The sequence below is a fragment of the Quercus lobata genome, chromosome 9 (genome assembly GCF_001633185.2).
Source record: "Quercus lobata isolate SW786 chromosome 9, ValleyOak3.0 Primary Assembly, whole genome shotgun sequence".
Taxonomy (NCBI): domain Eukaryota; kingdom Viridiplantae; phylum Streptophyta; class Magnoliopsida; order Fagales; family Fagaceae; genus Quercus; species Quercus lobata.
In genome coordinates, this window is record NC_044912.1 from 40,008,322 (window position 1) to 40,080,410 (window position 72,089).

The 72,089-nt window shown below is 36.6% G+C and overlaps 4 protein-coding genes and 2 long non-coding RNA genes across 18 annotated transcripts in view; 5 read left to right on the plus strand and 1 right to left on the minus strand.

Moving 5' to 3' along the window:
- Positions 1-7,946: 7,946 nt before the first annotated feature.
- Positions 7,947-8,518, plus strand: LOC115959130. Of its 2 annotated transcripts, none has more exons than XR_004084768.1 (3): positions 7,947-8,050; positions 8,143-8,236; positions 8,355-8,518. It is a non-coding gene; the product is annotated as an uncharacterized LOC115959130 (long non-coding RNA). The 2 variants fall into 2 exon arrangements; XR_004084767.1 differs by having other exon boundaries at positions 7,947-8,034.
- A 1,668-nt stretch (positions 8,519-10,186) lies between these two features.
- Positions 10,187-13,227, plus strand: LOC115958933. Of its 6 annotated transcripts, XM_031077206.1 has the most exons (5): positions 10,187-10,537; positions 11,765-11,856; positions 12,212-12,366; positions 12,444-12,566; positions 12,635-13,227. In XM_031077206.1, the coding sequence occupies exons 3-5, from the start codon at positions 12,286-12,288 to the stop codon at positions 13,016-13,018; spliced, it is 588 nt and encodes a 195-aa protein (XP_030933066.1). In that variant the 5' UTR covers positions 10,187-10,537; positions 11,765-11,856; positions 12,212-12,285; the 3' UTR covers positions 13,019-13,227. The 6 variants fall into 6 exon arrangements, with proteins under 6 accessions (XP_030933066.1, XP_030933063.1, XP_030933064.1 ...); XM_031077203.1 differs by lacking the exon at positions 11,765-11,856 and having other exon boundaries at positions 12,166-12,366; XM_031077204.1 differs by lacking the exon at positions 11,765-11,856 and having other exon boundaries at positions 12,191-12,366.
- Positions 13,228-20,717: 7,490 nt separating this feature from the next.
- On the plus strand, positions 20,718-21,569 carry LOC115961730. The gene has a single exon (XM_031080658.1). It carries the CDS (start codon positions 20,718-20,720, stop codon positions 21,567-21,569), a length of 852 nt encoding a protein of 283 aa, XP_030936518.1.
- A 5,641-nt stretch (positions 21,570-27,210) lies between these two features.
- On the minus strand, positions 27,211-27,792 carry LOC115961731. The gene has a single exon (XM_031080659.1). It carries the CDS (start codon positions 27,790-27,792, stop codon positions 27,211-27,213), a length of 582 nt encoding a protein of 193 aa, XP_030936519.1.
- Positions 27,793-33,211: 5,419 nt separating this feature from the next.
- Positions 33,212-36,234, plus strand: LOC115960493. Of its 2 annotated transcripts, none has more exons than XR_004085187.1 (3): positions 33,212-33,470; positions 34,624-34,712; positions 35,946-36,234. It is a non-coding gene; the product is annotated as an uncharacterized LOC115960493 (long non-coding RNA). The 2 variants fall into 2 exon arrangements; XR_004085186.1 differs by having other exon boundaries at positions 33,218-33,470; positions 34,624-34,685.
- A 35,142-nt stretch (positions 36,235-71,376) lies between these two features.
- Positions 71,377-72,089, plus strand: part of LOC115960650 (TBC1 domain family member 15-like) — a 10,026-nt gene continuing 9,313 nt past the window's right edge. For 2 of the 6 annotated variants that reach the window (XM_031079593.1, XM_031079594.1), the window contains exons 1-2: positions 71,385-71,552; positions 71,929-72,062. In XM_031079593.1, coding sequence (XP_030935453.1) covers positions 71,937-72,062 — 126 coding nt within the window. In that variant the 5' untranslated portion in view covers positions 71,385-71,552; positions 71,929-71,936. Of the gene's footprint in view, positions 71,553-71,928; positions 72,063-72,089 lie in introns of all 6 variants that reach the window. The other 4 variants (XM_031079595.1, XM_031079598.1, XM_031079596.1 and 1 more) reach the window with 4 other exon arrangements.

Sequence of the window (72,089 nt, forward strand, 5' to 3'; positions counted from 1 at the left end):
TTGACCCAATCACCTTGGCAGTCCCTAATTACTCCTCCACCTCCCGCCTTACTAGGATTTCCAATGGAAGCACCATCAATGTTTAATTTGTGCCAGCCAAATGATGGTTTATTCCATCTAACAGGGAAGGGTATTTTGGAGGTTACTTGGTTGATCTTACTCACACAAAAGTGAAATTCCCTAGCTTGAACAAGGCAGACTTTATCTAGCTTAGGATTTGGTATACCATTTTCAAACATCACAATATTCCTATTTTTCCACAAACACCAAACCACATATAAAAACATCGTGCACCAAGGAATATGTATATTGTGTCTAACAGTACTCAAACTATTAATTCTAAGCCAATTAGCAAAATTTTCATTAAAGGAGTTTATATGAGAATAAGGAACTTCCAACTTACACCACAAATTACGCGCAACTGCACAATCTCGCAACAGATGTACAATAGTTTCCTCATGCCGCTTGCACATAGGATACACCTTATCACAATTAATACCCCTAGCTGCCAGAACACTCTTCACAGGTATGCTACCATGTACACAAAGCCAGAGAAAGCTTATTATCTTTGGTAACATATCCAATTTCCAAATCCACTGCTCTGTAAAAAGATTTTCTGCTGAACCAGGCTAGTTGGCTAATTGGTAGGCTAAATTAGTGGAGAATTCACCATCTTTGGAATATTTCCACATGATAGAGTCTTCCCTACTTCCAAAGAGTTGGAGTGGGATAGCTTTAACTTTATTCTTAATTGAATCTGGTAGATCAAAGGATAGGATTTCCCATCTCCAATCATAATCACGGCATAAGGCAGCCACAGTCAACTCAGCATCCTCTTGCTTTAGGGTCCCTCTATCATGCCACGAAGAGACTCACCATTAATCCAGCTGTCCAACCAAACTCTCACTCCATGACCATTTCCAATACCCCACCATATACCTTTCTTAAAGATAGGAAACCCCAGGTTTATGGCTTTCCAATTAGGAGAAGAAGGGAGTTTTTCCGGATCCCTTGACCTTGCTCTCGAAATGGAACAATACTTTTTAAGCAACACCTTGGTCCATAAAGCATCTTGTTCATGGTACATTCTCCAATTAAGTTTAGAGAGCAGCGCAATATTTTTCGCCCTAGCCGCTTGTATTCCTAAACCCCCATCTTCCTTGGACTTTATAACTTTGCTCCACCCAACCATGTGCATCCTCCTTTTCTCACTTGTGGAACCCCATAAAAAGTCCCGGTTAATTTTATCCAATTTATCACAAACATGGACTGGTAGAGCCACCCCTTGCATCACATAGTTGGGAATGATGGACATCACAGATTTAATTAAAACCGTTCATCTGGCAAAGGATAAATACTTTGCCTTCCACCCTGCAAGCTTGCTCATGACCTTTTCCACTATGAACTTATATGGATTACGAGCAGCCCCTCTATGTCTTAACAGGAATCCAAGTTACTTTCCAATATCATGCGTTACCCTAATGCCCAATTTATCATAGACTTCCTCCTTTAAACTTTCACTAACATTTGGAGAAAAATAAACACGGGACTTTTCCAAACTGATTTTTTGGCCTGATTCAGCACAAAATTTCCCAAGCACTTCCGATATTGCTTCACAGGCAGTGGGATCAACTTATCCAAAAAATAAGATATCATCCACAAAAAGAAGGTGGGAGATTCCTACATTATTCTTGGAAGCCTTTAAAGGGGTCCAACCTCCATCAACACATATTTGCTCAATAAGGTGACCCAAATACTCCATGCATAATATAAAAATATACGGGGATAAAAGGTCTTCCTGTCTAATACCCCTTGAAGGCTCAAATGATTGTAAAGCACCCCCATTAACCAAAACGGAAATGCTAGTAGTCGCTATACAGCTCATTATGATCTTAGTGAGTTTTGGAGGGGAACAGAAAGCTTCTAAAACTTGATGCATAAAACTCCATTCAAGCCTATCATAGGCTTTTTCTAAGTCCAACTTGATAGCCATGTAACCGACTCTTCCTTTCTTTCTTTTTTTGTTTAAAGTATGAAAGAGTTCTTGGGCAATGATAACATTATCAGTTCCTCTTCGGCCAAATACAAAAGCAGTCTGCACAGGAGATATCAAGCTACTGAGATGGGGTTTGATTCGGGCCACAATGATCTTCGAAATAACTTTATAAATTGAGTTAGACAAGCTGATGGGCCTATAGTTGCTCAATGATTCTAGATTTTGGCATTTCGAAATCAAGGCTATCAATGTCTCATTTAGATAACTCGGCACAACACCATGCATAAAAATTTCTTTAATCTCCTCGCAAACATAATTTTTAACCTCCATCCAAAAATGTTGGTAGAATCCCGCATGTAGACCATCGGGACCTGGGGCTTTGAATGGTTTGAGAGCCCAAAGACTTGCTCTAATTTCCTCCACCGTAACATCACAATCAATCCTAGCTCTAACCTCATTTGAGAAGTAGCAGCAAGAGAAATTAGAGACATCCGAGGATTTAGTGGACCACCTCAGCTCCATGGTGTACAAATTTATAAAACCACTCCTTATATGCTCTTTTACCTCATTATCCTCAGTTAACCAATTCCTAACTGCATCCTTGATACATCTTATTTTGTTTCTATGTCGCCTTACCACAGTGAAGACATGGAAAAAGGACGTGCTTCGATCCCCAAAAGAGGCTACATCTAGTCTGGATTTAAGGGCCCAAAATTCTTCCTCTTGCATTAAAATAAGGGAATATTCTGACAAAAGCTGATTTTCCAAATTTAATAGAAACTCATTAGGGTTCTCTGCAATGGCTTTATGTGCACCATTCAGTCTAGCTAACACCCTTCTCTTCTTTGCAAAAATGTTGCCGAATACTTCCACATTCCATTTTTTAACTCTATCAACAAAATCTACCACTGCTCTTTGTAGTGCTCTATTCTCAACCCAGGCTTGCTGCACTACTCTATAAAAATCCGGGTGAAGAAGCCACATCGTTTGGAAACGAAACGGTTTATTAAAATTATTGGTACTAGATTTACATAATTCCAAAAGTACCGGACAGTGGTCTGAAAATGTTCTAGGCAAATAGGTAACTATAGCTTCTGAGTAAAGGAGTCTCCACCCCGGGTTTGCAAAACACCTATCGATTCTTTCCAAAATAAGACTTGTGATGGGCCTACGGTTCGTCCATGTGTATTTAGGACCCACAAAACCCAAATCTAGCATATTACATTCATCCAGACACTCTTTAAATTCAAGAGTTCTATTTAGATTCACTTGATTTCCCCCAAACTTATCTTCTCCGCACAAAACTTCATTAAAGTTCCCCAGCATCAGCCAAGGTAAATTATGGAGTTGAGCTACAGTTTTTAGATTATTCTATAAAATTCGTCTTTCAGCTAACCTAGGATTAGCATAAATTGCAGAAATAAGCCAGGTTAGGTTAGAAGAGTGCACCTTAATAGAGGCATGAATTTCTTGTTCTGTGCTTGAGAGATGAGACACTTCAACATCCTCTGTCTTCCAAAGCATCGACAAACCCCCAGCGTAGCCAACGGTATATGTAGTGATGTACCATCGAAAGGCAATCCTTCAATAATTTTTCTTGCTCTGTCTCCTCCAACCCTCGTCTACGTAACAACCATAAATGAAGGGTGATGATTAATTGCCATTTCAAAAATTCTTCTTATGAAATCAGCATTCAAAACACCTCTACAATTCCATAATAAAATATTCATTTTGACGAATTGACTTAAAGGTACCTCAATTTTAGGTGGGTTAGCACTTGTTGTCGCCGACTCCACCATACTCCATCCCATCCTCCTCAAAAGGCTTTTGGAAGCTTTCCATTCTGGCTTCCATATTATCATATACTTCAGAATGCTCGGGATATCCTCCTTGCAACACAAGAGAACATCGCACCTCTGCATTGGAGCCATGATTTGGATCAACTTCAGTGTTGGGTGATTCCCCATTTGAGTCATAGCCATTCCTCGAAAATCCACCAGTTTCCTTTCCTGAATTAACCATCCGGATTCGTCCCAATGGGGCACGACTGATAGCCGTCTTTGCCTGCTCAACTCCTTTGCTGCTTCCCAGGAAATCGCCGGAATGTCCGTGAGGAATTTCCACCACGGGTTGGGCGTGAGATTCCACGCCTTGTGGTCCAACGACAAATCCCCAATTTTGATGCTCGTTGGAGTTATGGGGAATAATTGCTTCCATGCTTGTCCCAGCTCTTACTCGAACCCACCCAAAGTCTCTGTCGGTGCTGCACGAATTTGTGGTATAACCTTGTCTGGAATCACCACCGCTCTCCTCCTGTACCAAATAGCCCAGCCGGTTCTTGGCACTGGGGTTTGAGCGCTCCACATCCCTTCCATTCTTAACATGTTCACTTCCTTTCTGACCTTCTAAGAGCATCTTCAACAGGAGAGTTAAATACAAAATGCTCTCTACTTTAGAGAGCAAACCCACAAAATAGGTTACTGTTCATTCTCTAATGGACTCTTTATATCCTGATTTTTTTTTGGCTCATGAACAGTAGCTCATCAAGTCTGATGGGATACTGTTCATTCTTCAAATATTTTTTTTCTATTATAATAATAATAAGGTATTGAATAAAAAAATGTTGAAAGATGTGTAGTTATTAAAAAAATAATAAATAATGAATAAAGAAATAATATTTAAATGAGATAGAAAATGAGATAGAAAATCTATTAGAAATTGTATTTGAAAAAGTGAGTAACTTAAAAGTAAAAATCATTATTTATTTTTCAAATAATATAAAAATTTACCTAAGCCGTTAGAAATAGGACTGAGCACTTGACCCGACCCACCCGAAAACCGACCCGGACCGACCCGACCCGACAGGTTTTGGGCGGGTCTAAGAATATTCGGGTCGGGTTTCAGGTCTTATTTTCGGGTTATTTTCGGTTTTGGGTCGGGTTCGGGTTGGTTTTCGGGTCATATAAATAGCTTATTCTGAACCCGACTACTGTGTTTCTGAAAAAAAAAAACCCTAACGTTGGTCTCTGAAGTCTCCGCCTCCCTTTGCTCTCCGCCTCCCTCATCTCTCTCTCTATTCCTCAAAGGTTTAAACCTCATCCTTACAAGCCAGTTTCAAGCTATTTGTTCCATTTGTCTCTGTGTAAGTCATAGAACCTATTTCTTGTTAATTTGTTATCTCTGTTTCTTGTTAATATAGTTGGGTTTTTAATACTTTCGGATTTTGGGGGTTTTTTTCTATGTGAATATCCTGTTTGGGTTTGATTTTCTTGCTTTTTGTGATGTGGGTTTGGCTTGAATCGTTTTTTTTAAGGACCCATTTCGAATTTTTTTCAGGTTTTTAACTAAAGAGCTCTTCTGCCTCTCTCTGGGGTTTCACTATTTTGCTTTTTCGCCAAGGTAAAAGACCTCTTTGCCACAAAATCTTTGAAAGCTTTACTCTGTTTCTCTGTTGGATTCGTGTACTTTTTAAGTGTTCTGTTTGCTTTAGTTACTTAAACCGAAGAACCCATGTCCTTTAAGTATGTCATGTTTTTTGCTGGTATATTCACATGTAATGGTTTTGATTTTAGCTAAAAATTCTATTTATTGACATTTGCATATAAATTATGAAAGGGGAAACTATATGTATACCTTTTATTTATTCATCCAAAGAATAAACAAACTTGGAAACTTTTGTGATTGTGAACTCATTAGTGAAGATTTTAATGGAGCAATTCTAGGCGCCAATGTTTTCAAGGTTAAATTTCAAACCTTTCCCAAAGAAATATGTTTAATATATTAGTCTAATAACATAAACTAATATATTTTGAATGCTTCTCTTATATCTTATTATAGTTTAATATATTGTCTGTGTATCTAATAGTAATTGTTTCTCAAGTTATGTGAATTACATTTCAGCAAATGGAGAATCTTCAATTCTTGAACAGTAATAATTTTTAATGATTGATTTGTTTTGTGTGGTAATAGGTCATGGATTCAATGGAGCCTACACAACCTAATGTTGCCACTGCAAGACCAACTATGAGACCTCCTCGTCCACCACAGGTGATATCTTCTTCTAATCCTAATAAGAGAAAATCACCATCAACGGCTTGGGACCACTTTGAGAAGTTTATAGATGAGGAAGGTAGAACTAAGGCAAGATGTATATATTGTAGCAAGGAGTATATGGCTGATAGCAAAATTTATGGAACATCTAATTTAAAAAACCATACACCCATTTGTCCTGAATATCTTTATAATGAATTGCATGATGGACAAGACCCCTTGTCCAAGGATGTAGAGGAGGGAAATCTAGTGCCTAGGACTTTTACAAATGTTGTGGGTAGAAAAGTTCTTGCTGAAATGATCATATTGGATGAGCTTCCATTTAGGTTTGTAGAGAATCAAGGATTTAGAAGGTTTTGTAATCTCTTTCAACCTAATTTTAATATCCCATCTCGCTTTACGGTAGCTAAAGATGTGAGTCGAATTTATTTTGAAGAGAAGGAAAAGTTGAGAAATGCCTTGAGAGGCCGTAGGCTTTGCCTTACCACTGACACATGGACTTCAATACAAAATTTTAATTACATGTGTCTTACTTGTCATTTTATAGATGATGATTGGAAGCTACATAAAAGAATTTTGAATTTTTGTATTGTCGATAACCATAAGGGAAAAACCATTGGCAAAATGGTTGAATCTTGTTTAGAAGAGTGGAATATTGAGGGGATTTTCACCTTGACGGTGGATAATGCTTCCTCAAATGACGTAGCCATTAGTTACTCGAAAGAAGCTACTAATAGGTGGAAAGGTACTGTTTTAGGGAATGAATTTGTTCATGTGAGGTGTTGTGCTCACATCTTGAATCTTATTGTGACCGATGACTTAAAACATCATAATAAGTCAATTGATAGGGTGCGTCATGCCGTTAGATATGTGAAAGCTTCTCCAAATAGGTTACAAACCTTTAAGAGGTGTGTGGAGAAAATGAAAATAGAGTCAAAGGCTATTCTATCTTTGGATGTGGCCACTAGATGGAACTCCACCTATAAAATGTTGGAAAATTCTGAAAAGTTTGAACATGCATTCAAGCGGATGGAATATGAAGATCTTGATTATATTCTACACTTTCGGGATGGGGACTATGATAGGAGACCTCCAAATGAGGATGATTGGGAGACTTGTAGAAAATTTGTTAAGTTTTTGAAACTTTTTTATAATGCCACAAAGAGGTTTTCGGGTTCCTTGTATGTGACATCAAATGCTTTCTTTGATGAGATATATATGATTAAAAGAAAGATAGATCTCTTTTCTAGGAGTGAGGACCATTTTTTGTACTCAATGGCAAAAACAATGAAAGAGAAGTTTGACAAGTATTGGGGGAGCAGGGAGGATTCATCAAAGAAGGGAAATGTGCTTTTGTATGTTGCTGTGGTGCTTGATCCTCGAAAAAAGTTGGATTATTTGAATTATTGTTTATTAAATTTGTATGGAGAGATGTTGCTAAGGTTATCACTGACCTTGTGGAAAATGTATTGAAACGCTTGTATGAGCATTATAATTCAACTCATTCATCATATGTGTCTATACAAAGTGCGAGTGAGATATCAAGGATGGAAGGTGTTGGTGTTGATGTTGATGATGATGATGATGATGATGATGATCCAGATAGATTTATTGCCTCTCAATACAAGGCTTTTAGGCAAGGAAAACAACCTGTTGGGTGTGTAGATGAGGTTGCAAAATACTTGATGGAGAATATTGAAGGGGAAAATGACAAAACCTTTAATATACTGGCTTGGTGGAAGTATAATACTAATAAGTATAGTATACTGTCTCGACTGGCACGAGATGTGTTGGCTGTACCTGTTTCTATTGTGGCTTCTGAGTCGGCATTTAGTACAGGAGGACGTATACTAGACACATTTCGTAGTTCACTTGCCCCTGAGATGGTACAATTCTCATATGTACTCAAAATTGGCTTCAATCTTCAGTGCAAATTTCGCTTCGACAAGCCATGGATGATGTTGAGCTATTTGAAGATTATGGAAAATGTAATGTTCTTAAAATGTATTAACTTGTGCTTTAACTGAAATTTAATATATCTTGTTAGTGCATTAAATAGAATTTAATATATATTGTTGTTCTAAAATGTTTTGAAGCTTTTTTGGAAGCGAAGTTAGCTTCACCTTCAGCAGCATCACCTTCACCATCAAGCACTGTTACAAATCTTGACTGATCTGCCTACATACATTGGTGAGTTTTTCTTGGATTCTGTTTGTGTTAGGATTAATTAATATGATATTAGATTATCTCAGTGTGGTTCAACTAGTTGCATCCATTCAGAATTTAAAAGAATATTTCTTTTTTGCAGCAACCCCATGTGTATGAAGCCAAGTTTAATGTTGGAGCTTGAAGAAGTGCTTACATGCAGGATTACTGAAAAGAAACTTTTTTTGACAATTAAGCATTTTGTCCAGCAATGGATTGCTGTAATTTGTTTCACTAAAGCATTTTGTTGTAATGTAAAGCTTTAGATATCTTTCCATAGTTTTTCATTTCCAGCTCTGTAGTGCTTGTGTTGGTTTTTATGCATTTGTTTTGCTTTCTCAAAGTTCTAACACTGTTTGGAGAGTTCACAACAGAATGAAATGAATTAGAGTGGATAGGTTATAAATGAATGGAATGTGGAGGACTATATTATTTTCTTTTGTTTGGTGTGTTTTGGAGTTGCATAAGAGAAGGAATGGAAAGAAGAGATATCATACTTGTAGCTCTGATGGTTCAGTGAAGATATTGTTGGTTTTGTGTTTTTATTGTGTATATCCATTTAATAGTCATAAATGTGGCTTGCTAAGGAGATTTTAGCTTTTATTTTCATAATTTATTTTTAAATGATTTGATATTGGATTTTTTTTTTTTTAATGAGAGATTATTATTACAAAAAAGAAAGTAGTAACTAAATGCTCATGGAAAACAAGCAGCAGCAGGAAAAAAAAGAAAAAGAAAAAGAGACCCGACCCGAGACCCGGAAAACCGACCCGATTTCAGACCCGATTTTTCGGATCGGGTCGGATTTCAAAGAGACAAACCCGATTTATGTCGGGCCGGGTTTCTGGTCACAGTAAACCCGAACCGACCCGACCCAATATCAGTCCTAGTTAGAAATGCAGTCGATAAAAGATCGCCCCTCTTCCAAAACTGAATATTGGGCGTTTTAAGTTCCTAGAGCCCTTTAAATTTTTTGAGCCTTTAAACCCCAGACCGTTGCTTCCTTTAGCTTTTGTCTTGTGCAAATTTTTTAATTTATTTCCTCCACCCTGTCGCGTCATCTGTTGGGATACACTGCCCGAAGCTTCCTTCCAATCTTCCACCATACAATTGTTTACCATCTCAAGGTCGTTTTGCTGAATTTGGGCTGCAATGGTACGTGTGGCTTCAGAGCTTGAGTCAGCCGAATCACTATAATGTGATTTGTCAAGATTTTTTCCCGTTTCCTCAAGATAATGCTCTTGAGAAAGGTCTGAAATTTGATGAGACCAATTTCAACCATATCTATTTATTTATCTAAAAAGTAAATAGGACAAGACCTGCTGCACATTTCAGCCTACACAGTACACACCTACTTCTACTTGTTGCTCATTTCGTTTCCTTAATCCGATTTCCGATGTCTAAACTCAGGAGAGATCCGAATTTGTCATCGGAGCGTCTCCCACACGACGTCGTATTCGACATACTGAGTCGCCTGGCAGTGAAATCCCTGATGAGATTCAGGTGCGTTTCCAAGTCTTGTAACTCCATCATCACAGACCCCATTTTCATTACCAAACACCTCAACCTCAACAAAGCCAAATCATTATCTAACAACAATGGTTTTCTGCTATATTCTGATTACGAAGAGGATGGTCCAAAATGGAAAGATCTGGGTACGGCTGTTTGCAATAGCGACCGCACATTCACCGAGATTTCCAGGTTTCAAATTCCCTTTCCTGCTGTCAACATTGTTGGCTTCTGTAATGGCATGTTCTGCCTTGATAGTTATATTGACGGTGTAATTTATTTGTGGAACCCATGCATCAAAACGTTTAAGAGTCTCTCTCCTCCTCACGACATGTACACCTATGGCCGGACTCTTGGGTTTGCGTACCATTCCCAAAACAATGACTACAAGATTCTCAGAATTGTTCCTCATCCTCACTATGAAGGATAATACTCCCGGTGCCTGTTTACTTTTACGGAGGTAAGTTTTCCCTTGCAGTGTTCAAGGGATCGTTGGCTATGATTGGTTCTTCTACTGAGCATCTCCCATCACCCATATGGGTGATGAGAGAGTATGGTGTGGTTGATTCTTGGACGAAAATAACTGTAGAATTAGAGGAGGTTGAGAGATTCTTTCGCTGCGTTGACGATGGTGAACTTCTATTTTGGAATGATTCAGAGGTCATTTCATATGACCCTGAGAGTCCAAACGCGAACGGCCTTGGAATTACTGTTGGATGTGATAGTTGGTTGCGTTACACAACTGATCCCATGGAGAGCTTGGTTTTACTTGGTCAGGTAAAAATGTCATCTGAAATTTTGAAGATTAGTTTGTATCAAATGTTAAGACTTCTTGAATATTTTTAGCAAAATGACAATCTTTGCGATGTTTATATGGACAAGCATTTTGTGGCATGGCATCATATATGCACTTTGCATATTAAATGATACTTTTATTATGTTGCCTTTTCAGACGCATTGATTTTTTAAAACAAAATAGAATAACCTTGGAGATTGTGGCTATTATATGCCAACTGATTTTTGTGTCAAGAACGTTGTGCACTTCCTCAAAAATGACAATTTCATGGTGCAGTATATGCTTAGCCAACATAATCTTATTTATTTTTATGCCTTAGAGACAGCATGAACTAGTTGGTGAGCTTAGTCTCTTAGGCTTGGTCTAAATAAAAATGGGAATGATTTCAGCAATCTGTATGGGATGCATATAGCTAATTTATTGGTCCTCAACAATAAGTCAAATTGTATATTTCAATATCCTAATAGCAGGATTTTGATTTTTGCTCACGTGTAATTGCTTATGCATTTTTTATATTTGTTAAACTGCTGGAAAATGTTAGGATTTTCTGTAAATCATGAAATTATTGATATTGTATCTTGTTTGATATAAGCCAGTTGAGGTGGTGAGAGAGTCGATAGGTGGGCTTAATGACGTAGACAACATATATGCTTGAATCTGCTTTAATTTTCTATACAGCAGAAGTTCATGTCAAATTTTCACCTTGAATACTACCATTTCTAAATGCTTAAATACTTTTTCATGCTTTTTACATTATTACATCTATTAATCTTATAAATTATATGCTTTTTTAGTTTTTCTCTACCCAACGATTGTTATTGGTTTGTGGCTTAGAGAAAACGTGCAGCAATTCAAATATCTATTTAGAACTCATTAGTTGTTTGATTAACAATCCTAATTTTTGATCCATTAATGCATATGATATTTGCAAATGTAAGTGATTGAGTCAATGTTTTCTGCCTCTGTTTCATTGGTTAAGATACTAATAATGATGCATTCTCTCCTTTTTAACATATTTTCCAGATTTAATGATTTGGTATTTTAGTTTGCTTAATCTATTACTATTGGCCTAAGAATTTAGGTAGACCTTTTTCACCTCACACTCAAGAATAATTACTATGCATTTGATATAAATGAAATATTACATGGCTGCTTATACTAACTAATGAACCTTTTTTGTGATGGTCTTTTATGGTCTCATATGAAAGCTGCGGGAGAATTGTCATTGTCTGCAACTGCAAGTTGTAGCATATAATCCTTTACTACCATTTAAGACGTTAAAGTGTAGAAATTGGTAAAGGTAATACCAATTTTGCCAAAAGAAGTTCGCAAATAGAGGTGGTAATTAATGTGATTGGTACTACATCAACATCATTATAAATAAATTTCTTGATTCTTTTTATTTTTTGGTTTTATTTTTTTATTTTTTTATTTTTTATTATTATTTTTTTTATGTTATAATAGTTGAAACATTTGTAGCATTACTCTTATGCATATTATTTATTTAACTTACGACTATTGTTTTAGGATTGTTGTGAACATTAGTTGACATGACAATGACATTGTCGAGTTCTTCCTGCTTATCAAGTATAATGTTATTTCGCTGTAGTCCTAATGACAAACATGTTAATCAGCGAGATTAGCTTATGCTTCAGGGGGAAATGAAACGAATAGGGAAACTGAAGCTGATTTGAAGTACCCATCTTTACCTTCGTGGGAAGTGCAAGTGATGAATGACTCTGGAGAATTTGAAACCATGCTTGTTCCACGCTCAAAGCATGTTCCTTATGTGCCATGGACGGGAGGCCCGGTAATCTTCTTGGGATGTGCATGCCTCTGTTTTGCCTTTTCTTTTCTGTGCTAACCCACTTGTTTTTTACTTTGTAGGCTAAAGCGGATTTTGTTGAGGAGTGTTATTCCCTTATTGAGTCCATGAAGAACTGGATTTCGTCTAGTTCCCAATTATCTTTTGTCCGTCAAAATGAACTTTCTCATGAAAATGGCCTCTTGGTATGCATTCCTTTTGTAATATTGTTTTTGCTTGAATATTGACTAATCAATCTCCAATTTTCTTGCAGCGGAACAAGGTGGAAAGTCAAGCAAGTACCATAAAGACTCTTGAGAGATGTCTTTGTAGTTTGGGACCTCGTGATGTTGGAGGATCAAGTGATCCCGTTACTGATTCAGTTGGTGGTATAACTCTTTCTCGTGCTGATGAAGGTGATCCCATGAACACTACAGTGCAAGCCAAAGTGGATTTCTCTCAACACGTAAAGCGTCTTGCTCCTCAAGATCCTTTTCACTGCCAGGTTCATGAGAGTACAACTTTGGCCACATTTAGATCCAAATCTGGACGTCTTCCTTCTGGTCAACAGATTAGCCTTGATGATGATGATGAGGAAGACAAGGAGCAGCACACAAAACCTTTGGCACAGCGTCATGGAAAGAGAGGTCATCTGTGAGCACCTGCAGCAGAGCATCTGTCTTTTTTCTTTTTAATTGGTACAGTTCTATTAACGTGTAGATAACTTTTCAGATCCAAGTAAATGGAAATCAATCCTTTAGGTAAATGACATTAGCTCAATGCCCTAGTTTAGAGGGGTTTCTTTTGCACCTGGATGGATTCAACTTAATTTTGAGATGTATCTTGATTTTTCTGTTTTGATTCGCATTGAGTCTTAGATTTTTTATGATTGTTGCCTTGATATTGATGATGGTTGATAATTGAATCATTGAAATTTAGTTTGGAAAGGTTTTAAGTGCAAGAAATAGGCAAAAGAGGCTAGGAGTGACCCCTGCGGCAGAGTGCTAATCAAGATACAATGTGCTAATGGGCACTTTGTGGTCCTTGATTTTTTGAGTCTTGTGAGTACAAGTTCCTTAAAAACACACACACAAAAAAAAAAAAAAACCTTCATTTTTGCAAGTCTTGTGAATCTAGATTCGTTTTTTGCTTTACCTTATCCTTGATGGGGGTTCTTGTAAAAGAGATAATTGTCCTCTTAAAGCATTGTTGTGATGTGGAAGACTGAAATTTATCCAGCCAAGAGAGAGAGGGATCCTCTAAAGTTTATGGCTATTATATTTATTTAAACTTATGGCTATTGTCTCAGGAGTATAATGAACGTTATTTGACTTGTCAAATTGTCAAGCATAGTTCCTACTGTATAGCAAACATAATCTTATTTAATTTTTGTCCTAGTGGCGGAAATGTTAATCAGCAAGATCTGGTTATGTTCTCAGCCACTAGCCGTCAAGAGAAGCATGGATATTAGCTATTTGTATAAGATGCATAAGGTTGACTCATTGGTCCTACCATTATAGTTTCTTGGTTAGGAAATTGGTGTCAAGATGCACAAGAAATTAATAACTACTGAATGCTTCAATGTCATTCTTCCTATACAGTTAGTTCTTTTTCTTGGATGTATGGAATACGGTGCCAGCATGCCTGATGTGGTTAGCGTGAAAGGAACGAAACAGTCGTACATTAGAGGATGTTCTTAGATCTATTGACTAGTTGAGGTCTTTACCAATTTGGACTTTGTTTGATTGATCTCGGGCTTGGGAATTTTGCATTGTACTTCAATTTTTGATTTTCACTTCTATTAGACTCTCTATTAATTATTCAATTAGTTCTTTTTCTCGATGGAAGAAAAGGGTTAAATGACTTACTCCTGAGGTAGCATGTAGTGGATGTAATTTGGGTTTAATTCAGAATGGTAAGTGTACAATTGTAAAAGCATTCATTGTTGTGAGAATCGCTCATTCGTTCACAAATAAGGCTTTTTTTGGCAATGGATCAATCTGTTGCAAATTATTTTATTTTATATGTAATGGTATTGTATTGATTGATCAAATCTGGTATTAAAAAACAGAACAATTGACAGATCAAATCGGTTACACCTAAACAAAATAAGCCATGAGCACTAATGAAATCATATTTCAAATTGATCAAAGATGATCTTGGTAAAACTTAATTTTAATGTTACCTCTGAAGACATGATTATCTCGCCAAGGTGTGCAAAAAATGAGTCCGTGGATAGCTTTATTTGTCCTTCTTCTTTTTAGCAGGAGAATAGTCTCTGTTAGTAATTGCATCTATCTAAAGATTAATTGGCCCCACCAAATTAGACATGAACTATGTAACATGAATACTATATATATAAAACAATTTTACATTTAAAAAAAAAAAAAAAACTCTTATCACTAAACATAAAAAGAGAAACAATAATGGTAACTTTTACATTATCTTTATTTTCTTGTTTACTGGCAATGTATCTACTAAACAAATGAAGAGATCACTTGTATTGTAATTTGACTAGGTGTAATGCTAAAGCTTCATATCATACAAGACTCATCAACGGAACTAACCTCTTGCATGAACAATATGATTTTCAATTTTTCACAGCCCTGAGGTTAAGATCATGAATGTTTTGTCACTTTGCATCTCATTTTTCTCACTCTTTCAAAATATATCGACCGCAATTGATTCAATATTTCATTCTAAACTCATCAATTAAACTAGTATGAGATATTGTAGTTGAAAAACTTACTATCTATTCATTTGAGGTTTAATTTTTTAATGAAAATTTAAATTAATTGGGCCACAACTTGAACTTTGTAACAATGACAAGATAGACATACTAGGTCATTCCTATAAAGTACTAAGAGCATCTTCCAGCAGATGCTCTATATCTATTTTTTGGAGAGAAAAACCCACTGTCCACCCTAAAAACTCACTATAGCAGCTTCTCCATCTCCATTTTTTAGATTAGAGTTGCTACAATGCTTCTCTACAAGTAGAGAACACTGTAGCACCTCTAAAAAATATTCTCCCTTAAAATAATACCCGGTTGAATAAAAAAATAATTCTTGCTCTCTTGTGCTTCTCTATCTCAATGGTAATATACCACAATCAAAACAAAAACACAAAACCCAATCAAAAGATTTGAAACACAAAAACAATCTTTCTCATTAGCCTAATGAAATCTGAACAATAAAAAAAACTAATCAAACCAGAACCAAAAAAAAAAAAAAACATGTAGATTGATCTCCACTTCTCTGCCGGTGAATATTGTGTGTATGAGAGAGAATTTGTTTGTGTGAGATAGAGGGAGAGAGTGTTCTAGAATCAAGCAGAAATAGAAAAGGTAAAAAAATAGAGAGCTAGAGAAAGAGAGAGAGAGATAGCTGAAGAAATGATCCGGGATGAACAAGAAAAAGAAAAAGAAGGTAGATAGAGGAAAGGAGTGGGATACGTGTGTGGTGGAGAAAAAACCAAGAGAAAAAAAGAAAAAGAAAAAGAAAAAGAAAAAAAGAAGAAGAAATGTATGGATGACAGATGGTGTGAAGGGAAAAATAATATAAAAAATAAGAAATAACAATTAAGAAATGTTACCACAATAAATCTTAATTAATAGATTGTTACTAGTTAATATTGGTGAGAAAAAAAATAATTTTAGCGGTGGGTTCAAATTAAAACTAGTAACAACTTTCCACATAAGATTTCGATGTGATTCTTGTGAAAGTATTGCGAAAAATGTTGTGGATATAACACTTTTTATTGGAAAAATATAATTGTTAAGAATGAATATAAGAAGAATAAATGATGATAAAAAAAAGAATAAATAATAAATGAAGAAATAATATTTAAATGAGATAGAGAATGGGATAGAGAATTTGTTGGAAAGTGTATTTGAAAAAGTTGGTAGCTAAAAGGTAAAAGTCACTGTTCATTCTTTAAACAGTACAAAAATTTGGAGAATCTGCTGGAGATGCTCTAACAAGACAAACACTCCTATGGTCAAAGAGCCCAAAAAAGATCAATTTGGTCATTACATGAAAGAAAATTAGGATTCCAGAAAGTAGTAAATTAAACCTCAAACACAATGGGTTGAAGATTGAAGTTTAATATATATTTTTTTGAAATCTCAACATTTAATTTCTTGCTTTTGAAATTATAGGGTATACTTTGTTTAATTTATTAGTTATGAAATTATTTGGTTCAATTTGTTACACCTCTTAGGTACAAAACATATTTTATAAAAGTAACATTGCACTAACTCAAATATTTAAGGGTGGGGCAACTCCATTTTTTATATGCTAAATCTTCAAAATGCTCAATATTTTTACATACTATAGAAGGATTTTTCAAAATTTTTTTTGGGTTCATGTCCACCCCACACTTAGGAGCAATGTTGTCAAAATTGGGATCCTATGTAGAATCGTTGAAGGTAGGTGGGATCGTAGATCGTAGGATCAGATCGTGAATTATAAGATCCTACATATTTTCAGATTTAAAGCAAAAAACACATTGATAATAACTTTGTATGTTAAATAATCACGTTAATTATAAATTCATCCATAAAAAAACTAAAATTTCCATAATATGATGTAATTTGCATGTCATACATCGTTAAGTATACTAACGAAACAAATATATTTAAGTTTTGACCCAATGTATCTAAAAATTTCAATATATGTTTAATTAGCAACCAAATACCAAAATATTTATCAAAACATATGGAAAATATTTTCCAAGTTCTAAGTTCCAAGTTTGAAATCCAAAATAAGTTAGCAAATAGAAACTAGCCAACTACAATAAGAAATCCAAAAGCAAAATGAATATTAAGGTGAAGTGAACATTTAATTATTTTCATTCTAAGGTTATTATAACCACCGTCCTCACTTCCTAATCATTATCATTCATTTCATCATCTATGTAGACATTATATATTTGTATACTAGAGTTGCAAAAGACATTAAGATACAATTTCACGTTCAACTATTCAAGTTATATCACTCAACAACAATTAAAGAGCATGCTTAAAAAAATCAATCAATTAATATACAAATACAAGCATAACTAATAAAATTATATATAAAAAAAATATTTTAGTAATATTAGAACACAAATTAGTAAATTGATCAAACAAATTTAACAACATTATAGCTTAAAAGGTAGCAAAGCCAACATCAGATTCTTCATTTAGAAATGATGAAGCATTCATTTATTTTGATTACAAATGAACTAGAAACTAGAAAACATTTGCTTAGGTTAATATAATTTTATAAAAATAAAATAAAAAGCCATACCATCATAACATGAAAAAGTAAAAAACCCTTAAAGTTTCGTCAAAACAAAAAATTTATCCCATAAAAAAAACCCCAAATTTTTGTTTTTGGTAGGATCGGTAGGATCCCATACGATCCTACGATCCTATTGTTAGGATTAGTGCCCTTAAATCCTATTGTATGATACTATGTATGTCATTATGTATGACTTAATATTGTGATAGATAAAATAGTTTTATTATTATCTAAATAATAGTAACATGAATATTCAGACATTATCATATAGTCCATGAGATGCATAGTATGTGATTTATGTGAAAAGTCACAGAAAATATAAATCATAGGTTCTTTGTAAACTTAGAATTTTAGTTCGTAGTCGGTGATGAAATTGGGCATTTCATCTGCGAAGACTATAATATATCAACTAAGATGATTTGTCTTGATCATGGAAATGGAGACTTCTAGTTGGTATGTTGATATGTTTTAAGAGTTAAGACATATTGAACTGGATTGCTGTGAGATTTATTATTCTCCTAACGATTGTCAAATGAATAATAAATTTCATGACTTCTATTTACATGAACTGTTAATCTTGAGAGAATAATGGACCTGATCATGAAGTGTATGTTACTTTGATATATCAGGAGTGAGATCTAAAGTAACAGTCAAAACCTCAGTATGTTGGGTAGCCACATTTAGTATTGATGGAACATATATTCTCAAAATGGAATTCATAGTCTCTTAACGGAGATACAAAATATTCCCTTAAGATAGATTTAATGGGTTTGTTATTTAGAACGTTAGGCCTAACTACTTTAGTAAATAGTTACTAAAGTATATATTTATGAAATTGGATTTCATAAATATATGATGAATAATTTAAAGGATTAAACCAGGTACTCAAGAATTAAGATGTAGTAATTTACAAAGTGGCAGTCTACATTCATGACTTTGTATTACTATGAAAATTTTATGAAGGGGTTGCATGTGCAATAAAGTATTGTGATATAATTTATTAATAAAGTCTAGAATGCAATTATATTTATATAGTGGTATTAAATATAATTAATGGTAACTTTGGACTTGTCAAGAGTTGACAGAAAAGCCCAAGACCCATTGGAGCTAGTGTCTTATTTGTTCATTTTTGGTCCCACTCCAAGCCACATACTAAAGTCCAATTGGAAAGGCCCAAAAGGCTAGCTTAATTAGATAATTAGTTATAAAGAGAAAACATACAGAATTTTGTAACAACAACAAAGTATATGAAATGGTATGTATGTGACTGTTGGACACTCTTTCATTCTCTCTAGAACATACACATAAAACTGATTGAGAGATCACACTTCTTGGGCATCAAGTGGAATTGGAATGAAGATTAAAAGTGTTCCCAAGTACTTTTCATCTTTGGTTTTGAATTTCACCGCATCAAGGTACACTCTCTTATTCTTATATTATGAAACTTACATAGCACATGTTATCAATTGCGAATGAGGTAGATCTATTAATTTTCCGCTACGTACATTCATATTTCCATCACCTACACGATCCTACCGTTTTTATGATCCTAGTGCGATTTTAAACGTTGTGGTGAGATGGGATCGTAAAATCGTGCAATCCTACGATCCAGATTGCGATTTTGACAACCATGCTTGGGAGTGGTTTCGGCCCTGGTTATGGGTTGTGTTGGGGATAATAGACAAAATAATCAAGAAAGAACAAAGTGAACAAAAAAGATAAATAGAAAATTAGATAACTTGAAGGTACAAAATTGTTATCTTTAGACAATATTTGCCCCATACTATTGTTGCTAAATGGTTATCACAATCTTATCCCTAGGATATAACCAAGTTGTTAGGTTCTACAAATAGTTCTGGAGAATACCCACAAGATTTCTTGTGTTTCTTTCTTTAACTAACTTTTGGGAGAGAAAAGATAATAATATCAAGCGAACATCAACCACTATTTATACCCATAAGGTTATATTCCTTCAAAGACATGTATGGAGAGTTAAAATGTTTCATAAAACCGTTTACAAGGCATGAAACATTTTCAAAATTAAGAATAGTTATCAGAAAATTCTACAGAAATTCAATTTTATGAGTCTCGATCGATTAAGAGGAATTGAGCATTAATCGAAGGCTCTTTTCGATCGATCGAACAGGAATTGAACACCAATCAAATCAGGCAGAAACTCCAAGATTATTTTTCTCATTATAGGAAATCTTGAATTAGAATCTTGAATTAGATTTTTCTCATTATAGGAAATCTTGTGGTTGAAATCATATTTAAATAAAAGAGTGATATATTGTTGAGATTAATGTATGTGTATAAAAACAAATGATAGCTAAACTAAAATAAGTGGAGTTTTCAAGGTTAGTTTAGCTAAAAACATTTGAAGAGGCTGATGTGAATGCTCTAAACAATGACAAATTTGGCGAGTCCCACTCCCATTAATCAAAAATCAATTTAAGCTAGCTCACAATCTGGCTAGATATGCTAGACATGTTAGCAGTTTTTTAGTGTGGATGGAGGATGTTCCATGTTGAAGTATTATAGCAATAGGACATTCAAGGCTTAAACAATAAAGAGGCTGAACAAAATAATGACAAAACGACATCCAAAGGTTTTGTAGTTAGACATAAGGCAATAAAGAAAATGGCAGCGTTTGGATTAATGAACACACGCAGACAACAAAGCTCACACGTGAGAAGCAAAGGCAAAGGTGGATTAAGTTGATAAGAGAGCTAGCTGTCACTCACTGATTGGTGGATTGTTACACAGTGTAATTAGTTAGAAGTTAGTTAGGGAAATCCCTAATTTCCCGCTTCTTTGCTTACTTTGTTTTGTGTATATAAAGCAAGTAGATATTTATGTATTTTGTATCTTTCTTATAATCAATCAATTAGAATCTTTCAATCAGAGTTTTCTCTCTTTCTCCCCAAGTTTCTTTGAAGTTCTGGTAGTTTCTAGAAACTCCTTTTCTTTAGATGGTATCAAAGCTTGATTTGCTCATCCATGGTGTCTGATTCCGCTGTTAACAATTCTACTTCCAATTCAACTTAGTCTGTTCCTTCTTCCAGTGCTTCAATGGCTGATGAGTCTGCGAGCAATCCTTACTTCTTGCCAACGACAGAGAATCCTGGAATCATCCTCACATCACAGCCATTAACTGGACCTGAGAACTACATGAGTTGGGCAAGGTCAGTGTTCTTGGCTTTGAGTGCTAGAAACAAGTTTGGCTTTGTGAATGATTCAATTCCAGAGCCAAATCCATTTTCTCCATTGTTCAACACTTGGAGCAGATGTAACACCACAGTTCTCTCATGGCTGACCAATTCTTTGAGTTTGGAGCTCAAGGCAAATGTCATGTATATCAACACTGCCAAGGATTTATGGAATGATCTCAGGGATAGGCTTTCACAAGGAAATACTCCGAGATTGTTTGAGCTTCAGAAGGAGATCTCTCATCTTTCACAGGGATCGCTCTTGGTGAGTTCCTATTTTACCAAATTCAAGACACTTAAGGATGAATTCATCAATTATCAGCTTTTTACTGCATGTACCTGTGCTTGTACATATGGATCTAAGTCCTCTCAATTGGATGCTCAGCATAAAGAACATGTTTTTCGATTTTTGATGGGATTGAATGACAGTTATGGGAACATTATTGGTATAATTATGTTAATTGAACCTTTTCCCTTTGTTAGCAAAGTTTGTTGTTTGATTTTGCAAGAAGAGAAGAGAAGAAGCATAGGTCATGGTGGTAATATGGTTTATCCTATTGAGGCTACTGTCATGTATGCCAATAATAACCAAAATTTTCAAGGAAATTTTCAAGGTCATAACCAAGGCTTTCATGGTGGAAAGAAAGGAAATTCTAAGAAGGAAAGGCCAACTTGTACCTATTGTGGACTTGTTGGTCACATAGCTGACTGTTAGGATATATGTGTTTCACATGTTAAGAACATATGTCATGATTTTATGTAATTGACTTATCTTTTGACAAAACCCACTTTACTTGTATTTGGATAGATTTAGAATGTGTTTAAATACTTCAAGAAACCATGTTTCAAGATCAAGTGTTGAAGCCTTCAAGTCTGTCCAAGAAAAACAAGTTGATAGTGCAAATTCATTAAAGCTCGACAGCTGCATTTATCAAGCTTAAGAAAGCTATTCAAAGCCCGGTGTGCTCGACAGCTGCTTGACACCTCCTATCTGTCGAGATTTAAGATTTTCCAAATTCAATTATGATTTTTTTGGGATTCGTGAATATGTCTTTGGGCTTTCTTTTCTCCTAACCCTAGACATATAAAATGATTGTTTTAAGGGCCGTCAAACAGTTCACAATTTGCACAAGCATTGAGCAAACTTTGTTCAAGTAAATTGTGACCAGAGACGAAGTTCTTACCCTAGTTCATCTCTTTCTCTTGAAGAAGTTGCTGTGTATGTGCACCGTAGGGTTTTGTGACCAAGCATCTTCTTGATCTTCATCGTGTGGATGAACTAAAGAATTTTGCAACCAACAATCTTCTTAGTTGGTGATTGAAGTCGCGTACTGGGATCCGCGCAATTGGTTAGTCACGTACTTGGGAGTCGTGCATCAGAAAAGGGAACTGTCACTACAAAACAAGTCCAATTGGGTATTGGGGTAAGGGTTCAACTGTAGGTTGGTAAGGTACTTGGGATTCCTTTACTTGTAACCGCTTGTTGTGATAATAGTGGAGTTTCGGTAGTGGTGACCTGAAAATCACCCGGTGGGGTTTTAGCCGTTAGATTTTCCCCATTTATAAACAAATCACCATGTTATTTATTTCCGCTGCATAATTAGTTTATTGGTGATTTATTTGTGCTACCATGTTTTTGCATGATAAATTGATTAATTAATAACTTGGCTAATTAATTAATTAATTTCTATCACAATGGGTCATTTAGTTTATGGCCTATCACTGACAAATGCTACAAATTGTATGGCTATCCCCCAGGGTATAAGCCTAAAGGGAGTAATAAACCCTTGGCTAATTAGGTTTTAGCAATCTTGCTCACTGGTAATGGTTATCCTGGAGGTGTAGATGGTTATGCTACCTCACAGTTCTTCCAGAATAGTGGTGGTTTTCCTAATGCTGGTAGCCAGCCTGATATGGCATATACACCACATAACTCTTTTGGTTCAATGTCACAAGCTTCTTTACTAGTTTCTTTGCCCTAGTGTCCTATAAGCCAGCTTTAATGTGAGCAGCTTATTAACCCTCTGAAGGATCTTAAGGCATTAGGATCAAGCTTTGGCACTCCACCAGCTCATCAGGCAACTTCTGTTATGGCTTCTGTTTCATCTAATCCAACTACTTCTGCTCCTACTTCTTCATCATCACCTTCTTTTCAGTCAAACTTCTTAGGTAATCCTTACTAGATTCCTCCAAACTTGTCACACTCAATTTTTTTTTGCTCATATAGTTGATAGGAAAGCATTTAAGTCCAATGATTGGATCATTGATACTGGTGCAACAGATCATATGGTTCATTCAGTGACTCAACTTACCACTATTACTTCAGTTGTTCATTCCTTTGTTCATTTGCCAAATGGGGAAGAAGCCTTAGTAACACATATTGGCACTGTGCAAATTTCTACTACTTTAATACTCACTGATGTCTTATGTGTTCCCTCTTTTAGTTTTAATCTCATATCAGTCAGTAAACTCACAAAGAATCTATTTTGCTATCTTTTTTTTCTGGGTGATTGCTGTTTCATCCAGGACCTTGCTCAATGGAGCATGATTGGTCTGAGTAAAGAGAGCAGAGTTCTTTACTTGTTGTAGCATGCTCATTCACACATTGCATTAGCTGCCAATGCAAGCTATTCATTAGCTTCAACTCTGTGGCACACTAGATTAGGTCACCATTCTTTTTCAAAACTAGCTTTACTAAATAAAATTGTAGCTTCTGATGTTGCAAACAGATCAAATTGTTGTGATGTTTGTCATTTCTCCAAAACAAAAGAGGCTACCTTTTTCAATAAGTACACATGTTTCTCATAAGCCTTTTGAACTTATGTACAGTGACCTATGGGGTCCCTTTTCTACTTGTATTGTAGAAGGTTTCAAGTACTTCTTAACTCTTGTTGATGATTTTACTTGATGTACTTGGGTGCACTTGCTTAAGAATAAATCTGATACTCAGTTCTTGATTCCAGAATTTGCTAACATGGTTCACACTCAATTTGATACTAAGATCAAAACCATTAGGAGTGATCATGGTACAAAATTTTACTTGAAGCAATTTTTTCATTCTACTGGGATCTTACATCAATTGTCATGTGTTGATACTCCTCAACAAAATGCTATTGTTGAAAGGAAGCATCAACACATTCTCAATGTTGCAAGAGCCTTGATGTTTCAATCCAAAATTCCTTTGTCTTTGTGGGGGGAATGTATTTTAACTGCAGTGTATGTTATCAATAAAACCCCTTCTAAAATCTTGGGTAACAAGAGTCCCTATGAAGTTTTTTTCCATACACCACCTTCCTATGATCATCTCAGATGCTTTGGTTGTTTATGTTTCATTTCCACATTGTCTAATACTAGGTACAAATTTGCACCTAGGGCTAGGAAGTGTGTTTTCCTGGGCTATCAGGAAGTGTGTTTTCCTGGGCTATCCTCATGGCATTAAAGGATATAAGATTTTTGAAATTAATTCTAACACTGTTCATATTTCTAGGGACATTGTTTTCTATGAGCATATATTTCCCTTTGCTAGTTCTCAACACCCTTCTAATTCCTATCTAGATTGTTTTGTGTTTCCTCATTGTACTTCAGATCATACCACTACTTCATTTGATTCTTCATCTGCTCCTCACTCTATTTCCATTCCTTGTCCATATCCTAATTCACATATTCCTTCTGATATCACTAATTCAGATGTAGACTTACCTTTTGCAGCTCCCATTCCAACTTCTTATTCTGCAAATGCTACCATTAGTACTGCAGATTTAGCTTCAGCTTCCCCTTTTCTTGACACCACTTCACTTATACCTTTTGATACCATATCTACTTTACCTGTCTTAAGGAGATCCACTAGACCTCACCATCCTCTAGCTTACCTTTTAGATTATGCTTGTAAAGCTGTTAGTGCCAAACCAGTTTCTGATATGCCTTATGACATTTCTGATGGTTTAAGTTACTCTCGCCTTGGCTCTAGCTTTCATTCTTTTGTCATGGCTGTTACTACTACTCCTTCAGAGCTTGCTACTTTTCATCAAGCAGTGCAGTCACTTGAATGGAGGGCTGCCTTGGACAAAGAAATAACTGCCTTGGAGTTGAATAACACATGGACTCTTACTCCTTTTCCCCCTGGTAAGTCTCCTATTGGTTGTAAGTGGGTATTCAGGATTAAGTATAACTCAGATGGGACTATTGAAAGATACAGAGCTCATTTAGTTGCTAAAGGTTTTACACAAAAGCTTGGATTGGATTATTCTGAAACCTTTTCCCCTATAGCCAAGTCTGCTTTTGTTAGAATTGTGTTATCTTTGGTTGCTGTGAAAGGGTGGTTTTCTTCGCCAATTAGATGTTAATAATGCTTTCTTGCATGGTGATTTGGTTGAGGAGGTATATATGTCTTTGCCACTTGGTTTTCACAACAATGGGGCCAACTTGGTACGCAAATTAAATAAAAGTCTTTATGGCCTTAAACAGGCATCAAGACAATGGTTTGAGAAGTTTTCTTCCACCATCTTGCAAATGGGCTTTGTTCAATCTAAATCTAATTACTCTTTATTCACTCATACACAAGGTGCTTCTTTCACAGTGTTATTGGTCTATGTTGATGATATTTTATTGATTGGTAACAATCTTGCTTATGTACATGATTTGAAGAAGTTACTTGATGATAAATGTGGCTTAAAGGACCTTGGGTCATTGAGGTATTTTCTAGGTCTTGAAGTGGCAAGAATAGCTAAAGGTATTAGCTTAAATCAAAGAAAGTATGCTCTAGAAATTTTCAAGGACACTGGTTTTATAGGCTCTAAGCTAGTTAAATTCCCAATGGAACAAAATCTAAGGTTGTCCAAATATGAAGGTAAGTTGCTTGCTGATCCCGGACAGTATAGGAGATTAATAGGAAGACTATCATATCTTACCTTGACAAGGCCTAACATCACATATGCAGTCTATAGGCTAAGTCAATTTGTATCACAGCCACGAGAGCCTCACTTGATTGCTGTCAATAGGGTTCTTCAGTATATTAAAGGTTCACCAGGGAAGTCTATTTTCTTTCCAAGTGATTCAGATTTGCACATAAAGTCCTTTTGTGATGCGGACTAGGTGGGGTGCCCTGACACCAGAAGGTCCTTGATAGGTTATCCAGTGTTTTTGGGTGAATCTCTGATTTCTTGGACGTCAAAGAAGCAAGGGGTTGTGTCAAGGTCATTAGCAGAAGCAGAGTATAGGGCCATGGCAAGTGTGGCATGTGAAATTACTTGAGTTTTACAATTACTCAAGGATTTGAAGATCACTCATCCTAAACTAGCTATGTTGTTTTTTGACAACTAGGCAGCATTATACATAGTTGCAAATCCTGTATTTCACAAACAGACAAAACACATAGAAGTAGACTGTCATCTTGTGAGAGACAAAATCATGGAGGGAATGATCAAAACTTTTCACATAGCTTCTAATTCACAAGTGGCAGATATATCTACTAAAGCAAGGGTTTGCTCTTTCACAAGGTTATCTAAGAAGTTCGGTTTAAGAGACATTTTTATTCCAAAGAAGTCTTCATCAGTTCAAGTTGCAGAACTTGAGGTTTAGGACTTGAGGGGGGATGTTGAAGTATCATAGCAGTAGGACATTCAAGGCTTAAACGATAAAGAGGCTGAACAAAATAATGACAAAATGAAAATGATAGCGTTTGGATTAAGGCAGTAAAGAAAACGGCAGCGTTTGGATTAATGAACATATGCAGACAACAAAGCTCACACGTGAGAAGCAAAGGCAAAGGTGGATTAAGTTGATAAGAGAGCTAGCTGTCACTCACTGATTGGTGGATTGTTACAAAGTGTAATTAGTTAGAAGTTAGTTAGGGAAATTCCTAATTTCCCGCTTCTTTGCTTACTTTGTTTTGTGTATATAAAGCAAGTAGATATTTATGTATTTTGTATCTTTCTCATAATCAATCAATTGGAATCTTTCAATCAGAGTTTCTCTCTTTCTTTCTCTCTTTCTCCCCAAGTTTCTTTGAAGTTCTAGAAGTTTCTAGAAACTCATTTTCTTAACATTCCATCACATATCAATAATGTACTCTTAGCCAATTTTGACTAATTTTCTGTTTAATGAAATTTTATTGGTCCTTCTACTCAAAAAAAAAAAAAAAAAAAAAAAAAAATTAATTGAGCCTCTCTCAAAAAGAATAAAAAGAATTTTTTTTTTTCAATTTAAGCCTCACGCCCAAATTGTTACAGTAACATAGTACTAATAGTTTTTTTTTTTTTTTTTTTTTTTTGAGGAACAACCCAACTTAGGTTGAAAATATACAACTAAACCAAGTCTTTTACAACATAATTCAAAAGTTTTGGAGGAACAACCTCACCCTAAACTCTTAACGGAAAAGAGAACCTAGCATCCCTAGCTAATGCATGAGCAACATAATTACCCTGCCGCCTCACATGGATGATAGAGTAGGATTGAAAATAACCCCCTATAGACGTGAAGTCTTTTACCAAGTGTCCAGCCAGGGCATTTGAAGCCTTCCCTGCTTGCAAACTCTTCACCACGAGGTCTGCATCTCCTTCAAAGCACACCTTGTGAAAGCCGAGTTCCCGGGCAAAGAGTGTAGCTTTACGGGCCGCCAACATTTCCAAGATCTCCACAGATGTTGGCATGATAATTTTCTCGGACAGAGTAGCTAACACTTGCCCCTCATTGCTGTGAATAACCACCCCAATGCCGCCCTCCTTCTCCTCCCTAAACACCGCCCCGTCGAAATTCGCTTTCACTGATCCCACAGGTGGAGGCTGCCACTGTATTGGTCCAGCCCTTGACTGAGGTTCTTTCCATTGCTTCCCCTGCTCATCTAACAGAGCCCTGGCTGATTGGGCAAGCTTCGAGAGTGGCTGGGCTGGTTCGTTGAGTTTCTTTTTATTTCTTCTGACCCAGATCAGCCACGCAGTCATGGCAAACTCCTCCAAGCTTTTTCCTTCCTCTTTTATGATACTAACCAGATTGCACAGTGATACAACGCAAGAGAATTTTCTCCTAACCTCTACAAAAGATTGCTCCCACCCTTCTTGGAGATTTTCACAGCTTCATATGGCATGTAGCACGTCTCCTTCCCTGCACTTGCACTGTTCACACAAAGGGTTATCCAACACTTTCCGTCTCTGTAAGTTCACCTTAGTTGGGAGCGCATTTGAGCAAGCTCGCCAAAGGAACACCTTGACCTTGTTTGGGGCTTTCAGCTGCCAAATGCTCTTCCAAAACCGCTTCACCTCATCAGCATTGGAGCTTGATGGTGTGGCCTTCATTTCAGACTCACACAACAATTGATAACTCGTTTTTACTGAGTAAGCGCCTGACCTGCACCTCGGCCAAGTAACATTGTCCTCCTGGTTCGTGATAGGTACTGGAATGCTCTTGATTCTTTGTGCTTTAAATGGCAAAAAAAGGGCTTCCACTAGTTGGTCATTCCAACCCTCACCCCTAGCTGCCAACAATTTTGCTGCTTCCCAATTTGAGGCAACCCCATTCTTTGGAGAAAGAATACAAGCTGAGTCTCCTCCAGGCAGCCACTTATCTCCGTAGATGTTAATCTTCCTTCCGTTTCCCACACTCCAAAGCAAATCGGTTTGGACAAGATTTCTAGCCTTAGCAATGCTTTGCCAAGCATAAGATCCGGAGGCAAACTTTGCGTCAAAAATTGACCCGCTTGGAAAGTATTTCACACTAAAAACCCGATAAAAGAGAGAAGACCGATCCACAAGTAGTCTCCACACTTGCTTTGCAAGCATAGCCTCATTAAATTTTTCCAAATCTTTAAAGCCCATACCCCCTAAGGCCTTTGGTTTGCACAAAGTTTTCCAATTCTTCCGATGGATCCTTTGTTGATCTCCACTTTTCCCCCACCAAAATTTCCTTATCATCATCTCAATATCATTTAATAATCCGGGTGGGAGTTTGAAACAACTCATCTCAAAAGTGGGAATAGCTTGAACTACCGCTTTTAAGAGCACCTCCCTACCCGCTTACGAAATGAACTTTTCCTTCCATCCTTGCAACTTACTCCACACTCTCTCCTTAATAAATTGAGACTCGCCTTTTTATTTTTCCCAACCACCGCCGGAAGCCCAAGGTACTTTTTGTATTCTCGCACTTCACTTACTCCCAAGAGATTAAGAATTTCTAATTTCCTCCCCTCCGAGGTGGACTTGCTAAAAAACACGGACGTTTTTTCTCTATTCAACTTTTGCCCCAAGGCTTGCTCATACAAACTCAAAATACGTTGGATAGCATCTAAGTCACTCATTTTAGCACGGCAAAAAAGTAGAGTGTCGTCGGCAAAGAATAAGTGGGTGATTTTTGGGCTATTTTTGCAAAAAGAGAAGCCCGTAATAGCTTCGGACCTGGCTGCCTATTGCAATTGACAATTTAGAGCTTCAGAAAAAATTAGGAATAGGTACGGAGATAGGGGATCTCCTTGCCTAATACCCCTAGTTGGGTGAATATCACCCTTTGGCACTCCATTCACTAGATTTGAGTAGGAGGCCGAATTTATACAACTCATGACCAAAGCCACCCAATTCTCATTAAAGCCCATCTTCACCGTGGTTGCTTCCAAGAAACTCCACTCCACCCTATCGTAAGCCTTGCTCATATCAAGCTTTAAGGCCATGAAACCCCCTTTTTTTTGCCTTTTGGTTCTTCATGTGGTGCAAGGTTTCAAAGGCTACAAGAATATTATCGGAGATTGCCTTGTCTAATTGGAAGACACTTTGTGATTCCGAAATAATCAGAGGTAACACCCCCTTGAGCCTGTTAGCAATCACCTTGGAAACAAGCTTATAGATGATATTACATAGAGATATAGGACGAAATTCTGAAACTTTTGATGGACTTTTTACCTTTTGTATAAGGGTGATGAAGGTCTGATTTATTGATGGTGGGATAACACCCGAGGTAAGGCAACTCAGCACTGCTTCCGTCACATCATCGCCCACTGATTGCCAGTAATGTTGGAAAAAGAGAGGTGGAAGTCCATCCGAGCCCGACGCCTTCAAAGGTTCCATTTACTTTAGGGCTGTGACCACCTTTTCCCTAGTATACTTAGCTTTTAGTGATTGGTTCATCTCATCCGAAATAGAACAAGGAATACTAGCCACTACTTCCCCTATCCTGTATGGGTTTGAGGAGGTAAAAAGGCCTTGATAATAAGAAACCAAAATATTTGCAATCCCATCCTCATCCGCACATACCTCCCCACCCGGATCTTCAAGTGAATCAATTCGATTTCTTCTAAACCGATGAGAGGCCCTAAGTATCTTGTGTTATTATCCCCCTCTTGCAACCATAGAACACGGGAACGTTGTTTCCACATTTGTTCTTCGCTTACTAGAAGCTTTGAAATCTCTCTTTTCAACCTTTGGACCCGCGCCATGCTTCCACCCCTTATTGCCGCTTCCTCGGCAACTTTCAATTGGTCCTTTTTCTCCCTAAGGCGGCGAGTTACATTACCAAAAGCAACTTTGCTCCACCACTTCAAATTCCTACGACATCTATCCACTTTTCCTTCCACTCTCTTCATTGGGCTGCCTTGACAATCAAAGGACCATGCATCCTTAATCGCTTCCCTACAACCCTCATCCCTCATCTACATTTGTTCAAATCTCCATGGCTTATTTACTCTTTTTGGGATACCTGCTAAATAAATCATGATCGGTTTATGATCCGAAGTACCACTCTCCAAATGGACCACTTTTGTAGCCGGGAACATTACTAGCCAATCCACCGTACTAACCATTCTATCAAGTCTCTCCCACACCGTATGCCCCTCACCTTGCCCATTGCACCAAGTGAACTTGTTACCACGAAAACCTAAGTCTTGAAAACCACACTCATCCAACACATCCCTAAAAGCCTCCATTTGTCTACTTGGTCTATGCCTTCCCCCCAATTTCTCATGGGCTCTAGTAATTTCGTTGAAGTCTCCCGCACATAACCAAGGTAAGGAGTATTTGGAATTTAATCTTCTCAAGGAAGCCCAAGAGATATGATGGTTACTTGCGTCGGCCTCGCCATAAATACCCGTAAACCTCCACTCCTCCTCCTTTCCTTTATTAACGATGGCATCAATATGATTCGGGGAATATGTGTCCACTGAGAAATCCACTTCTTTCTTCCAAAAAACCACCACCCTTCCACCCCGACTCTCTAGAAAATTCTATCATACCATCAAACTTTAGCTTATCACGTAGAGTTAGCCTAGCTTTTTTTAGCCATGTTTTGGCTAGGAACATGACTGAGGGAGAATGAGCTCGAATAAGATCACCAAGCTCCTGCTCTATTTAAGGGTTCCCAATCCCCAGACAGTTCCAGCTTAAGAGATTCATTGTTGTTGGTGGGGCTACACCACATCCTCCACCATTAAATTACTTAGTTCATGACCAGAATGGGAAACCAACCTCCTCTTGCATGGTAACTCACTATAGTCCACCTTTGAAGCTAACCTTTTAATATTTTTTACCCCCCTAAGCACCACATTTTCAACGGGACGTGCATGGCATTTTTTCCTAGTTCTTTTTACCTTTTCCGCCTTAGCACTATTATTGCTACAGCCCATAATATTTGAAATATCACACAGTACAGAATGGGTAATAGGAACACTTACCAAGTTTGCCTCATGCACCCGTGACTGTGAAAAGCCCTCTGTACTAGCCACGTTCTCTGCATGCCTATTTGAATTTTCTGCATGCCTATCATCTAACTTTTGGATAGACTCATCAGCTTTTCTAGTTGGCTTTTGATCCTTAATTCCCACAATTTCCTCTTCTAGGTTATCCCCTGAAAACACGCCCCTCATCTTGTCAAATCTGTCCATCTCCATGTCAATTTCCTTAAGCCTTTCCTCGAATCTTTCCCTTGATTCTCGGCCACCAGATTTTATTAGCTTAGCAATCACTTCCGCTGTATCAGACTCCGCAGAAGTCCCATTTAATGCCTCATGGATTCTCGCTGTTTCCTCATTTTGTGCGTGCGCCATCGTGGGGAGTTAGTAACCATTTTGCTCTACCGACGAGTTCATCCCATGCTCCTCAACCCCCTGTTTCTGCTAGGCTTTTTTTGCAGTGTGGAAACCCGGTACCTTCACCACAGGATTTCTTCCCTTCACAAATGGAGCTGCACGAATCCATGCCCCATAAGCTTGACTCTCCTTTGTGAGATTGCCTTCACTCTCAATCCAAAGATCACAATCTCTGTCCCCATGGTTCAGGCACTCACACTAGTAGCAAATATTGGGTAGTCTTTCATACTTGAAAGAAACCCAAGTTTGCTCACCATGAGACAGAGATATTAACCTCCCCCTACACAGAGGTTTGTTTACATCAATGGTGACCTTCATCCTCAAAAAACTCCCCCCATCCGTCTCTCCCTCATCGATATCTTTCCAAACTGTTCCAACTACTGCACAAAGTTTTTCAGCTACTGCTTTATTCATGAACCTTAGCGGAACATCGTGAATCTGAACCCATATCGAAAACTTATCAAACACTAAATCCTTAAGAGGGACTTCCTTATCATACCATTGTAATACCACGAGGTGTTTGTTGAAGCTCCATGGGGCGTTGCTCATTATCCTCTCTACCTCTTCCTTCTTTTCAAATGTAAACAATAACACCCGGTCATTACTTCTTCTAACCTCAAATCCTTTCACAGACCTCCACAGGGGACTGAAGGTTCTAGTCACCGCCTCAATATTTAGTGCCCTCCTTGTTAGAAACTTAGCTGCCATGGTAAAGTTCTTTAGATGATAACTCATCATCCAAACCCAACTCTTCACCCTCCCTAGCATTCAAGGACATTTTTTGCCAATGTTTTGTAAGAGTGTCCATATTTCTATTGCACTCGCCTCTCGTGTTTCCCAAAAACCCCAGCAAAAGAAGAACTAACAGCTAAGTCTCTCCAAGCAATTAATTGCTTGAGTTACACAGAATCCTCCTACTAGGAACAGCAGCTTCTACAGTCCAAGTAAAGTCAACTGGTGCTGTAACACCCCGATCTAATTTTTATAATTAAACTATATGTTTAAGTGGTTAAGTATGATTAATATTTTAAACCACTTACTTACAAAGTATTTAATGAACATATTATTTTATAATGTCATTGAATAAGAATTTGTAAAGATTATAAATAATTGAAATGACTATTTGTATTATAAATATATATTTAGTATGTACAAAACTATATTAGGTGGTTAAGTTGTGAGATATATATATATATATATATATGCAAAGTGATATTATTTTTGTAGAAAAGTAAGTGTGAATGCAAGGAATTATTTTGGTAGAAAAGTAAGTGTGAATGCAAGAAAATTTGGAAGAGTGGGTGTGATATTTGTTTTCCCTAGCCATACACGTACCCCACCCCTAAAGTCAATTTGGTTTATCTTTATTTTACTGCATCTGAAGGCCAGCAGCTCACTTTCCTCTTTCTCTACTCCTTTTTCCCCTTTCTTTGTTCTTCCTTCCTCTTCCCTTCTTACACGGCAACATCTCTCTCTTTCTTTCTCACCAAAAATTCTAGTTTCTTTAAAGAAGAAATTAAACAATTAGCCTTAAGGTTTCATCTTCAAAGTGTGTGGGTAAGTAATTAAACCTCATCTGATTTTGTATATTTGGATAGTATAATTATTTGCTTACTTTCCCTCTTTGTTCTCTACTCTGTTTTTAAAAGTTGAATTGGTGATTCTGTTTTAGTGATTTGAAGGTTTGATGATATTATGGTTTATTTAATGTTTAATAACATATTTTAGTATGTTAATTATAGGTATAAAAATACCCAAATGAAATTAAGGCCTATTGCTATTTGTTGATGATTTTGTAAGAATGTGTACTGAAGCTGTCACTGTGACAGATTCTGTGTTCATGCATGTTAAATTATGTATTAAATTGTATATAGTGAATTTGGATGCTAGGGATAATTCCTGTGAAACCTAAGACACTTGTGGTTGTTATTGAATTGGTCTCACAGCATTTGGATTAATATAAAAATAATGGTTTAATTTATAAGTTGCATGAAATTCTGTCAGGACAGATCTGAGTATACTGTCTTACGTGATTTTTAGTAAATCATGGGTTTATGTTTTGACTCCGAAATTTTTATGGTATATACTAAACATACAGCGGAGTAGTTCTGTAAATTTTCATGACAATTGGATGTGTTTGAGCAGCCCGTTTGTATTTTACAAATGGAGCCTATGCTGCTGGAATAGAACAGTGAGTAGTAAGGGACATGTCTAAATTTGTGGATTTAATTATCAAGTTAGGGTGAATGTTTTGAGCTATAATTTAATATGCTTGTCTTTTGGTATGTCTCGATCATAGATTAATTTTGTGTAACTTGTTTTGAGGTTTATTACTCAAAGAAAGGGGTTCTAAACCATGAGACGGTTGTATGTATGAAGCTGTTTTGCCCGACGTGTTGTATGTTATCATATGAATGTATATAGTTACATGATCATGCTTAAAAGATTTTATATTTATGCATGCATTATTGCCCTGACCTTAAAGCACCTTTTGAATCAAAGTTGGCTCTTTTAGAGATATGGGATTAATGTAAGAATGTTGGTTTCTCTAGGATTTTGTACTCGTTGTTGATGAATGTAATTTGTATTTGTGGGAACCTCTTTGAGGTGGGATTAGGACTTCTTTCATTCTAAGGGATAGGCTTTGAGATGAATGTGAAGTTTATGATAAGGAATTATAGATAGTAATAAGCTTTGATATTTGGTTTAGGTGTTACCAGTATCCAAGTCAAAGCTCCTTCGACTTTAGGCTCTTAGTTCCTCTGCTTCCAGGTAAGGGATAAGTTATATGGGCATTTGGTAAGTCATGAGGTTATTTTAAATTATATTATGCATTAAAATGTTTTTGATTAGAGATATGGCATGTAATCATTATTCTGACAAAGATATGTTCGTGAGCTTTCGAAAAACTTATGTATATGATTTAAGCATATTGATGCTATTATTGATTTCACGAACATGATGTTTAATAAAAAGAATGGAAGTGCTATGATTATGAAATGTTATGCAAAAGAAGAAATTTCAGTATGATGTAAAGTATGAAATGTTTTCGGGTTATGTCCTCTGGTAATCTGAATTCGGCTAGTAGGGGTTAATTACTGGCTTTCCATGGAAATATGTTATCTGTTTGGCCATTTAAAATAGAGGAAATGGGGCTGCCCGTAACTCTAGGTCATTTAAAGTAGAGGAAATGGGGTTGCCTGTAACTCTAATCTGAATAAGGCCTTCTCCCCAATGTGTACGGACGGCGGGGAGGAACAAAACTTGGAGGGGATGTGCCATCAGGCCTCCCAAAGGGGACAGTATCATACACACGAGGGCACGCAAATGTGATGAGGCCTTCTCTGTACAGCTTATCAGATATGGACTAACCAATATGATATGAACAGCTATGTTATGTTATTAATCATGAGATAATTATTTTGTTTAAATGCATTATGAAAAGTTAAAAATTCTCATGAAAATAAGAAGTTTCTGATGAAAAGAAAGCTGTTCATTAAAGATAAAAGTTTATGAAGTTCTATTGTGCTATAAAGATAAAGTTTTTAATGAAAGTACAAGTTTATGTTTAAAAGTTATCAGATATCTGTTTTTATAAAACGTTAAGTTTTATGATCATGAAAGTTATAGTATTCTACGATAAGAAGTTTATAAAGAAAAGTTTTCTTATCAGTCAAGATGTTTCTAGTTTAATGCAAAGTTGCTGATTATCTGATTTAAGTTAAAATAATTATTTTGTAATGAGAATATATATATATATATATATATATATATGGCGACTTTGTAGGAAATGAAAGAAGTTTAATTCGAAAGGTTTGGTAATGTTAACCAAATAAGAAAAGGAGAACGATTATTTTCTATGAAGAGCATATAAGTTATTATTATGAATAGTATTAAATACTATGCATGAAAAGATGTTCTCCTATTCGAATATTCATAGAATGAAATGATCTGATTTACATGTATCCTTATTGAATTCTCATATATCTTACCTTTACTGAGCTGTGTAGCTCACCCCTTCCACTTTTTCAGTTAGCAGGTTTTATTTTGGAGCAGAGGGAGCCTTAGTCGAGTTTTGGAAGGAGCTGGTTTAGTTTTATATGTATAGATCCTAAATTAGCAATATGATGTTTAGATTTGTAGCATTGTTTATTTAGGATCTAATGAAAGTGTATATCTTAAAGTATTAAGAGATGTATTATGTGAAATTTCGAATTTGAACAAGTGGTGAATTATGTTATTCTTTGGAGTACAATGTAGATGCTCTGAATGTCAAGTGAAAGGTTATATCATTTAAGTAAAGAAACAAAATTTAAAAGAATGAGGAAAGCTTTTGTAAAAGTTTCAAAAAGTTAAGTTGGTTCTTGTTAATATCAGGTTTAAACTTGATATTAGCATGCCGGTCATGGTCACAAATCCGGGTATCGGGTTTGGGGCGTGACAGGTGCCCCAGCGACGCCTCCTTAGTAACAGAGAAAAAAAAGTATGATACTGGCATGTAGTGCACATAGTACTAATAGTTTAGTTTACCTTTCTCGTCGCTGCACAAACGCAAACCGAAAAATACAGTCTCTCTCTCTCTCTCTCTCTCTCTCTTTCTCTCATGCATTTCCTTCTAATCATCGATGTCTCAGCTAAGGAGAAAGCCAAATTTTTCGGACGAGAGTCTCCCACACGACGTAGTATTCGGCATCCTGACTCTGCTGCCTGTGAAATCCTTACTTCGATTCAGGTGCGTTTCAAAATCTTGTTACTCTACAATCACAAACTCCATTTTCATTACCATGCACCTCAATCACAACCTCAACGAACCCAAGTCATTAGTATCTGTTAACGTGTATTAGGGTATGTGGGCTTTAGGCCCACCTTGTTTACTTGTATAGCACACTTACTTGTACTGCACACTCTGCCTCCTATATAAAGGCACTTATGTATATTCTATTACTTGAGAAATACAATACAATCATTCAGTATTTCTAACATGGTATCAGAGCTACCTTCTTGTGGCGATGGTTTTCTGTCCTTGTGGTAATTTAAAAGCAATCTTTGTCTTCCTTGGTGTTTTTTTTCGCTGCGTTCATCTTCTTTGGCTTTCTACTACTGCTGTCAAAACTCTCCGGTATAGTCAAGCCACCGTTAGAAGTCGCATCAACACTACAAGACCATTGCCTTCCTCAAACTACCGTCATAGAGCCAAACTTCATTCAAGAGATCTTCTCAACCTTATCAAATCTCAAGATTTCATCAAGCTTCCATCTTGAGTTAGAGATGAGGTGTTAGAGATATATTAGCCCATTAGCATAAACCCAAGCCTAATTCTACTTTGTGTGCAAGCCAAGTCTCCTACTTGTACTAGAAGTCTATTAGTCTAGGGTTTAGTCTACTATATATACACATATTATGATTCATTGTAACACAGGATTTGTACTACACTCTAATATATTATTGATGTAGCCCTTTAGGGTTTCCTCCGTGGATGTAAGCCGTCAGGCTGAACCACGTAACCCTTCATGTGTTATTGTGTTCTACACTTTATGCTTTCGCTTTCGCATCCATACTAGCATATTCAACATGGTGTATCAATACTAATATTTAACATGGTATCAGAGCGAAGATTAGGACTCGCTCTGATGGGTCAAGATTAAGACTTGCTCTGATGGGTCCATTGAGCACTACAAAGCTCGTCTTATTGCAAAAGGTTTTACACAGGAGTATGGGATTGATTATGAAGAGACCTTTACTCTGATTGCTCGTATCTCATCTGTTCGAGCTCTCTTAGCTGTTGCTGTTGCCAGAAAATGGGAACTTTTTCAGATGGATGTCAAAAATGCATTCCTTAATGGGGATTTAAGTGAAGAAGTTTATATGCAATCTCCTCCTGGTCTCTCTATTGAATCAAATAAGGTTTTTTATCTTCGGCGTGCTCTTTATGGCCTTAAACAAGCTCCACGAGCTAGGTTTGTCAAATTCAGTTCTACTATCTCTCGCTTAGGTTACATGGCCAGTCATTATGATTCTGCCTTATTTCTTCATCGCACTGACAAAGACACTATTTTACTTCTCCTGTATGTGGATGATATGATCATAACTGGTGATGACCTTAGTGACATTCAAGAACTCAAGGGTTTTCTCAGTTAGCAGTTTGAGATGAAAGATCTTGGACATCTCAGCTACTTCTTGGGTCTTGAAATCATTCATTATACAGATGGACTTTATATTACTCAAGCCAAGTATGCCTTTGAACTCTTGTCTCGAGCTGGACTCACTGATAGCAAGACTGTTGACACTCCAGTTGAGCTTAATGCGCATCTGACTTCGTCAAGGGGGAACCGTTGTCTAATCCCTTTCTTTACAGACGCTTGGTTGACAGCCTAGTTTATCTTACTGTCACTCGTCCAGACATTTCCTATACTGTTCACCTGGTGAGTCAGTATCTGTTTGCTTCACGATTGACTCACTATGCTGCTGTTCTGCGCATTCTTCGATACCTAAAGGGCACTCTCTTCCCTGGTCTTTTTTACTCTGCTTAGTCTCCTCTTGTTCTCCGTGCATTTTTTGATGCTAATTGGGCAGGAGATCCCACTGATCGCAGGTCCACCACTGGTTATTGCTTTCTTCTTGGTTCTTCTTTAATTTCTTGGCGAAGTAAGAAACAAACTCATGTGACCCGCTCCAGTACTGAAGCAGAATATCGTGCCCTTTCTGATACCACATCTGAGCTCCTTTGGCTACGGTGGCTTCTCAAAAACTTAGGTGTATCCACATCCTCTGCTACTCCTCTTTATTGTGACAACCAGAGTGCCATTCATATTGCTTACAATGATGTCTTCCATGAACGGACTAAACACATTGAGATCGATTGTCATTTTATTTGTTATCATTTTGTCCATGGTGCTCTCAAGCTGATATCAGTTTCTTCTAAAGATCAACTTGCAGATATCTTCACCAAGTCACATCCTAAGGGACGTCTTCGCACTTTGGTTGACAATCTCAAATTGGTCTCGCATCCACCTTGAGTTTGAGGGGGGTTGTTAACGTGTATTAGGGTATGTGGGCTTTAGGCCCACCTTGTTTACTTGCATAGCACACTTACTTGTACTGCACACTCTGCCTCCTATATAAAGCTACTTATGAATATTCTATTACTTGAGAAATACAATACAATCATTCAGTATTTCTAACAGTATCCAATACCCATGCCATAATGGTTTTATGCTATACAAGCCTTCTAACAAAGAGCTGTGTACTTTAGTTTACAACAGCGACTGCACATTCCCCGAGGTTTCTAGGTTTCAAATACCCTTTTTAGCTTCCAGCGTGGTTGACTACTGTAATGGCATCTTCTTCCTTTATAGCTTTTATAGTCCTACAAATGCTGTATATTTGTGGAACCCAATTATTCAAAAGTTTAAAATGACCGATGTTATGCACTTCAGACCCTTCACTGTCGAATATTTAGAAACAGTCGCCTTTGGATTTGCTTATCATTGTCAAAACAGTGATTTCAAGATTCTCAGGATTGTGTCTTATGAGGGGCTTGGTGATGAAAAAGCACCGCCACCTGATGCCGAGGTTTACACACTGGGTAATGATTCGTGAAGAACTGTTGAATTGTCGGTGGAATCTGTACCAAATATTGGATCTATTTTTGCTGTACTACCAAACTCCTGTGTATTTTTGACTGGAGCTCTGCATTTTGTTGCATATACTTGGGGCAATGACGATGACAATTTCATCTTGTCTTTTGAAGTCAATGATGAGGTATTTCGAGAGATAAGACTGCCGGAGAATTACTTAGATGAATTTTATTCAAAGTTTGACCACCATGTTCACCAACTTGTAGTGCTCAACAGTTCAAGAGAATGTTGGCTTTGGTTGTTCTTGGTCCGGCTGAGAATGTGGATGAAGATGAAGATGAAATAAATACGGATATATGCCTCATATGGGTAATGAGAGAATATGGTATAGTTGAGTCTTGGACTAAGACAAATGTACTATTTAATTGGGTTCTGACGTTCTTTAGCTGCACTAACAGCAGCGAATTTCTAATTCAAACTTTTGACAGCAGGCTCGTTTCAATAGACTCTGAGAGCCTGCAAGTGAACAATCTTAGAATTCAAACAACTCCCTGGTTGGCTTACACAGCTGATCTTATGGAGAACTTGGTTTTACTTGATCAGGTAAAAATGTCATCTAAATATCATGATTAGTTTGTATCAAAGATTAGTCAAGTAAAGTTAATAGCAAACTGAAAATCTTTGTGAAGTTCATATTGACAAGTATTTTTTGGCATGGCATCATATATGCATTTTGAGTATTAAATGATACTCTTATTATTTTGTCTTTTTCCCCCTACTGTAGTATTAAATCAATGCAGGCAGGTTAATTTATTATGAAGAAAATAATTCCCTTGGAGATTGTGGCTATTATGTGCGATCTGATTTTTGTGTCTAGCACATTGTGCACTTCCTTAAAGATGGCAATGTCATGGTCCAGTAGACATGGTTAGCAAATGTAATTCCTTGGTGACAGCATCGACTAGTTGGTGAGCTTAGTCTCTTAGATTAGTCCAAAGAAAAATGGGAACGAACTTCTGCAATCTGTATGGGATAAATGAAGCTGATTCATTGGTCATAAGCAATAAGTCTAATTGTATATTTCAATATATTAAATAGCAGGCTTTTGATTTTTGCTCACATATTTAATTGCTTTTGCAGATATATATGTTTTATTTATTTATGATTTTTATAATTGTTAAATTTCTTTAAAATGTTAGGATTTTCTGAATCATGAACTTATTGAAATAAACTATCTTGTATGATATAAGCCAATTGGGGTAGTGAGATAGTTGATAAGTGGGCATAGATAAAAAATCTAATGCAGTGGAGGTAAGAGATTTTCGGCTTATTAGTCTAATTGGAGGGGTGTACAAAATTATTGCAAAAGTTTTAGCTAACAGGTTGAAAATGGTGCTTGGGGATATTGTTCACGAATCTCAAAATGCTTCTGTTAAAGGAAGAAAAATTTTAGATTCTGTTCTTATTGCCAATGAATGCTTGGATAGTAGGCTGAAATCAGGAGTTCCTGGGGTGTTGTGTAAGTTGGATGTAGAGAAGGCTAATAATCATGTGAATTGGGGCTTTCTAATTTATATGTTGGATTGGTGTGGTTTTCATGAAAAATGGAGAAGATGGGTTTTCTTTTACATCTCTACTATTAAAGTCTCCATTCTCATTAATGGAACTTCGTGTGGTTTCTTTGAAAGTTCTAGAGGTTTAAGACAAGGTGATCCATTGTCCCCGTTATTGTTTGTCATTGTTATGAATGCTTTTAGTAAAATGTTGGATAAGGCAGTGAGGGATGGGCTCATGTCTGGTTTTAGGGTGGGTCCTACAGGTAACTCTTTGCAGGTGACCCATCTTCTCTTCGCTGATGATACTTGGTCTTATGTGATGTTGATCTTGGTCAGATTCTATTTCTCCAGCTAGTGCTGTTTTGGTTTGAAGTAGTTTTTGGGCTAAAAATTAATATGGATAAGTTTGAATTGGTCCCTGTGGGTGTGGTTCCAAATATAGTAGATATGGTGGATGTGCTTGGGTGCAAGCAAGGCTCCTTTCCAATGAAGTATCTTGGTCTTCCATTGGGTGCTAATGTTAGAGATAGATCTATTTGGAATCCAATTATTGAGAAGGTGGAGAGGAGGTTAGCAAGTTGGAAACGACTGTATCTCTCAAAAGGAGGTAAAGTTACTCTTATTAAGAGTACTTTGTCCAATCTTCCAACTTATTTTCTCTCTCTTTTTCCTATCCCGATGGTGGTTGCAAACCGTATTGAGCATCTTCAACATCTTGCTCAAGACTTTCCACTTCATTCATCTCCAACTTTTTTTTCAAATAATCAAGAGTCACATCATTAGGTTTAGCATTATCAACTGTGATAGTTATCACCATTTTGATACCCCAATCATTCAAGCACCTTTCAATAGTTTTCCCAATTGTCTCCCCTTTATGATTTGGAACTATACAAAAATTCAAAATCCTTTTTTGATAGGTCCAATCACCATCAATATAGTGGCAAGTGAGACACATGTAGTTGAGGTTTTGAATGGAAGTCCATGTGTCAGTAGTCAAAGACACCCTTTGGCCCAATTTCAAATAATTATCAACTTCTCCCTTTCCCCCAACCAAAGTTTAATACAATCCCTTGCCACTGTGAGACGAGAAGGCACAGGAAACCTAGGCTCAACCACCCCCATAAAGTATATAAAACCATCATGCTCAACAAACCTAGACATCATGTTCATTGATTACTAGAGAGGATAAATAAGAAGTGGTTTTTCTAGACATGCTAGTGCAGTATAATTATTCTTGAAGAACATAGCCAACTAAGATGAAATAGAGTTGTGCAGATCAAGCTTGCAAGTTGGAAGATCTGAAAGGTCATGAGGAAATAAAAAAAAGTTACATTGGAAATTGATCAGAACGTATAGCTTAGGTTCTCACTTTGTTGCCACTTGCCATAGAATATATAAATAATAAAATAACAAATTCCTTGAAGATGGAAATTGATCACAACCTATAGCTTCTAACAATCTAACGTAAATAATATCTAACATAAAAAAAAAAAAAATCTAACTTAAATATCTAACATAACAATCTAACGTAAATAATATCTAACATAAAAAAAATATCTAACTTAAATATCTAACATAGGAAGTTCCAAGTGCAGTATACCAACACAACAATCAATAAAAAGATAATATAATTAACAAAGAAAAACTTTAACAATAGAACAATGAGATATGGCTAATAGTCTGGTGCAATGGCAGTGAATTGAACAAAGAAAAACTTTAACAATAGATTGACTTTAACAACTTGTCCTGAGTGAATTGTATAATAGGCCAATAGATTAACTTTAACAAAGAAAAACTTGAATTGAACACATGAATACCTCAATAGTAAGCAACTGGTATGATAGTGAGTAGCCTAGGACTCTAGGTTGAAGTGTGGCGGCTATGTTTACAAAGCAATTAGATACTGCTAGGGTATTAAATTATTAATGTATTGATCTTTTGTCCTTATTATATATATATATAAATATATTTAATATTAAATAAATAAATATATTAATATATATAGAGGGTGCGGTGCGGTGCGGTTTGTACGCAGTGGCGACTCCAGGAATTTTTCTCAGGGTGTTCCTGAGTGGGCTTGCCCTGTTACAATTTTTTTCTTTTTTAGATTTTAATTCAATTTTTTTTTTTAGCTTTTTCTTTTTTGCTTGAAAGCAATGTTATGAATACCGTTTTGGACCTTGTTTCGGTTTGTTTTGTGGAATGGAATATTTTGGTACCGATTTATTTTGATGTACCGTTTCAGAGTGCTTCGGGGTTTTTAAAAAAAATTAAAAATAATATATATTTATATTTTCTTATACAACAAAATTATTGATCCAAATAAGTAATCCTCAAATAAAACAAATCATTTAGTTTTTCTTTTTTGACACTCAAATCATTTAGTTATTACATAACAATTACTATTTTAGAATATTAAAACATAAATATGTAATTAAATAATGAAAAACAACAACTAAAAATAGTACAATAAAAGTGTATATATGTATATCAAGTATCAACCCACTACAAAACTGTGTAACATTGTTTTTTTTATTTTGTTTATTTTGTCTTTTATAATGTGTATTCACTTACTTTTTAAGGAACCACATACCACAACCCCAATTCAATGCCACGGCCCCATCCACCCCCACACTAAGAGACAAGAGCCGATCAGCAATTTCAACAAAATTACATATTTTTATATTTGTATACACTTACACAAACAGTAAAAAGCTAATCAATTTATATTGTCAAAAAGAAGACAAACAGTAAAAAGCTAAGCAATTTATATGGTTAAAAAAAGACAAAAGCAGAAAAGTTAAGCAATTTATATAATTATATTGTCAAAAGATAAGTCTAAACACACAAGTCAGACACTCAGACTATGAGAGAGAGAGAGAGAGAGAGAGAGAGAGAGAGAGTCAAAGCAGAGATGAGATAGGGAAAACCGGAAAAGGAAAGAGAACTGAAATACCGTTGCCGATCTCGCTTATGCCGTCGCCGATCTCCGCGTAATGATCAAGCTAACGGTCCAGAACCGTCAGGGCAAGGTGTCCGTGGTGCCCTCCACCGCCACACTAGTCATCAAGGCACTGAAGGAGCCGGAGCGCAACTGGAAGAAGACGAAGAACATTAAGCACAATGGTAACATCTCGCTCGACGATGTCATTGAGATCACTAAGGTGATGAAGCCTAGGTCTATGGCGAAGGATTTTTTTTTTTTTTTGATAAGTATGGCGAAGGATCTTAGTGGACTGTGAAGGAGATTCCGGAGCTTAGGGTTTGCTTTAGCCTTTTTTTTTTTTTTTTTTTTTTTTTTTTTTTTTTTTTTCAGATTTTAGTTCAAATTTTTTTTGGGTTTTTTTTTTTTTTCCTTGAAAGTAGAACAAATAATTTTTTTTTTTTAATTGAAGAGTGTTCCTAATTTTTATTAGGGTGTTCCTAATTTTTTTTTTTTTTTTAAGGATGAACAAATAAAAAAAATTAATTATTATATATAAATTTTTTTTTATTTTTTTTTAATTTTTTTTTTAGGTCAGGGTGTTCCTGGGAACACCCTGATCATAACGTGGCGTCGCCATTGTTTGTATGGTTTTTATATTATTAAACTGCAAACCGCACTGCATCATGCGGTGCGGTGCACTGTTACTTACGGTGCGGTGCGGTTATGCCATTTTGCGGGCGGTTTTGGTGCGGTTTTGCGGTTTGTGCGGTTTGGTGAACACCCCTAGCTGAGTTGATGAAGTTCCCAAATGGTGTTCTTTTTTGGAATCTAACTTTTAGAAGATATAGTGAAGATTGGGATTTGGATTCCTTCTACAATTTAATGTCTAGAAATTATGGAGCTTCTTTGAAAGGAGTTGGGGACGATAAGATGTGTTGGAAACCTGCTATGAGAAAAGGTTTTGCTGTTCGTTCTTATTATCAGGTGTTGACAAAAAGTTTCAATAAGTCCTTCCCTTGGAAGATTGTTTAGAAGTCTAAGGTTCCCTCTAGAGTTGCTTTTTTTGTGTGGACTGCTCCTTTTGGGGAATATTTTGACTATTGATAATCTTAGGAAACGACAGATTTTGATTTTGGATTGGTGTTGTATGTGTAAAAGAAATGGGGAATTAGTTGATCACCTCCTCATCCATTGCTCTATTGCTTTTGATATATGATCAATGGTGTTTACTCTGTTTGGCATTCATTGGGTTATGCCGAAAACAGTGGTGGTGATATTGGCTTGTTGGCAAGGAAAGTTTGGGAGGCAACAAAATTCTGCTATTTGGATGGCTGTGCCCCATTGTTTGATGTGGTGCATTTGGAGGGGGAGGAATAACCGGCATTTTGAGTATTTAGAGAGATTAGTTTCAGATCTTAAACTCTTCTTCCTTAAGACTCTTCTGGATTGGGTTACAATGTTTGGCTTTTGTTCTTTTTCTTCAGTCCATGATTTCATGGACTTTTGTACTTTTTGCACTCGATTTGTTTTTGTCCTTGATGTATACTTCCTGTATACTCAGGTGGCTCCCCTCTTCTTTTAATATATTCTTATTACTTATCCAAAAAAAAAGTGGGCATAGATGATGTATATGCTTGAATCCTCTTTAATTTTGTATGCAGTAGAAATTCAAGTCAGATTTTCGCCTGAATACTATATTTCTCAATGCATATGTACTACTTTTCATGTTTTTGAACATTATTTGATATTTGTATGAGATGCACAAGGTTGATTCAATGGTCCTACCATGATAGTTTTTGCATTTGGAAATTAACGAAACCTAGAAATTTATTTGATTTGCAAAGTATTGAATGTATCATTGATATTCATCTTTTCTAATGAGCCTTGGTGGATATCCTAATTTTGACCTGGGCAGAAGAAAGAAAAAGAATAGCACTAATCCATGCTCTCTAAGCTTATTCGTCAAACATAATCAATTCTCAATTTTTGAGTCATTTGGGTTCTCAGGAGTGTACGGGTGGAGGAACACAATGCACAACAGATTGTGGTGTATCTCTCTTCAATTCATCTATCATGTTTTAATGCCTTTTGTCTCTCTTGCAGCACAATGAAGCTGATACTCCTTTGAGTCCTGAGAGAAATCATGGAGAAGCTTCTGACACCTCAAACTGCTATAGCCTCTAATTTTCCCCAAAACTTTCAGCTCCTTCCACTTAGTTCCCATCTTCCTATCTCTCCCTATATATAAGTGACCCTTCTTATACCATTTGCTTCACCAAGCACATATTCTTCTTATGCCAGTTATATTTGCTACACAAAGTTTACAATTCTTTGGTTCCAATTTCAAGAGCAAAGAACAGTCTTGTTAAGAGTAGATGAGTTCAATAAGGAGAGCTATTGTGGCAGAAAGTGTTGCAGTTGTGGAAGCCATGAAGGACTCGGGGATCTGTAAGTGGAATTTATCATGAGATTAGCAAAGCAACATGCCCAGAACCACCTCAGGTCCTTTTCTTAGGTCAAGAACCTTTCTTCTTCAACTTCCGCAATAATTTTCAGCCAAATTGAGAGATGATAAAATGAAGCAGTTGGAGGAGTCATTGAAGAAAGTCATGTATTTGAGTTGTTGGGGTCCTAATTGAAGACAGTAGTCAGCTGAATAAGGTGACCATACAACTGAGCCAGTGAAATATGATGGAACTTCGTTGAGTGCAGGAAGACTTCAAGATTAATCATGCAAGAGATTTTATACATGCTTACTGGTAGGAAATGTTAGGCTGATCTAAGAAGGCATGAAAATAGGTTTGCTAAGTATATGTGCTTACTTGTAAGAGCTTAATCAGCTTAAGTTCTTTGCTAGTACACTATAAAAGAAGGCATGAATATTTGTATTTTTACAAGATGCAATTGAGAGAAGCAAGGAAGAAAAAGAAGATCGCAACCTACGTAGAGCAAGAGAGAGAGAGATGAATTTAGTGTTTTTGTAGCCATGGTGTTTGACCTGTTTTAAAGAGTAAAAAGGAATCAAGTGGTGTTCAAGAGAAAAAGATCATTATAGAACAATTTGTGACAGGTCTAAGCAAAACTTTCTTGAGCAACCTGCAGTTGTTGGACCCTAGAGAAAACAGCGCAAGGCCCTGTTATAGTGGATTGTGATGCAGCAGTTTGCTCAAACTCAGAAAACCTGGAGGTGGTAGAAATTGAGGCAATGAGGTGGGAAATTGGCCTAGCAACAAGCATGGGAATATAATCCTTGAAGGGACTCTGCTTAGATGTGATTGCATCCAAAGGAAAGCAACCAAGCTGGAAGACAATGGGGTTCAATCCAAGCCATATGGAAGTTGCCAATGTCTTTTGTTGGAATAGTCACTAACTTGGCTATCACAGGTTCTTTTTGGCAGGCTATTGTCTCTGAGTTTTTTTTTTTTTTTTTTTTTTTTTTAAATTAAAAAAAAAAAAATCTTCTTTTGTCTTCAATGAAATTGATCTTCATTCAAAAAATAAAAATGCATAGAGACACATGTCAGATTAAACTTGAGAATTGTTACATTGCTTTACTTCACTGTGAGACCTGTCATCTCCTCTACTTCAATCTTGAATGGAATGTTGATCAAAAGGATCTCCTCTACTTCGATCTGGAATGGAATGATGATCAAAGGGATCTCCTCTACTTTGATAATCTGGAACTGAAACGATAATCAAAGGGATCTCCTCTACTTCGATCTGGAATGGGAATGTCGATCAAAGTGATCTCCTCTACTTCGATCTAAAATGGAATGATGATCAAAGGGATCTCCTCTACTTTGATCTGAAATGGAATGATGATCAAAGGGATCTCCTTTACTTTGATAATCTGGAATTGAAATGATGATCGAAGGGATCTCCTCTACTTCGATCTGGCTTTGGAATGATAATCAAAGGGATCTCCTTTACTTCGTTCTTGAATGGGAATGTCGATCAAAGGGATCTCCTCTACTTCGATCTAAAATGGAATGATGATAAAAGGGATCTCCTCTACTTTGATCTGAAATGGAATGATGATCAAAGAGATCTCCTCTACTTTGATAATCTGGAATTGAAATGATGATCGAAAGGATCTCCTCTACTTTGACCTAGTTTTGGAATGATGATCAAAGGGATCTCCTCTACTTCGATCTGGAATGGGAATGTCGATCAAAGGGATCTCCTCTACTTTGATCTGGAATGGAATGATGATCAAAGGGATCTCCTCTACTTTGATAATCTGGAACTGAAATGATGATCGAAGGAATCTCCTCTACTTCAATCTGGCTTTAGAATGATGATCAAAGGGATCTCCTCTACTTTGATAATCTGGAACTGAAATGATGATCAAATGGATATCCTCTACTTCGATTTGGCTTTGGAATGATGATTAAAGGGATCTCCTTTACTTTGATAATTTGGAATTGAAATGATGATCGAAGGGATCTCCTCTACTTTGACCTGGCTTTGGAATGATGATCAAAGGGATCTCCTCTACTTGGATCTGGAATTGAAATGATGATTAAAGGGATCTACTCTACTTTGATAATTTGGAACTGAAATGATGATCGAAGGGATCTCTTCTACTTCGATTTGGCTTTGGAATGATGATCAAGGGGATCTCCTCTACTTTGATAATCTGGATTTGCTTTCTGCAAAAAAAAAAAAAGTCAAAATTTAGAGTTAGCCTGTAATTGATAGGTGCTTCGTGGTCCCGCTGTTTCTGAGATATGTGATTTTCATTTGTTCCTTCTTAATTTGAATTTTATCAAGAAAAGCTTTGATTGAAAAAAAAAATTATTTTTGAAAAAGAGTTGATTTTTAGGAAGCTTGGAAGTTTTGAAATTGAAATTTAAAACTTTGAGACTTTGAGATTTTGATTTGAAATTTGGAAATTGAAATCTGAAATTTTGAGATTTGGAATTGAGACTTGAAATTTTGATCATGAAATCCGGGGTTTGAATTTTTCCTCTTTGAAAACTAGAGGTTTGGAATTGAATTCTGAATTTTTGAAACTTGAGATCTTGAAAGATTTGAAACTTGAAATTTTGAAAAACTGAAACTTGGGATTTAGAAAATTTGTGACTTGAAATTTTGAAACTTGAAATTTGGGGTTTGAAATTGGTGCAATTTGAAATTTTGAAACTTGAAATTTAGAATTTCAGATTTTAAAATTTTGCAATTTGGAAATTTGGAATTGAAAATTTAGGATTTGAAAATTTTGGAATTTGAAAATTTTGATTGAGAATTTGGAATTTGAAAATTTGGAATTGAAAGTTTGGACCTGAAACATTTGGGGTTTGAAAACTTGGAGTTTGAAAATTTGGAATTGGAAATTTGGGATGTGAAAATTTAGATGTGGAGTTGAGAATTTGAGATTTGGAATTGAAAATTTGATGTTGAGACATTGTCATTGTGTTGTTGTGTGATCTTGTTGGAATTTGGGGCATTGTATGATTGATCATATTGTAATGTTAGCTTTGGAGCATTTTTGAAGTGTTGTATCTTTTGGTCATGGTGTAATCTGTACAATGTTGGTGGCTTGTGGAATTTTGGCAATGCTAGTAATTTGTGATGTTGTTGGATGAGTTTTGGCTTGAATTTTGGGGGCATTGAAGTCATGAAATTTTGGCAATGTTGGTAATTTGTGATGTTTGTTGGATGAACTTCGGCTTGAATTTTGGGGGCATTGAAGTCATGAAAAATTTGTTGTGCAGGCTTGGTTGAGCAAAATCATGATGAATGTGGAAGATTTGTTGGCATGTGTAATCTTTGTTTTATGGACATGGCAAAAAAAATTTTGTGGGTATGAGTATGGAAAAATTTTGTGGATACAAAAAAACTTTTGTGGATATGGTATTTTGGCTACAGAAATATTTTTGTTGGGTATGTGATGTTGGATCACGAAAAAAATTTGTAATTATGATTTTGGATATGTGGGAATTTTCGCAATTGTACATGGGCATGGTCATGCAGAATTTTTTTTTTTTTCAATGACATGGTTATGGAAAAATTTAGTAGTTGTGTATGGACATGTCAAAAATTTTGGTTGTGGTAAAATTTGGTGGGGGCTTGACCTTTTTTGGGCACATGGGAATTTTTGGACATGTGATTTTGGTCATGGGAATTTTGGACATGTGATTTTGGGCATGGGAATTTTTGGATATGTGATTTTGGTCATGGGAAAATTTTTTTTGATCATGTGGAAACTTCAAATGAGACAAGTTTAGAATTCACCTGATGAGGTCTTGTAGTACCAATTTAAACTTATCTTGATTGGTTTTGATGGAGTTTGCTCTTACTTGAATGAGGCGAAGCCGAATGTCCCTAGTTTGGAAATGAATGCATGATTTTTTTTTTTTTTTTGAAATCTTGGTTTTTATGAAAAGATGATGATGGTGGTCCCCATTTTTTTTTTTGAAAATGAATGAGGCATGGCCGAATGCCCCTAATTTAGACATGCTTGCACAAAAGATTGATAATATGCTTAATGCAAAACAGATGCTCCTAGCCTAAATTCACACACACACACACACAAAAAAAAAAAAAGTATTGATTTTGAGCCTTTGAAAAAAGAAAGTTTTTTTGAGTGATTGTGACCGGGCCTTTGGAAAGGATGCCTACGTACCTCTCTCATAAAGGATCAGGTCTAAACGTAGTTCGAAAAAAAAGTTTTGAAAAATGATGTTTTGAAAAATCTTTTTTTGAAATGAAGTTTCTTTTTGGGTGATTATGACCGGGTCTTTGAAAAGGTTGCCTACGTACTTCTCTCATAGAGGATTAGGTCCAGACGTAGTTCAAAAAAAGTTTTAAAAAATCTTTTTTGAAATGAAGTTTCTTTTTGGATGATTGTTACCAGGCCTTTGAAAAGGCTGCTTACGTAACTCTTCTCATAGATGATCAAGTCCAGACGTAGTTCAGAAAAAAAAGTTTTGAAAAATGAAGTTTTGAAAAATGAAAATTTTGCAATGAGTCTTTTTTTTTTTTTTTTTTTTTCTTTTTTTGAAAAGAAAGCAATTTAATTAGAATGAGATTTTTTTTTTTTAATTTTATTTTTTTCAAATGAACAAAAGGTGATCCTTTTATCAACCTCTTTGACCAATCATAATGCTCAGTTGTTAACTCGATCTCATTGGCTAGAAAGGATTTGAAATCATTAAAAACATGTAATCAAATTTGCTTCTTCATTCTGAATTTTTTTTTTTAGATTAAGTCTTCAAAGAAAATCAAAGAAATGAAATGCTTGGGGATCACACATGTTGGGAATAAGCAAGAAAGGGAAAAATCCTAAATTTGAAGATTTGAAAATTTTTGAGAATTTGGAAATTTGTTCTCTTGAGAGTCATTTTCTGTTGGGACCAAACAAAGTGAGTGTTTGGGGCTTAGAAAAAAAATTTTGGTCATTTGAGAATTTGTGAAATTTGTCTTTTAAGGATATCAGCCAGTAAGGCTTGATAATCTTGAGCAATTTTCCTTCTTAATCCAAGAGAAAATATCATCAGAGCTAAATGTGTACTTTCAATCAGTAGGACTTCAAGGAGGGCTTTATTCAAAGGTTGTAATGTAGGCCAAGTTTAGGTAATTGAAAGGAATGATATAAAAGGCTCAAAAACCCTTATGATGTTCCCCCAAGTATGCAATACTTTAAATTCAAGCATTGGAATATTTTTCCACATATTTCATCATTGACTCTTATGCTAAAATCCTTGTCATGTTCATCATCTTCTCATTGGTCTTCATTGATGCCTTTCATTTTGTCTTGATTTTTTTAGCTTGATGACTTCCTCTTTTTGGTCTTCTTAGCATCCTATCTTGTGGTCAAATCACACACTCTCATTTTTGTTTTTCTCATTTTTTGAAAGATTTTTTTTTTGTTTTTTTTTTTTTTTGCCCAGACTGCCCTTTCGGGTTTTCAGCCTAGCAGGCTCTTTTTTTCTTCTTTTTCTTTTTTGCTCTATTTTTTAACTAGACCGCCCTTTCAGGTTTTCAGCCTAGCGAGCTCTTTTTTTTTTTTTTTTTTTTTTATGAAATGTTTCTTATTTTTCCTTTTCCTCATCTTCCTCAATTTGATTAGATTTTGCTCTAGATGACTCTTCATTTTTGCTCATCCCTCTCAACTTGAATGATCTTTCAAGGAATCTCATATCTCTCGTGTCTTTTGATGAATTAGTATTCTCTCACAACTTGATGAAAATTCTTGCATTCACTTCTCTCTCTCTCTCTCTCTCTCTCTGTCTATCTATCTGTCTGTCTGTCTCTTTCTTTTTTTGGTTAAAGTCTTTTCTAGCTTGATAGCCTTCTCTTTTTTGCTCACAATTTGATGCTTTCTCAAAATCTTATCTTTCCTTGATGGATTTCCTTTCTACCTAGCTTTGATGAACTCTCTTTTTTGATCTTGATGAATCTTCCTCTTTTGAACTTCTCATATTGTCTTCATTGAGGACCTTACCAAGTGGTGCTAGATCCATAAGGTCAACACTTATCTTGAGATTTAAGCATGCATACTTAATTTCCCCACCCAAGGTTCAAGTTTTTAGTGGGTTCATTGAAAAATAGGCTAATTGTTTAAAGGCTAAGTTGGCTAGCAATAGATAATTATTGTAACAGGTGTCAAGGAATAATGTGGGTTATCAAAGGTGGCCTCCTATCCCTAGTGATGCTTCCTTGTAAGCACAATGACTTAAACTCCTTTAATAAATTATTCTTGGAATAGAAGTATAAATGCTCCAATGATGTGACAAGATTTTGAGAGATTGGGATTGAGTGTATGTGACTTGAGAAATTTGGATGAATGGATGTATTTCTTTGATTGCCATTTAGGACCTTTTTTTTATCATATTTTGAATGTTTAGAAAAAGTCCTTACATGGATTGAATGAAGTTAAATCCCTCTCTGGAACAAATTGATTGGTAGAGCAATTAATCATCATGATTTGGAAGAAGTTTTGTCAAATGGATCTTCTTATATTCTTTTGTAAAGAAGGGTTTTGAAAAAAAATAAAATTTGGAGTCTTTGAAAGGGAGGCTTTGGGAAAATCTTGAAGTCTTTGAAAGAACAAAATAGGGTTTTTAGAAAAAGAGTTACTAAAAAGGCTCAATGAATTTTTTTTTTTGGGTGAAATTTTGTTGTTTTTTTTTATGTACATATGAACAAAATGATGAATCAAATGCATCAAACATAACATGGACTTTATTGAGCAAATAACCAACTAGAAAGCAAATCCTAAATAAACAATAAAACCAAAGAACCAAAATGAAATTCAAACAAAGTCAGGATGACTAGCTGATGAAGGCAAAGTGATGACTTTTTGATCAATCAAATCATGAATGGCATGCCTTAGGTTATAACATCCATTAGTTGTATGGCCTTTCCCTTGATGATATCTACAATAAGCATTAAGATTGAATCTTCTAGGTACGGGATGTGGTATTGGCTTGGGATCCAATGGCTTCAGTAATCCCTTAGCTTGTAGTTTCTCCAAGGCTTCACTCAAAGTCATGTGTAGTTAAGGGTGTCCACGGGTCGAGTCGGGTTTGTGCCCGACCCGAACTCCACCCGAAGCTATCGAGTGGGTGAAAACGGAACCTGTAACTGACCTGGAATGCTAGTCAAATTGGCCGATTTGGGTCGCGTTAAGCTTCGGGTTGTACCGGTCAATTTCAGGTTTCATCGCCGATGCCGTTATTTTGGCCCGATCCGTCGAGATCTGGCCAGATCATGATGAGATCTCGCCAAATCTCGTCGAATTTGGACTAGATCTCGACGAGATCTTGTCGTATCTTGTCCGATCTGATGGGTTTCAAGTAAATTTTCGCCGGAGAACTCCAAATATCGCTGATTTTTGTATGTTTTCGCTGGAGAACTCCAAATATCGCTAGAAGTTTTTGGTTCTAGGCTCGGGTTGGGTTGGTCAGGTTTTGGGAGAGGAAACCTACCAACTGACCCGAAGACATCGAGTTCTGTGGGTTGCGACTCGCCACCGACCATCAGAGTGGTCGATTCGGGCGGTTTCTGGTTCAGGTTCAGGCAGGTTCTAATTCAAGTTCAGGCAAGTTGCTCGGTTGGGTTGGACAGTCCTATATGTAGTTCTGAAAAATTTCTTCAACGCCTAGAATTGCCAGTTGATGGTTCAACTGCACTGTTACTGATGTGATAAGGCAATACCTCCTTGGGGATTGAATCCATTGACATGTTCTTGTTGATTGGAGAGGATAGTTGGAAAGTCAACTTGTTGAAATCCCTGGCTCTTTTCTTTAGAAATCGGAAGGGTGGAATCTCTTCGAGTTCTAGTGAATTATCCTTGCACAAGGCAGAAAGCATAGATTGATTGGCTGAGCTGACTTGTAATGCAAAGTTGGCTATCTAGGAGATTTGGGCCAGCTCTTCATTTATCTTTTCTTGACCTTCTAGGATGGAGTTAAGAACATCTTCAATTCTTTCTTGGCTCATTAGGGTTGAACCTTCCTTGGGCTTTATGGGCTTGAACTTATGATCCAAAAGGTTGAAATCTCGGTGGACTTTGACTTTGGGTTGTCTATCTCCAAATGTGGGGATTTGAAGTGTCTCCCCACCTTGTAATGTAGGAAATTTTTTTCGGGTCATTAGGGTCTGTATCTTGGGGTTTAAAGTGACTCCCCCCATTTGTGGATGTTGGGTCATTTGATTGGGGTTTGAAGTATCTCCCCCCATTTATGGGTGTTGGGCAACTTGATTGGGGTTTGAAGTGTCTCCCTCTATTTGTGGGTGTTGGGTCATTTGATTGGGGTTGTGATGTTGCAACAGCGGAGTGTCCTCTATGCCCACGGGCTTTTGTACTATGATGGGAGTGGTGGGCTTGGAACTGAAGCTACTAGCTTGAGTGTCAGCCTTAGGCCCTCTTTGCAGCCTTCCTTCAAATCTTGACCAAACTCTTCCTTCTCTCTCTCTCTCTTTCTCTCTCTCTAGAACAAGCTCTCTTGGGTCAATTAAAGCTAGGTCACCATTTGCATCAAACAACCAAGCAAAACAAACACACATAACGTGTAATGATATTTTAACCGGGACTGACCTAAGGGTAGGTTCTAAGTCATTATGTTGTAGGGTGGGTTTCTTGTTTCATTGTTTCCCATAGCTAGGACGTTACACTTCCCAACTTGTAAAGTAATGAACATTATGTTGGTCCGAACGGCTTGGTCTATCCTTTACGATCAATAGGAAATGATCCAGTGACTTTGGGCTATGAGTTGGTGAGTTCGCCACTGGGTACCCGAATCTAATGAAGACTGGTGATCCATGGTTACTACTACCATAAAATTGTTGAAAAAGGGGTGCATACATTGTTATTTGGATGGCACACACTATGACAGTTAGGGAAAGATTTTAACAAACAATACATACAACAAAATATCATACAACATTTCAACAAACATAAGCAAACAAACAAACAACTATATCATGCAAGACCATGCAAAACAATGGTACATATTTGGTCACTTAAGTCAAATACGAAGCTTAGCTCTTGACATTCCTAGTGGAGTTGCCACTATGAGAGACGATGTCTCTCAAAAAAAGAGATTCGGGTACCTTTTAGGGCACCTCTCTTTTTGGGTAAGTGGTATGGAGTCGCCACTTATTTTTTTTTATGTACAAAAAATAAGAAATACTAAATACAAGTCTCCATGACTGAATGTTCCATTCATTAATTGAATAATGAAATACATAATTGAAAATTTGTACTTTACACAACTTTGGATCCTAGTTACAATCTACCAAATATACATGGCTTTTTGTCCTAGTTACAATCTACCCAAAAATAAAAAGTAAAGATAAGACTAGACCTACTTAATCAGAAATCTAAATCTGGAGGCGAGGTTACAGAATGGGAAGGTGTTAGACACCCATTCCGCCCAGACAGAGTCTGGTCTTCTAGACTCTTGTGACTAATGTACCTTTTTATGCATGTCATGAATGATATGTTGAACATGTGACACTAAAATTAAATCACACAAATTTATTTATGAATGAAGTCTCTTCTTTTCTTTTAAAAAAATCCAGATCTGTTTTGATTAGTAAAAAAAAACAAAAGTTTTTGGGGATAAAAATTCAGATCTGTTTTTGTTGCATAAAATATAGTCTTTTGATTGGAAAAAGTGTCAGATCTGTTTTTTAAAGAACTAAAAAAAATGGTTTTTTGATAATAGAAAAATCAAATCTGTTTTTTATATGTTTGAAAAATATGGAAAAGATTTTTTAAGAAGAAAGTTTCACCCATAACTTAAATTTATGCAACATGAACTAAAACAAACACAAACATAGTAGTACATGATCTCTTCCTTTGTTTCAACAATTTGCATGTATTAAAGATACAAATCAGTTTTGATTTGAGAAAAATTTAGATCTACATCTCATAAAGATGTAGATCTCTTTTTTTTTTGAGAAAAATTCAGATCTACATCTAAAAAAGATGTATATCTGTTTTTATATTGAGAAAAACTCAGATCTACATCTAGAAAAGATGCAAATCTGTTTTTATATTGAGAAAAATTCAGATCTACATCTAGAAAAGATGCATATCTGTTTTTGTATTGAGAAAAAGTTAGATCTACATCTAATAAAGATGTAGATCTATTTTTTGTTTGAGAAAAAGGTTAGAGATGTAGATCTGTTTTTTGTTTGTATTGAGAAAAAGTTAGATCTACATCTAATAAAGATATAGATCTATTTTATTTTAATAAAAAGAATTGTTCACATGCAAATTATTGACATTCAAGAAAGAGATAATGACAATCACATAAAAAAAAAAAAAAAATCATGCTGTAAACAAAACATCAATTAACAATTCGTGTTATGGATATTTGAAAAAGAAAGAAATATAACATGCAGCATCACATCATAAGAAAAAGGGTTAAGAAATAACCTATTGCATCGGCACTCTTTGTTCTTAAGAGGATGTTTTAGGGTTTAAAGAAACTTATTCAGTTATCTTTGAAACCTAAAAACCCTAATTTTAGCAGCAAATATCAAAGAGGATCAGCAAGTATCATCAATTTGAGAGCCCCAAAACGTATGCCTCTCAGAGCGTAAAAAAAAGGTTTTGAATTATGAGGTTCAGTCTCTATTTATAGAGGCCAGAAATCTCTAAAAAATAGGCACGGACGATTAGGATGCGAATCTGGACTCATCCTTTTGCAAAAAGGTCAAAAAGAGTGTGCCTTATCGTCACTCGAAGGCCGTTAGGCCAAATCCCACATGATGGCAATTTGGCACTTTTAAAGTGCCATTCGACACTCCAAAAGTGCTAAATTGGCTCTTGGATGCCGAACACACTTCCGTATTCGGGTGCCATTTAGACTCTTCTTTTAGGGTTTTTTGACTGGTCCTTGTACCTAGACATGTTTTCATCCTCCGTCTATGATTTTTTTTTTATCTCTTTTCTGGATAATTCAGGCTTTTTAAGAACAATTATCTTGTGGATAAATCCCTTAAAATAAATCTTGATAAAGTTCATATTATCCACAATTTTATTGTTATCCAATCATCCCTTTTATTCCTATGCATGCATCTCTATCTTTAACCCTAATTATCAACCAATTACAAAATTATTTAATTAATTTTAATTGTTTAACCAATCAGAATTAATTTAAATAAATCGTGCATGGTTGACTCTTTTTAGACACAATGCATATGGACCGTGCAAACTTGATCGTGTAATATCTTTCAATCCGAAGGTTCGATTTAAAAACTGGAAACACTGTTGCAACCATTAAAATCTCAAGATCATTTTCATGATATGTAATGAATGGCATAATGCATGTAATGCAAAGACAAAATGATGTATGTAATGCAAGAACAAAATGATGTATGTGATGCAATTATGATTTTTTTTTTTTTTGGTACATGGATGGTCATTCGAGTCATTCTCCTTGATTAAATCATGGGTACAAAATCGAGTGTCTACACACCTGTTATGCAACCGCCTTCTGTCCAGCAAATACAATCTATGGCAGCCACCATGGCAGAGTTAACCCATCAGAATCAGGAGTTGACTCGAGAGATCAACCAAAAAAGGCAACGTAATGAAAGGTGTGTGGAAGGGCAGGCTCAAAGTCAAGAAGTTAGAGAAGGAGAAGATGTTAAGTGCGAGAATCACTCAAGGGGTACTGCTTCATGAAGGGTGCCACACTTGGAGAGGGAGATGGATCAAATGAAGAGAGTCATGGACGAGATGAGGGAAAATATGCGAAGGACGAATCATGTAGATGATTTAGTTCATCGAAATGATTCCTCTTTCATAGCTTCCATCAATAGTCATCCCCTGCCTTCCAAGTTCAAGATGCCTTCCTTGGATTCGTACGATGGAACACGCAACCCATGTGATCATATCGCGACCTTCAAAACCGCAATGCACCTTTAAGGGGTTCCAGATGAGATAATGTGTAGGGTTTTCCCAACCACCCTTAAGGGGCTAGCACGAGTGTGGTTCAGTAAAATACCTCCAAATACTGTTGGTTCTTTTGAGGAGTTGAGCAAGTTGTTCGTTAACAACTTTATCGGAGGACAAAGGCATAAACACTCTTCATCCAGCCTAGTGACCATAGAGCAAGGAGAAAATGAGAGCTTATGCTCTTTCATCACTCGTTTCAACAGGGAAGATTTGACAGTAGACGAGATGAATGACAAGTTACTGTTGGCAGCCTTCCACAATGGAGTTAGTTCCGATTTATTCATCCATAAGTTTTATGATCAAGAGCTGCAAACCATGGCTAAACTCGTCCATTCAGTCCAAAGCTTCATGAATGCAGAAGACGCAATCATTGTCAAGAAGAGGAAGAGAGCAGAATGAATGGAAGCAGACCTCCCACGCCATCCTAAACAAGGCCCTTGTCCAAAGAAGGCTCGGACAGGAGAGAAGAAGGATAGAGATAACAGGAAGGCAAATTCATCTTCAGGAAGGGGTCGACACTACACGCCCTTGAATGCTCCACTTGATCAAGTACTTATGCAAATCAATGATGACCCATCGTTGAAGTGGCCAGAGAAGATGAAAGGAGATCCCAATAAACGTAATAAGAACAAATATTGCCGCTTCCATAGAGATCATGGGCACGACACGGACGAGTGTTATGACTTGAAGCAGCAGATAAAGAATCTTCTCAGACATGAAAAGTTGAGACATTTCATTAGAAGAGATCATAAAGACGAGAAATTGAAAGGAAAGGTAGAAGAGTCATCATGACCTCTACTTGGAGAAATAGGGGTGATCATAGGAGAAACTTCAATAGGGCAATCTTCCAAGTCAAGGAAGATATACCTAGAGGTGGTACAAAATGTCCAACTCTCTGGACGACCGCCAAGGACATGGGGGGCAGACGAGCAAGCCATTATGTTCACAGATGAGGACGCTGAAAGAATCCATCACTCATATGATGATGCAATTGTCATCACTTTGCTTGTTACAGATTATACAACTAGAAAGGTGTTGGTAGACAATGGAAGTTCAGCAAACATCTTGTATTACCCTGCCTTGCAACAAATGAGGCTTGGACGAGATCAACTTCGTCCGGTGTGTTCACCCTTGGTGGGATTTGGAGGAATGAAAGTGCAACCTGTGGGCACTATTACATTACCTGTAGTGGTGGGAGCATATCCACAACAGATAACCAAGGAAGTACATTTCCTCGAGGTGGACTGTTCATCTTCATACAGGTGGTACAAAGTGTCCAACTCTCTGGACGACCGCCAAGGACAAGGGGGGCAGACAAGCAAGCCATTACGTTCATAGACGAGGACGCTGAAAGAATCCATCACTCACATGATGATGTAATTGTCATCACTTTGCTTATTACAGATTATACAACTAAAATGGTGTTGGTAGACAATGGAAGTTCAGCAGACATCTTGTATTACCTTGCCTTGCAACAAATGAGGCTTGAATAAGATCAACTTCGTCCGGTGTGTTCACCCTTGGTGGGATTTGGAGGAATGAAAGTACAACCTGTGGACACTATTAGTGGTGGGAGCATATCCACAACAGATAACCAAGGAAGTACATTTCCTTGAGGTGGACTATTCGTCTTCATACAACGCCATTATTGGAAGACCAACTTTAAATAGTTGGAAGGCAATAACATCTACCTATCACCTATTAGTCAAATTCCCAATAGAGTATGGGATAGGGCAAGTGTAAGGAGATTAGTTGGCCGCTAGAGAGTGCTACCTAGCCATGTTGGCTATGGACGAGCATGTGCAAAGAATAAGCATAGAGGAGAGAAGAGTTGTTGTAGAGCCCACCGAAGTTTTGGAAGACATCCCTCTGGAAGAAGGTAACCCCGAGAAGTTTACTAAAATAGGAACAAGTATGGAGGAAAAGACGAAGCAAAACCTCGTCCAGTTCTTAAGGAAGAGTATTGATGTTTTTACATAGAGTCATGAGGACATGCCAAGAATTGAGCCAAGTGTTATTACTCATCAATTAAATGTACACCTATCTTCCAAGCATGTTCGTTAGAAGAAAAGGGTCTTTGCTCCCAAGCAAGACAATGCTATTAAGGAAGAGGTCTAGAAGTTAATGACAGCGAAATTTATTCAGGAAGTCTATTACCTAGATTGGTTAGCTAATGTGGTGATGGTTAATAAGGCAAATGGCAAGTGGAGGATGTATGTAGACTTCATTGATTTGAACAAAGCTTGCCCTAAGGATAATTATCATTTTCCACGTATTGATCAGTTGGTAGATTCAACAACAAGTCATCAATTGCTAAGTTTCATGGACGCCTTCTCAGGGTATAATCAAATAAAGATGGATGAGGCAAATCAAGAGAAGACATCTTTCATTACTAGTCAAGGTTTATTTTGTTATAAGGTGATGCCCTTTGGTTTGAAGAATACGGGGCAACTTATCAGAGGTTAGTCAATCACATGTTTCGTCCACAGATAGGATGGAATGTAGAAGTTTATGTGGACGATATGCTAGTGAAGAGCTTGGACGAGAAGAAACATCTGGATGACCTACAGGAGACCTTCGACACACTTAGACGATACAATATGAAGTTTAATCCAAGTAAGTGTGCTTTCAGGGTTTTGTCAGGGAAGTTTCTGGGATTCACGGTTTCCTAAAGAGGAATTGAAGCAAATCCAGATAAGATCCAAGCAATACTAAACATGGAACCACCAAAGAATATCAAGGAAGTCCAGTCTCTCACTGGACGAGTTGCAGCCTTAAACAGGTTTGTTTCAAAAGCTACAGATAAATGTTTGCATTTTTTTAAAATTCTCAAAAAGGCGTTCAAATGGATGGACGAGTGTCAAAGGGCCTTCTAGGATCTTAAAGCTTATCTTACCATGGCTCCCCTACTAAGTCCATCAATACCAGGTGAGGAGTTGTACTTATACTTGACAGTATCCCCATATGCAGTAAGTTCAGCATTGATCAGGAAAGAAGGGAAAGTGCAGAAGCCTGTGTATTATACAATTCGAGCACTAAGGGGAGCAGATGGACGATATTCGATGATGGAAAAATTAGCTTTTGCATTAATAACGGCTTACAAGAAGTTGAGGCATTACTTCCAAGCTCACGTCATCAATATCATGACAAACCATCCGCTCAAGAAGGCGATGAACAAGTTGGAAGCTGAAGGATGACTGATCCATGGGCCGTTGAGCTTAGTGAGTTTGACATTAGGTACCAACCAAGAAATGCAATAAAGGCTCAATTTCTAGCAAATTTCATTGCGGAATTCACTCCAAGTCATGGTAGTTTAGACGAGGTGGAAGATGTAAAAACATAGGTTGTCCATGTGGATGGGTTGTCTACACTATATGTAGAAGGAGTAGGAGTTGTGTTGCAATCTCTAGAAGGAGATAAGTTGAAGTATAAGGTTCATCTGTAGTATCAAACAACCAAAAATGAAGTTAAGTATGAAGCCCTTCTTAAAGGGCTAGAATTGGCTAAGTCTTTGGAGGCTGAATCAATAGTCGTCCAGGGAGACTCTCAGTTGGTTATAGGTCAAGTGAATGGAACGTGTAAAACTAAAGAAGAATGGATGAAGAGATATCTTAATAAGGTGAGACACCTTGTTAAGAAATTTAAATAAGCTAGTTTCATTCAGGTTCCAAAGGAAGAAAACATGGAGGCAGATGCCTTAGCAAAGGAAGCATCAGCAGATGGATCAATGGACGAGTCTGATGAATTCCAATACATGCCTATTATAGATCTTCCAGAGATACAACAAATAGAAGGTAAAGACAATTGGATGACCCTAATAGTCACCTACCTGAAAGATGAAAGGCCTATAAAAGAAAGGGACGAGGCCAGAAAGCTAGGGTTTAGATCAACTAAATACGTCCTTATAGATGAGGTGCTATACAAAAGAGGCTTTTCTCAACCTTACCTAAGGTGTTTAGCTCCAGACGAAGCAAACTATGTATTAAGAGAAGTTTATGAGGGAGTATGTGGCAACTGTTCAAGAGTAAGAGCACTCGTCCATAAGGTTGTCCGTGTAGGTTACTATTGGCCAACCATTCAAGTAGATGCTAAGGCTTATGTTAAGGTGTGCGACCAATGTCAACGATTCAGTAACGTCCCTAGACAACCCTCGAAGTACCTTACCCCAATGATGGCCCTATGGCCCTTTGTATAATGGGGATTGGATATTTTGAGCTCCTTTCCAATTGGGACCAGGCAGGTGAATTTTTTGGTAGTAGGGATTGATTATTTCATGAAATGGGTGGAAGCTGAACCCATAGCGAAGATTACACAACAGAATGTCAAAAACTTCGTCTAGAAGAGCATTATATGCAGGTTTGGGGTACCTAGGGTACTAGTGTTTAACAATGGATGGCAATTTAATAACACACATTTCAGAGATTTTTGCAAGTAACTTGGAATTAAGAATCATTATTCCTCACCCTCCTACCCACAAGCAAATGGACAAGTAGAAGTAGCAAACCGATCCTTGCTAAATATCATCAAGACTCGGCTTGAGGGGGCAAAGGGAGTATGGCCAGACGAGCTACCAGGTGTTTCATGGTCTTATAGGACGACTGTGAGGACCCCCACAGGAGAAACTCCCTTCAAACTAGCTTATGGAAGTGAAGCAATTATACCTGCAGAAGTACACATGGCTAACCATTGGGTGATGAAGTATCAAGACGAGGATAATGAAGAACAACTTCATCTTAACCTCGATCTTATTGATGAGGTAAGGATGGATGCAAAACAGAGGACAGCAAGATACAAAAGTCTTATGGCTAGACAATATGATGCAATGGTGAAATCTAGGCGCTTCAACATTAGGGACCTTGTCCTTAAAAGGGTCTCCTTGGAAACCAGAAACCCAACTTATGGAAAGCTAGGACCTAATTGGGAAGGACCTTATAGGATTATCAACTGCAGAAGGCAGGGATCATAGTACTTGGAAGCCCTAGATGGACAGAAGCTTAAGCACCATTGGAACATTGAGCATCTAAGAAGATACTATCAATGAAGGGTTAGCCTAGACGAGCATCACCATGGACGAGCATCATGGATGAAGTTAAAGTTATGTGTTGTTTTCCTCGTATTTGCTTGTGTTTATTATTACTATTGCATGTTTTTAAATATTTTAATTTCCTAAAAGTGCATTAGTTTCCAATTTTTGCGCTGTCTATGGACGAAGTCATGTACTTAGTCTATCTATTTGTATATAAGTATTTTAATTCCCCAAGGCATTAGCTTCTAAGAATGTGCCATGCTTGTGGATGATGTTTATGTTATGTACATACGGTTTGGATTTCCAATGTATATAATGTTGTATGAATTTCCAACTTTTATGATCCATTGAAGTTAATCCACAAGAAGGCTAAAGGCCCAAGACAAGTAAAATCTCTGGACACAGGGATGTAATGTCAATAAGCTTTCCTTAAAATAAGGATAAAGCAAAGAAAAACCAAGGTATATTCATCTAAACACTGGATGAGGTAAAACCTAAGGTATATTTATCTAATTAATGGACAAGGAAAAACGTGCACGTAAGAATATTTTGAAGTCCATGGATGAATTTAACCAGCTAAACAGCCCAATCTTTGGATGAGTAAATGCTGGAAACGTCTTGACTAAAGACGAACAAAGGATCGTCCAACTTATGGATGAAGAATAATGTAAGCTATAAGTCAAATGTATGGACGAATAAAGCTAGCAAAAGAGATACCATTCATAGACGAGTTATACTTGTGAAATGTAAAGAACAGTAAAAGTGTTGAACATGAAAAGGTTATTTTAATATGGACGATGTAAATAAAAATTCGTTCATATTTTCAGGAGGAGATAAAATGTCCTCATAAGTGGACGGACCACACTTAAAACCATAGAAATATTATGGACAATGTAAATAAAATTTTTTCATAAAGCATATAACATGTTCAACACCAAGTAAGGAATGAAAATAAAAGTAGATATTCAGTCATAAAATCTAAGAAGGGTAGACGACCACTGTCCAAAAACCCTTTTTGAGTTATTCATAACCAATAAAGGCAATTGTATATGTTGATCGTCCATATACTTGGACGAGGGAATTGCACTTGAATGAATTTATAAAAAAATAAAAATAAAAAGAGGGTGAAGCCTAAAATAACGGGCATTTCCAACAAACTGAAATAATAAATTTTTCTAAAAGAAAATAAGATCACTGGGATAAACCACTGGGGGCATCACCCCCAGACTTTGGATTGTCCAAGGCTATTTCAGTTGTAGCATTGTCCACCACGTTGACGTCCTCGGAACTCGTCGAAAGCAGGGAACTCTCAGTAGTAATGGGGATCATGAAGGAGTCAAAATCCATCTCAGGATAGGCCTTTTTGGCATCAGCATGGAAGTCTTGATAGCCAGCAGCATAATGACGATCTAGACGAGTCTTGAACTCAGCTGACCTCATGAAGGCTGTGACAGCTTCCTTTTGAGCCTTCTCCATAGATGAAGTCGACTTTTGAACCTTCACCTCAAGGTGAGTGATACGAGTTTCCTTCTTAATAGAGTCTGCCTTGAGCTCCTCCACTTCATTCTTTAGCTTTTGCTTAAGTCCTTGTAGATGATTAAGATCCTTAGTCAATCTGATCACCTCCCCCTTCTTGAGAAGAACCTCATGGCTCAACTCCTTATTCTTCTCCTTGGCTTCCTTAGCCTCAGTACAAAGCTCCTTAGCTTGGGTGGAAGCAATGTAAAACTTGGACTTGGCCTGACAATTGTTGAAGGAGAGTCAGAAATTTTCCTCGAATCTTTTAGAAAATAAAAGGAAAATAATGAGAACCACATACCTTGAAAAGGTCATGGATGGCAGAACGCTCAAAGTCCTTCACTGACATGTTATAACATAAGTTTACCTCATTGTCAATGATGATTCCTTTGAACATCCTCCAAGCATAACCCTCATCTAATACCAAGTTGGGAGGATGCTTGCATTTCTTTTAAGGATGGGCCTTGTGAGGAGCTTTGGCTGCAAAAGGGAGGTCCTTAAGCTAAACGGGTGGAGTAGTTTAGACGGATGGAGTGGTCTGGGGCACCGAGTTCACTATTGAGGCATCCAGGTGTACCATCGTAGAAGAGAACTTTGGAACCTTAGGAGGAGGAGTCTTACCAGACTTCTGTTTCTAGGAACCTCGACAAGTAGGAAGATCACTAAGGTCCATAGAGCTGGATATACCCTTCCTCTTCCCAGCTTGGACGCCAGGCTTTTGGACTACCAGGGGAGTGACATCGTCCAAGACTTGTACATCCTCTTCACCCTCAGTACCACTTGCAACACCTTTTCCTTTATTTTCCTTCATAGTGGCTACCCCTATGTTGAAGAGGACGAAGTTAATGATAAAAAAAAAAAGAAAAAAAAGAAAAAAAGGTGAGGACAGACGATACTTACTTCGACGAGTAGTCTCTTCGTGTGCAAGGTTCTCCACAATAGGTTTAGGACCAAGCCCCCAAGCAGCCAAACTACTAAAGGTCATTAAGTTGTGGAAAGACCTTTTAGGGAAGGCACGTGCTTGGTTAATACGATCTAGATAAAGTTTGTCTAAGCATGGACGAGTAATAGCTGCACCAATATAGATGAAGGTTTGACGACAAAAAAGAGTTTGAAGAAATAAATGAAAGAATGGAAGAAAAACATACCCTCAGGATGAAGACGACCTAAGGGACTGGTAAAAGGAGGGAAGGGGGCACTATCTACATCAACTGGGTCCCCAGCCCAATTTCCAGAAATAGAAAAGAACTCTTTCTTCCAAAGCCTGTCAGAAGAGTTACAGCCTTTTATCAAACTAAACTGAGGGCCCTTGGATGAAAATTGGTAAAAACCAACAGATTGCTTTATCTCTGAGGGCTTATAGCAGTAAAGGAACTCGTCCACTTTGATTGGACAGTTCCCTTCCAATGCCTCATGCGAGTCATGCCATAGCACTTGCATGGCAACTATTATCCTCCACCCATTTAGGTTGAGCTGGTTTAGTCCAATACCCAACCTATGGAAGAGGTCTCTACAAAAGGAGTTTAAGAGAAACCTAAAACCTGTTAAAAGGTAAGAGGTATATACACAGAAACCAAAAAAAGGAGAACAACACCATTCTCCTTCTTCAGGTAGACGAGGCCTAAACTCACTAGGAATTTGAAATCTACCTACAAGGGTTTTTAACTTAGGTGCGTCCAAAGTAGACACTACCTCAGGAGCACAACTTTAAATTATATTTTCTTCTTCCTCCTTTTTGTCCTAAAGAGGACTAGGTTGTCTTCTGGATGAGCTAGCCCCTGCCCTAGAAGCCATCCTACGTTGCATTTCCTAAAATTCCTCTAAAGGAAAACCAGGAACCTCGGACGAATAATGTTCATCTAAGGAACTACAATCACTACTGTAATCTATACTACCCTTATTGCTCTCATAATTGCTACTACCACTCCCAGGGGACACGTCCTGGTACTCGTCTATCTCTCTCTCTAGGCTACTACTAGACGTGAACATAGTTAAAAGAATGAATAAAGACAAAAACCTAAGGATGAAGGAAATGAAGTACCTGACGAGACTAGAAGATGAGGACTAGACGAGGCTCTTAGACGAAATGGTAGAAAGGAAATTATCAGAACAGTAAAAGGGCAAGAGAAAGAATGTGTATATTTATAGGGCCCAGAGATGGGTCAACGAAGCAACACAGACCAACTAGAAGTTGACACATGGCATTCTCTTCGAAAAATAAATCAACGTGACCAGCCAGCTAATGAGATTATGACACGTGGCACAATCTGAAACAATAAAATCCACCCAGAGTAAGGATGACATATGGTACAACAATTGACCATAAAAATATTGACGCATGTCAAAAACCAATAGTTATACTACAATGTTCTTGACAACCCTTAGAAAAGGGGGCAACTGATGGTGAACCAAAAATCGTACCATCTCCAATTTGTCCATAGAGTCGTCCAAGACCAAGAAGGTTAACTCAACATAGGAAGGCCAATCCACTGTGGGGAGGTCGTCCATGGGTATGAAAGTCGTCCATCAGGGAAGTAGTTGGATGACCTCGCAACACTTAGAAAATTCTCAGAAATGGATTTATATACGAAAGCTTGTAATTCAGGCCACGTTCTACTATTTTGAAGTATGAGCAAATCCTTGTTCATCGCTATAACTTCCCACTAAGTACTTAACTTCCAGTGGCAGTTATAGGAAATAAGATTGAACATTCTAACTTCTATAGCAGTTGTGGAGGTTAAGTCTGAACCTTCCAACTTCCACACGTGTTGAGGAAGTTACTAAACAAGTAACCACTCCAAAGCTCACTATATAAGGACTCATCCACATCAAATGAAAGTAAGTTTTCACTGCTCCTAAAGTTTTGATTCTTGAGTTCTAGAGAGAAAAACTAACTTAAGCATCGGAAGGTTCTTGACCGATTCACCCCGGTCACTTTTGATCTTGTGTTTCTTTCTTTTCAGGCCTTTCAACAACCACTAGTCCATTGAAGCTCGGAGCATTCAGCCTACTGATTTTCTTTACATCATCAGGATTAAATATAATTAATTAGGTATTATAATCTTATTGAGTCTCCTTAAGGTGGCGTTTGGTATGGGAGAATCCACATTACTCCTAGCATCCAGATTCCTGACAATGTGATGCCTTGCAATATGGATGCCTAGGAATGTAACTATTCATTTGTTTGATTTAATTGGGAATCTAATAAGATTCCTAGGAATATGAGAATATAATGTTTGGTTTATTCCTAGAAATCTTAACTGAATTATTTATTTTTTCCATTCTATCCTTAGATTTGTAAATCCAATATAAGTCTTTTTTTTTTTTTTAATCTTCCTCTAAATATATAATGAAAAAAAAAATATACTTTATAAATTATGACAAATTCATTAAAACTATTGTCTAACAAAAAAAAAAAGATGAATATATCAACAAAGTTGTTTATCCTATTTATGTTGTTTTGATGGGAAGAGATAATATTGTTTTGGCGGGAAGAGATAAAGACAAAAAAAAAAAAAAAGATATTGATGATTTGTTTTATATTTTATCTAAATTGCTTAAATGATAAGGAAAAAGGGTTATAATTGTCAATTTATAAAAAAATAAAATTTCCTTTGAGTTTTGGAATCTGGATACCCACCTATTTTAAAGAAAATCCACATTCCTACTGAAATGGGGTTAAAGGGGGAATCCAGATGATAGGGGAATCTAGATTCCCTAGTGTGATTCGCAACCAAACATGGGAATCTTTAAATATTCTTGAGAATCCTAAAATATTACCTCGTATCAAACGCCACATAACAGTAAATGGAGAGACACATGCGTATAAGAAGTTCTAAGAGTTTGAATTGTCATAAAATTCAAAGTTTGAATTGTCAAAAGTCATCAAATCCCAAAACAATGTACAAGAGGAGGATTGGGTTCAAATGTCGATTCGGCATTTGGATGGATTCTCTAAGTTCAAGTGTTGATTCAACCACTGAGTACAAACTCCTCCTAGATTCTTTCTTCTTATTTTTGTGCAAATTTTTTTTTTTTAAATTCTAGCTCATAAATGACAAGTTTCTTTGAATAATTATGTGAAATTAAAGTCATGTGGTGTTTCAAATTCATCTTTGGATAAATTGCAAATTACATCGTAAAGTTTTAGGGTGTTTGAATTTTACGCCCTGAAGTTTCAAAATTTAGATTTTACCCCCTATATTTTAAGGATGTTTAGATTTTACACTCTGACGTTTGGGGGTGTTTGGATTTTACATTCTAAAGTTTCAAAATTTTGGGATGTAAAATCCAAACACTCCCAAACTTTAGGAAACAAAATTCAAAATTTGAAATGTTAGGGTATAAAATCCAAACACTCTCAAATTTTAGGGGTATAATTTGTAATTTACCCTTCAACTTAGCACTTAGGCTTAAAGCTTTTCCCACTCTATAAATAGAGGAGACCTCCTCATTTATAAAGGACTCAAAATTCTTTGAAAGAGTTTTTGGGAAAGACCCATTAAGTGGTTATTGATCCTTTTTGTAGCCATGTTACTATGACCCTTAAAAGTCTCAAGTTTATGATTTCTTTACATAAAATTGACTAAAAGAAGGCCTTTAATTTGTTTCCAAACACAAATCAATCAAGAATTATCACTATTCCATTGAAATTCACAAAGAACACTTCAAAGGAGATGCTACCCGAACCACCCAATAAGGATAAGGAGGTGTTGTTTGAAGTCTGAACCACCTTGACCCAAATCAAAGAGGTGTAACCCAAACCATCTAGATCTAATCCAAGGAGGCGCTGCCCATCCAAACCAAAGAGTCAAACCATCTCAAAGTGCAGCCCAAGTTTTAAGCTTGAAGGAAGAACGCTCCGCACAATAATCCAAAACCCATAAGGAAACGTTTGGTTCACTGTGATGTTACATTATGCCATAATATTACGTTATTGTAATCTTACATTAATGTAATCTCAATACAGTAATACAAGATTACATTATTCAGAAAGGTGATGAGATGAAGGTGATGTGATATATTTTGTAATTTATTATTATGGTAATATTAGAAAAAAATAGAATAAATAAAAAACTTTAATGTCACATCATCATAATATGTATCACATCAAGAGCACATCATAGTGAACCAAACGCACCCTAAAAGTATTCAAGACTATTATTGAATCCAACATTGCATGCAATTATAAACCTCAAACTGAGTAGTGTGGACTTAAAGCTCTGAATTTGTGATATACTATAATGTTTGTATTTGATGATATGCAATAAATACTATGAACATACTCAAGGTTTTTTTCCCCCACAGTAACATGTTCTCTTAAATTTTATGACATGTTTGGTTGTTTTGATTGCATGACATGAACTCATAGCCACCATATTTTAGGCGTCCACAATGTAATTTTCATTTTTTTTAATAATGTAACTAGAAATCAAAACCCTACCTCTTCTTAGATTGTATATAGGACCAAGATAGTGTATTTGTTCTTATTTTTCTATCAAATATAATTGCACAATTATTCAATCAATAAAATAAGGAATTTATCATACTGCATGATTTCTTATTTTCCATTAAATAAAAATAAGTGGCGACTTCAAATGTGCAACCCTCAATCTAGTGGGGATGATATTATCAATTAAACCTCCATTTTCGGAGACAATTAACATAATTTCACCCATTCGCTTGGGTTTGGTCCAAAATCAAAACAAATGGGTTGATATCGAGGTCTCTCACACAACCCAAAATCTAAAATTTAAGCAAACCCCACCCAACCAACCTTACCTCTAAGGTTGAAAACTTACCTAATTAGCCTATCATCCTTCATTGCAAACCACTAGCTAAAAAATTCACCAAAATCCTTCACACCACCATCACAAGTTGGGGCGTGACCAACCCATGCCAACACCCAAAAACTTATCCTCACTCATACCCAACACTCTTCAACAAATTGTGGCAAATGATGTGTTTCCTTGAAGAATTGAAATATTAGAGTTATTTAGTCCGTTTTTGAGCACACCTACTCTTGCATTAAATTTCACAACTTACGGGCTTGTGCTATTGGGAGAGATTGACGAAAAATGGTTGTTAGGTATAATTAGTAGTGGGCATAAAGTGTCCACCACTCAAAAAAAAACTTGTATAAACTGGGTGTATTATGTCATCTGTGAGACTAACATGTGGGTCTGACAACCTATGGGGCCCACATGTCAGTTTCACAAAGGGCTTATATGTGCGAGCCCCTAGATACTTTCTCCCACCATTTAGCAATTTGTGAAATTGGGTTTGATTAATGATTATACAAGTTCTGAGAATTAATTAAAAATAGTTTTTTGGTAAACTAATTAAAAATAGTTACTCTCTTAGAATGGAAGTATGGAATAAACGGAATATAATACAGGTAAGAGGTAACGGAAGATATGTCAACGACAACCAACAAATTACCGTTAAAAATTGGACATTGTTGTCATCCACATTATTATTCTTAGCGTCTTTCTTTGCTCATCTCTCTCTCCCTCTCTCTCTCTCGCTTACATTTTCTTGTCCTAGAAACTTCATGGAACAACGTTTGTAGCATCTGCAATTTCTATACGATTCTTTCATTTGTCCGAATAAAGGTACAGAGAAAACCGACCTACACAAATACATGTATCTATTTATATATGTTTCTATGCATATGTGTTATCTGGTGGAATTTATAAATATATGTCAATTTTGATTTCTATCAATCTTGTTCTACTCTGATGGGATATTTGGATCAAAATACTATTGGGTTTTTGATAGCTCCCAGAAATATTTGATTTTGACGTACCAAATGAAAGGCCTATCACAATATGGAGGTTTTGTGTCAAATGCATATGTTTGATATCAATATGGGTATTTGATGATACAGTTTGGGAAATTTATATGTTGTTTCCTATCACCTTAGCATCTGTGGGATTAAGATGGTGATTTAATTGTGAATTTTTCTTTTTTATTTTTAATTATGGGCAGTGATTGAGATGATGGATTTTAAGGGATTAGCAAGGCATTTTATGAAGAAAGATGGGACTAGTGAGTTGGATGTGGTCTATCCAATTAAATCAGAATGCCAAGCTGAAATGCCGAAGACTGGTTTTAAGCTTAGGGTATCTTCTCCTTTGCTACCTTTTGGT

Excerpts from the sequence above, each read along its gene's own strand:
- LOC115961731 (XM_031080659.1), bottom strand. The coding sequence starts at position 27,792 with ATGACTGCGTGGCTGATCTGGGTCAGAAGAAATAAAAAGAAACTCAAC.
- LOC115958933 (XM_031077206.1), top strand. The coding sequence starts at position 12,286 with ATGAATGACTCTGGAGAATTTGAAACCATGCTTGTTCCACGCTCAAAG. Across the intron at positions 12,367-12,443 it reads TGCCATGGACGGGAGGCCCG|GCTAAAGCGGATTTTGTTGA; the intron begins GTAATCTTCTTG and ends TTTACTTTGTAG. Across the intron at positions 12,567-12,634 it reads CTCATGAAAATGGCCTCTTG|CGGAACAAGGTGGAAAGTCA; the intron begins GTATGCATTCCT and ends ATTTTCTTGCAG.
- LOC115961730 (XM_031080658.1), top strand. The coding sequence starts at position 20,718 with ATGGCTGATGAGTCTGCGAGCAATCCTTACTTCTTGCCAACGACAGAG.